This window comes from Cibotium barometz, chromosome 47 (assembly GCF_041138505.1).
Source record: "Cibotium barometz isolate CiBa-2024 chromosome 47, ASM4113850v1, whole genome shotgun sequence".
Taxonomy (NCBI): Eukaryota; Viridiplantae; Streptophyta; class Polypodiopsida; order Cyatheales; family Cibotiaceae; genus Cibotium; species Cibotium barometz.
In genome coordinates this window covers 8,747,827-8,819,915 of record NC_141092.1, presented here as the reverse complement: position 1 = coordinate 8,819,915, position 72,089 = coordinate 8,747,827, and the positions used below count along the sequence as shown (strand labels likewise).

General features: G+C 44.4%; 1 protein-coding gene across 2 annotated transcripts; it reads left to right on the top strand.

The window, feature by feature from the left end:
- Positions 1-11,971: 11,971 nt before the first annotated feature.
- Positions 11,972-71,851, top strand: LOC147611336 (alpha/beta-Hydrolases superfamily protein). 2 transcript variants are annotated; one of them, XM_086784397.1, is made up of 11 exons: positions 11,972-12,163; positions 30,900-31,075; positions 35,465-35,601; positions 35,713-35,886; positions 35,975-36,208; positions 39,017-39,117; positions 39,206-39,278; positions 39,415-39,483; positions 39,588-39,695; positions 39,804-39,929; positions 71,404-71,851. In XM_086784397.1, exons 1-11 carry the CDS (start codon positions 12,015-12,017, stop codon positions 71,596-71,598), a joined length of 1,542 nt encoding a protein of 513 aa, XP_086640523.1. In that variant the 5' UTR covers positions 11,972-12,014; the 3' UTR covers positions 71,599-71,851. The 2 variants fall into 2 exon arrangements, with proteins under 2 accessions (XP_086640523.1, XP_086640522.1); XM_086784396.1 differs by having other exon boundaries at positions 39,014-39,117.
- Positions 71,852-72,089: the final 238 nt, after the last annotated feature.

Genomic DNA, 72,089 nt, shown 5'->3' with positions numbered 1-72,089 from the left:
CAAATGCAAAAAGAAACTCAAGTATGCCAGAAAAGGACCGTTTTGAGTCTGTGAAATAACACCTTAAGGTACCATGCATGTTGAAACTCTTCTCAGGTTTGAAATTGTAGGCTTTATTAATCAGTAAATTCAAAAATATTCTAGTCTTCTTACTGGGGAGAAAGCGTTGTGGGTTGCACATGATAAGAAGGCGGCCAAGGAAAAAGTGAAATTAAAGAAAGCTCAAGCTCCTCAAGAAGATAAAGAAAGAAAAATATGAAACAAAAACAACAACGAGAAGCTATCCCGCCACTTTCAAAAGCTCTATAGGGTTAATACCCCACAATGCCGAACAAGTAACAAGGGCACTCCTACACAACAAACAGAAAGGATGGTTACATAAAACCTACAATTCATTCTGTAAAGTCAAGGTATGATAGGAAGCAGGAAGAGGGGATTTATGATAATATCATCACTCACTCCTACCAGCCTAAAATCCAAGAGGCTGAACTATTGCTTAATCTTTGCAAGAGGATGGCACTAGATTTAGACTATGAGTCTGCAGAGGAGAAGACTCCAACCAAGAAGAAGACCAATCTCACACCTCAAAAACCCATCAAATAGAGGATAACATACCTAGGAGATTATATTAACAAAATGCATGGAACAAAATGCATGGAAGAACAATACTCAATAAAGAAAAAGTGCAAAACAAGAAAGTCTACTTTTGATATCATTCATCACATTATATGCAAATGCTAAAGGACAAGGATGTCCAGGTATGTCGAGGCTATTGATTTCCATGTCAATACAAGCTATGCACATAATTGTTAGCAACATACCATTAAAGTACCAAAAGAGGTATGGTAACCCACCCCCAATGATAAGAAATTGCTAGTATTAGTCACAAAATAGCTAATGAAAAATGGTCTGCAGTTGCTAAAATGGGAGAAGCCCACATATTTCAGTAAAAAGGACATGGATTGCAAGGAGATTTACTAGCTCGAGAAATGTAACAATGACAGAGCACAATTTACCTTCATTAAAGATAAGAAGGTGCAGAAGGCATGAAAAGAAATTACAATGATAGGTAAAACCTACTGATATGTACAACCGTGTGGATTTGCACAAGTTATAAAGGCTACATAGGGCCGCAAAAGGATGATTGGGCACCAATGCTCCACGAGGACTTCAGTACTTATATGACAAAGCATGGATGTAAGGTCATAAACCCTTACTTGACGTGACTAAATTTCTTAGCCATGCTACATATATACCACTATTGTTTGAGCCACTTAGGCCCCTTTCCCCTCAATTCATAGACCATAAGCTGATACACCAAGCTATTGATACAATGGATGTGTTGAAGAAGATAAGTGTGGTTAAGAGACATGCACACTTGTAGTACAAACTCCAAGAGTAGCAAAGAAAGAAGAAAGGACAAGAGACAAACTCTAGAGAATAGATGAAGAGACAAAGTCCACAGAACAGATGAAGAGCATAGTGCAGGTCCCAACACCACCCACACATAGCATTAGTACAGGTGGCTACTACCACAAAAGCCCTCGTCTCTTGCTGCTACAAAAGAATAGGACACCATTCTAACGCCTCTTTTGTCTATAACATAATTGTAAGAATTTGAAACTCTTGATGTGGGCACCTACTCATACCACCAAGGATCACTAAATAAACCAAAGGCACAACAACATCTAAATAGCCAAAGAAGGAATGCTTCATATGCCCAATGGAGAAGGTGAGGAAAGAGATGTGTGTCGCAAGATATGCCTAGCCCTCACCAAAGGAGGGAAAGTGAGCTATTCAGCAAGCCTGGGGATACTGTTGTGGATTTGTTCTCTAGAACTGGGACACTTGGTCTAGCAGCAGCATATATGAATCACAATGTGATATTGTTAGAGAAGGATGAGCGCATTTACAAAAGTCCACTAGAACCCTACTCTGTTAAGGTCATAGGTATTTCCAAGCTTAAGTAAATTTATTTCCACTAATATGCATTGAAATATAATTTTCTCTAACTAACATATATATATCTTTTGTAGATTTAGAACAAAGCCAAACAACCTAGAATACCATTGATGCCTTCTTGTTTGGAACATCATTCCATGTTTCAATTCTTGTGTTTATTTAATTAGATTCAGAAGTTCCTCTTACACTCGGACATTATCTCAATTTCACTTTTGTAGACATTTGTCATGATTAATCTAGGTTTCTTGCCTTTGTTTATTATGACTAACAACCTCCTTTTACTATTAAGCGTCAAACATTATCTCAGTTTTGCTATTGTGGACATTTGCTATGATTTAACAGATTTATGATCTTAAGCATTTCTTATTTGTGAAGGTATTGTCAATATTATTACATTTTATAACTTCATTTAATTTTATGTTATGCCATACATTTTTCACATTGATGAGCAAAAAGTGGCACATGGTTTATGAATTAATTTGTTGAATTCACTATTAACTTTGGAATGTTACTTAATACTTCTATTGGCATTGTTTCTTCTAGGCACTTCATGAAAGAGTGTAATCAATCACAAAACTCAAATATACTCGCTTAATCATGTTCATAGACCCAAACCATTAAAAAAAGGAAATCTGCTCACTCAACTCTGGTCGCTTTTTGGCCATCCCCATGAATCAATGGCATGTATGGCTCGTTATCATACTTCTCTCTATTCTCTAAGCATTGCCTCTAGGATTGCATCCTCCTCTCTCGAGGTGATTTGGCAGGAGTGCATCTTTCTCTCTCGAGGTGATTTCAACTCTCTTGTGCTTTCAAGAGGTAGTTGCCTTTCTTTTTGGTGTAAACTGTTACATTGGTAAAGTGGTAGGCAAGTGTTGTCCTGCATGACTTTATTGAATTCATTCTATTTTTTTCTAGGGAACAACATTGCAAAATCTTTATAATGGGCTAAGTGGCCGTGCCATATCTCAAAACCATTGCTTACATTGGCATTGGAATATTCTAGGCATAGGCACTGTCTCACCATATATATTTATTGTAATGAAACGATATACTTGCAGAACTTCTAGCCTCTTTGGCAAACCACCTCTCAAAGAAGAGCCCTTTATTTTGACCAAATCTTCAGAAGGAACTCTGGTGATTCAATAAATCATCATTCAAAATCAAACTACATGACGAACATAAAGATAATGATAACTAAGTACATACATGTTGACACAAATTCAAAATTATACAAATTCTTGATAGAAACAAAGATAATTGAAACTAAATACATACATATCATAAATGAGTTCATACTCCACATCAAGTTCCTCTCCAAGGTTCAAGTCTTTAACTTGATCACTATGGATTGAGAATACATTTTTTGGTGAAGAAGAGCGTACAAATGCAAATAAGATAAGGCATGTCACCTATGTTACATATTTATTAAGATAATGAAAATAAAGTATTATATGAAATTAGCGTATATGTAGACTTCTATGCAGAAAGGTTACCTTTTTTGCCACAGTAGTCCCTTTTTTCTTCCCACCGATGGTGTACACTTCACAACCTGGCGATGCACAACTACAAAACCTTGAATTGAGGCACAATGCTCCACCTTTGTAGCCGCCTCCAATGTGTATAGGCATACAAAGAAGCCAGCATCAGAGAGACAAAAGTAGGCAAATTTAAAGGCCGAGGTATATAGCTTATCATCAACCCTATTCCAAGATGGAATCTTATTTATGGAAAAACCCTCTACAATAATGTCAGATGGGAAGTCACCAAATATTCGCTCAACACAATGATCCACCATCTTCCCTTTCACCTTGCCTTTAGTACAAATTATATTTAATGCTTCTATAATTCCACTCATGATGGTGAAGGGCTGTTTCCAATTATGAACATCCAAAGCAAGATCTACAATGCTTACATTAAAGGAAAATATAATTCCTGTCATAATTTTAAATGTTAGCATGGCTAGGTCAAGTAGGGATCTTCATTGTGATATGTATGGAGAGTTAACTCACCTTTTGGTTCCAAAATGTATGTTGGTGGATCTCCAACGTTCTCAGTTTCCTCTCCACCAATGCTACTACTCCCTGCTTGTGTTACTTGCCTCTTGCTTGCCTGCAAGGCCTGTTCTACAAGTTGTCTTCCTAGGTTCATAGGTGGCGTGAGTAATGTGGCTCTGCCGATGCAGTAGACTAGGCATGGGATGTAATGGGAGTATTCTAAACATACAACACACATGTAAAACACATGTTACATCATGTAATTATATTATAACACATGAAAGACAAAGATTCTTTCCTCATCTGTAATCTCAAGCTATGCTCATAGAATTAATACAGACTTATGTTGTTAATATAGATCCATCTCTTCATCTGGTGCTATATTTTTTTCCATGTCCAACCACAATGGACAATGATCTCTCTCAATACTAGAAATAGCGTGTGTATAGGTGTAACAAGAATAAGAAAAAGTTACAGTTGACTATGGTATTACAAGAACTCAAAGGATACACACTTACTCTTCCCAATTGCAAGTCTTTATACATATATGATCGTGTATCATTGCGAGCCCATATGGTTGCTAGCGGAGGTATGCTCTTAAGTGAACCCACACTCACAAGCTTAAGAAGCCACCTGATTATTACATAAGTTGATTTCAATAGGTGTCATTAATGATTAATTTAAGAGGTCAAGAACTATATAGGAAGTAGTTCACTTATAAATAACACGTTGTGTAGCCTTGCAAAGACTGGGGGCTGATGCTAGATATCATTGTTGAATCTAATTCTTCCTTGATGAGTCTTGAAAGCCTTTTTAAAGTACTTTCTTTGATTGGTAATGACATATACTTTGTGTACACATTGTCATTAGGAAACCTCACTCTATCTACATTACGTATGTCATGCAACAAAGATACCCCCAATTCGAAAATTTGAAGCCAATGAACAAACTTGTGCAACCAATCTTGTATCTTCCTCTTGTCATTAGGTAAGTACTCCAAGGTGCGTATAAGAGATTGGGAATTTTCTAAAATCCCCACAAGAAAGGATTTGTCTTCATCTTCAATGTAGGCATCATAGCAATTATGTTCAATTTCTCCTTTGTGGCAATGTGTTTGCTTGGCTCATACCAAGGCAAAGAAAGGACAGCATGCCACTAACACTCACCATTGCAAGGATCTATAAGCCTCGCATACTTCCATGCTTTTTCTCTATACAACACCTCCACCTCTCTTATGACCTTTTGTCTAGCCTCATCATCCATGCTCTTTGTCCTTTCATCTACTTTCTGTTCCATTTCATTCTTTGATAGAAAACATAATATAATAAAACAAGAACAATTAACGTAAGTTCACGTTTTCACCTTGCAAATGGAAGACATATATGTAATCTTACATTTTTAGAAATGCAAGTTACGAGTAGGAAATTACCTTGAAAACAAGTTGTGTGAGTATTTGAATTGGAATCTTGTACCAACCCTTTTTTTCCTCTTGCATCAACTATCTTTCTCAAATCTGCTTCAATCCATTTCTCATCTGCTTCATCAAATTCAGCAACAATAAGAGTAGTAAGGTCTGATTCCCCGAGTTTCCTAATTTGAAAAAGCTTATCTCCAATTGTATTGGGAACATTCCCAAACTCATTGATCCTACCACAAAAGACAACATTTCAATCAATGACCCAAAATGCACATTGGTCAATCAGATGAGAGAATAAATAAGTTCAATTGAGAGAGAGAAATTTCTTACTTGTTCAATTGGGTGAGAGAAAACTAGAGTTCCCCAACATCATTGTTCTCAAATGAAACAAAACCATAAACAGCATGGAAGTGAATCGACAAATCATTTTGGTATTCTACAGCATCAAGAACACAATTATAAATAAGTAAAAGACAAGATTTAACCATCGACATAAACAATTATAATATAATACTCACCTCTTTTGATGTAATACATGAATGCTTTGTGGAAATTGTTTCCATCAAGTACGTGGATCATTTTGCCCCTAAGGTATGGACCCCACTCTGCATTTGTGTTCAAAAGTTGCTCAAATCTATCATTTATAGTTTTCCATGCATCACTCCAAGACTCACTCCTCTCATCTGTTAGGGGTGTCTCCTCCCCCTCTAAATCAAGGATGGAAGCAATGAAGGACCCCTTACTTTCCAAGTAACCACCCATCTTCATAAAAGACATTGATAGACTTTTCTCTGTTGATGGAATTAATTTTATGAGGGATTTTTGGAGGTGGTATCATAAAATTCACCCTAATTCTCTCTAAGAAAGCTTGAGGTGTACTAGTTTTCAAGAGCTTACCAAATATCTCTATCTTCATCTTACCCACACTTTTTGGCACATTTGTCTCATGTGCACTTTCTTGTTGAGCACTTAATCCTTTAAAAGATTCCCCTCATTCCCTCTTCAACACCTTCTGCAGTCTCTTCTTCATCCCCTTCGTCATTACATTCTTCACTCCCTCCTTCATGAGCTTCATCATCCCCTTCAATATTAACTCCTTCCATCTCTCCTTCTCCATCCCCTTCCCCTTCTTTCTCTTCTTCCCTATCTCCTTCCCCTTCTTTCTTACCTATGTTCCCTTCCTAACCTTCTCTGTTACCTATGTTCCCTTCCTAACCTTCTCTGTTACCTCCTTCTGTCACTTCCCCTTCTTTAATTCCCCTTATTTAACAAGAGGCTTCTCTTCAATGTTGGTTTCTCCAAGTTTGAACAAACCCCGAGCAACAGTAGATGAACCTTTGCTTCACTCTAACGTACACAATATTTTTTCGCTTACGATTAGGCCTTGGACTTTAAACCTCTATGTTTTCATACGATCATTCAGGTTTAGAGTAACATGACCTTGTAAAATATCTACTACCCTTTGACAAGCTAGGTGAAGCCATTCTTTTAGTGACATGAGAAAAACATAAGCAGTGACATGTTTTAAAATTTATTGGAAATAGAAATTAAAATGATTTTTTTTTCTAAAATTTTCAAGATGGGGAAATCATTTCGTCTCACTAGGCGAGTGATAACAAATATCCATACACGTATCTCAAAATTGCACCCACACAACCTTGGTACTCATAATGTGATGTGCACCCACGACCTTAGTACTCATAATAAATACATATTTGTAATACCATGGATTCAAGAGAAGATGCTCAAAATGTATAAACAAAGACATGTAGAAAACGAGAAAAAATAACTCAATCATTGCTAATCAAACACTAGCTACCATGTAAGTCCCTCTCCCACTGTCTATGTGAAGCCCTTGTCTCCAGCTACCATCATGTAAGTTCCTCAGTAATATGTTTTTGAATTAATTCTTCCTCTATCCATGTGGTCTTTTTCTCTAATTGATTTCAAAAAACCTATGTGAATCGAACAATCTTTGTGTTTTTGAAGTCCTTGTGTTTGATTTAAATTTCATGTGATTAGGCCTCTAGTTTGATTGTGATTTAGCAGTGATCTATTAAAGGTGATCAATCTCTCTAGATTGAATCACATCAAAAAAGATGGGCTCATAAGCTCACAAAATATTTATAATGAAAAACAAGTCAGAGAGTAAGCAACTTTAAAAAGCCCCCTCAACTTCCATGGAGTGATCAAAAGCATCATAATTCCCATCCACTATGGATGGGATATTTTCTTGCATGCATCATGGTCTTGTGTTTGCAAACATGGAGTTTTATTTGTGTGTCAAGAATAGCACAATTGTTTGGTCACAATGCAAGCATGCAGATAGTATCATGGTTTTGCATAGAGCACCATGTGTACTTTGAGATGGAATGTGTACTTGGAGATGGAATGGAAGGATTCTCATGTTTTTGACAAAGGGGTTTAATCTTGTGCATACTCATTAAAGTAATCCTCAACTTGATTGCTACAACAACAACATCTTATCAATATAAATCATCATGGTCTTATAAGAAATTGTACTAAGGTTGGATATTACTGTGGTTGCATGTTACCCCCCAAACCATTTTCCTTCCTAAAACTCCAAGTTGTTCCACAAAATCTCTCCGTGAGAACCTCAGTTGTTCCATAGATGATATTCTTCAATAGCTTCAACTTCTGCAGTAACAGGGGTAGCTTCTACTGCTACTAGAAAATATACAATTGCAGTTCAAAGTTTGTCCTCCTTGGTCCCCTTGCCCTTGAGAACAGTCACAAGTGCATTTCAATCAACACTCCCTCGCCTAGTCATATCATCCTCTAGGTTATAGTATCCATCTAAATACCTTACATTCATTTCCCCTAAGAGAGAAATGGCAATGTTTGTGTGCTTGTCTAACATCTTTTTCCTCTCAGTCAACTCTGGTAGAGAGTTTACAACACTTCATGTCAACACCTATCATGCCTACCATTTATCCACAAGCTTAGTTCCATGGCTTATATAGCTATGGCGTTCAATCCTGTTGAGCGCGATTGAACACCATGGCCATTTAAGACATGAAACCAAGCTTGGACATTGGGTTTAGACATGATAGCCAGCATGAGGAGGAGCTTTATCTACCATATTGCGAGTCGACGAGCTTCATAGCTATGGACATGGTAGAGTCAAGGAGCTTTGTTTACCATGATGAAATTCATGGATCAAGCTCCCTAATGACAATCAACTATCTAATTAGATCCTAATCCTAATCTAATCCTACACTAATGATAACACTAACCTAAGGTGGATAAAAATGAACAATACTCATGGTGATGAGTGTGTGCTAATTAAGTTTAGACTCAAGTTCAGTTAGGTTACAAGATGGAAACTTGTACTCATAAAAAGACTTGAGATGTTGTGCTTATATTCCAATGCTTCAAATGTCCTCCTTTTATATGAGGAAAGTACAACAAAGCTATGATAGCTCATGTGGGATAACTTGGCTAGGTGATTTGGCACTCTAGCATCACTCATTTCAACATCCCCCATTGGGTACAATTTTTAGGCTTTCACTCTTTCTCTCTCTCCCCTTATGCTAGGCTACTTTGGCCTTTATGCTACTTTGGCAGAGGCTGATTACATCACACTTTTTGTAGAGACAAGAGGGGTGAAAAGTACAATGGTTCTTTCTCTAGAAGAGCACGTCTTCAGCTGGGATGGCTTTGGCCTTGATGTAGTTTGCCTGTTTCTTTTTTTTATAGCAATCTTCTTCTAGGTGACCAATTTTTCCACTATAGTCACAAACAAGCTTTGGTTTATCTTTATTGCGACATTCATTCTTGGTATGACCAAGTTTTCCACAGTGATAGCATCCTGGAAGTTGAAATGTTGATTGATTTGTCCTTTGAAATCTCCCACTCTTTGTATACAGTGCTTGCTCACTTGAATGTGATTTGAATGATTCTTTATCTTTGAATTTGGATTCTTGTTCAAGTAGAGATAATTCTACATCTTGAAGTTTAGTGTTGGGCACATTTTTAAGTGTAGCAACAATTGATTCATAAGGTTCTTTGTCAACACTTTTTAGCAATACAACAATAGATTCATCTTCCTCAACGATTTTCTTTAATGCACTAAGTTGTTGTTTGATACCTTTGAATTTACTGATGTGTTATGCCATGGTCTCCTTCTTGTCGAGCTTGTAAAACTGCATGGTCTCGGTCTCCTTCTTGTCGAGCTTGTAAGTTGTTGTTTGATACCTTTGAATTTACTGATGTGTTATGCCATGGTCTCGGTCTCCTTCTTGTCGAGCTTGTAAAACTGCATGAGAAGGTTGATCTTTGAGCTCTTTGAGTTGGTGCCGAAAATCTTGTTGAGTTCCTACCATGCCAACTTGGCATCCTTGATGCCAGCCAGCAATGTGACTAATCACATCATCACCAAGATTTTGAGCGATGAGGCCCAATGCTTTGTTGTTTTGAAGTGGCTCAACCTCCACTTCTTCATCCTCCAATAAGGTGCCCCAATAAGGTGCCAAAGCCCCTTATGCATAAGCAAGTACATGGTCTTGCTTGCTATGTGGAAAAACCATCACCATTAAATCTTGAGATGACTTCTACATGCTCGGGGGTCTTACCTTGAGCCTTGATTTTAGTGCTCAGGCAGTGTCTTACCCTTTGACAAGTGATTTACAAACTAGAGATAAGCCCAATGCGGCAAAAATTCACTTAAGTTTGAGCAATGCAAGTGGTTGAGATGAATTTTGATGCAACAAAAGTTTCCCACAATGGAATAGCACTCTAATTTTTCAATTTTGCCTTTGATTCAGCTCAATTTCTAGTAATACAACACTAATGATGGTAATTAGTGCTTAATCACAATGATTAGGAGCTCGATTTTTGGAGGCTTCAATTGAGCTTGTGGAAGCTACCATTGAAGGGGATTTTTAGCAAAGCTTATTTCCCTTGGCTAGGAGCAAAGACTTGACTAAGCAAATGAGCTCAAAAACCACAAAAAAACGGCGGATCTACGCTTCTTCTGATTGGTTTTTTGCTTGATTTGGCTTAACCCATGGTCGATTCGGGCCCAGATTTGGACTGTGGGTAGCTTAGGCTACGTATAATCTTTCCCTAAGAGTGTTTGACTCAATTTGGAGTAGGCGCAACGAATTCGTCAAAAGACCAGCCGACTGCAGCGCCTATTTCGAGCTGCGTAGTTCAAATGCGCCGAATTGTTCTGAGTTGTAGATGCACCTAGGGCTAGGTAACTTGTTCCTAAAATTTCAAGGGAAATGGTGGTTGGGTTGAGGAGAACAAGCTTTTGTAATTTTAGACCACAAGAAGGGAGAAGTGGATAAGATTGATATTAGTGGATAATTAGATGAGTAATAATGGAATTAAGCAAAAGAGAGATTAGAGGAGGCTAGAGCTAAGCTAAAGGGGAGCTTAAACCAAGCTCGGATACCATGATGAAATTCATGGATCAAGCTACTCCACTTCAAACTATGATATTTGGAAACCTTGTAATCTTTGAATTTCGGGATGAAAACTCCAGATTATATAAATTTTAGATTTTTGGATTTCAGAGAACTCTAGATTTCTCGGATATCGGACCTTCGGATTCGGAAGACTTTGTAGTAATTGTATTGTCTGAAACGTTAGATCAAAAGTGGTCCAAATCCATGTCAAAATTTGGATAAACGATAACCATCCAGACGCGCTATGCACTATGACGTGGTCCATTCTGATTTACTATTTTTAAAGGTGTAAATGTTGTATTGATTTTGTGTCTAAACTCACTATCAAACATGCCCCTGCATTCAAGTATCTTCAAGATTCTAGATCATCTTCTTCCACTCACGTGACTATGAAACCAACGCATGTTCACTGAAATGCAATACATAACCATAGACATCTATGGAGTTTTTCATGTATTCATAAAAAGAAAATGTGATATATGAAGGCATAACAAGATTGTTATTACAATATTGGTACACCATTGCAAGATTGCCTTGGAGCATTGTGGAAGTAGAATTCACAAAAAAGAGCATAAAAAGGTGGATCTATATTGATTCATGCGGGAGGGGGGCTTAATACAACATGAATGCATGTGTTTGAAAGGTGTTTGCATAGTTCACAAAGGGAGCTCCCATCATTTTACATGTTCTATTGCATTGGCAACTTATACAAAGATTGCTTATTGAATCACAACCACCATTGCTAGTAAGATCACCAACTTTAGTGGATGCAAATCAATCAAGATAGCAAGCTAGAAATTGCCTCACATGTGTTTTTGTCTAAGTGGGGAGCTATGCGGGTAGCTAAATCTAGTGAGCTGTAGGCTAGAACTAGCAAGACGACAACTATAGTGACTAGTTATTGCCAACTGATTAGTTATCAAAAATCAATGACTTGGTGTGACTTGTGGTTTGGTGGTTGATAAAACTGAGTAATGATTGGTGGTTGACAACCAAGTAGTGAGATTGGTGGTGAACATTGGAAGGGCTCTACTTTGTTGCATGTGTGCATGCATGTTCAACAGAAGGACTCACAAGCATGTAAAAGGATTTTGGCCAAGATAGGAGACGAGAGGAAGGCCACACCTAAATTGCGACCGAGGAAGGTGTGAAAGGGAAATTAATTATGGGCTTCAAAAAACAAGACATAAAGTCTAGCTGGGGATGGCGACTCTAAGCGCAGTGGTGGCACAGCAGCTGTGGTGCAGGGCCCTCAATTCACCATTTCTCCACGGTCGATTGCGTTTGCCCACCAGAAGCGCGGAGGCTTGCGTCTTGTACACGAAAATCGTCGCCTTTTCGAAGGAAGCCAGGTATGTGCAGCGATCCATCAGTATTCTGTATACATACAGTACTTCACGTAGAGAACTGTTGAAAAGATCCATTAGCATTTGGTTTACTCACTCGAAACACCTCTCCTTTTTGGTCTTCCACTGCAACCTCCTCATTATGTGCCGCAGATTCATCATTATGTTCATGCTCATTTGGTTCCTCAACAACGGGAGGAAGAACAGAGATGGCTTTGTCTGATTAGTACTTTTCATGTTTGTACTCATTCTTTATCTTTGTCAGCAAACACAAGTTTGCATCAACAAACATGAAACCATCAACTCGTTGAGTTCCAAGGCAATTGTTGTTCTTGTTATTTATATGGCTGAAAGTGCTTCACAAATTCTCTGAAGCAGAGGAAGCACACGTTTGCGTAAGATTGTGATGGCAACATATTGCAGCTCTGCTGCTCCCACCAAGTAACCACACCATCTTGACTTGTGCAAATACTTAGTATACAGAATTTCTGATTTATCATAGTGTATGCAAATGATAAATTTCAGATTTGAAGGTTTGCCTATCATATTGTGCATCCTTCATCCAAACATGCCCTCTGTGTTACGGTAACTTGCAAGTTGGTCCTTTACCCTATGCCATTCCTCTACAGACAGACCATCTTTTGAAGATTAGAGTTTCAAAACCATGCAAGTTGTCCAAGCTTCTCTTCAAGGCATGCCACCATTTGATTCATGGCTGATCTCATGCTAAAGAGATGATGAATAATGATAAGGCTATATGTAAAACGAGTCTCATTAAATTTAAGAGCTCTTTCTTTGCAAAGGTGTGGTATAATGCGTGTGATGAAGGTTACAATCTCTTTCTGTGTGTCAACAATGATTTTGACCCAATCCAACTTGCCTATTGTTTAGACAATGTGCCATGCAAGGACTTCAAGTGACGTGTGGGTATCTTTGTTTTAACAAGGCTTGTTGGTACTCTCCAAATCAAATACAAACTGCACCACATTCTCTATTTGATGTACTCTACATCCATGCTCAAATTTCACATATTACTGGGCTTGTTTTTGTCTCATTCTGTTTATGTGGACTTTTCATAGAGGGCCTTGCCTCCACATGTATCAAGAACATTCGCCAAGGAGTGCTACACACATCACTCCATCCATCTCCCATAAAATGTGCCATAATTATCTGAACTCTCTTTCACACGGGTACATTAGTAGTTTGATGGATGTGACTTCATCTTCTAGATAGGTAGATGGAGTATAGGAAGCCTTAAATGTTGCAATCTCAGCCACCATTTTCTTGAAGAATGGGCATGAAACAATATCCCACATGAATTATAAAAACTTGGCAACTGCAGCATCCACCAAGGCCTTACTATATGGGTGCCAAGAAGTATGTGTAAGAAAATACGACTTGTGCGTTCACGCACACACAACATGATCTTCCACAAGACAGATCTTAGATCACCAGAGATGGAGAACAATACTGGATTACTGCCACAAACTGATGGTGTTTGCCCACCTGTGAGCTCCGGCTCTAGGTGGACTCTGAGAGATGGAGGATGCCATGCACTAGCAAGGGCGCATGATGCAGTGAAGATAGATTTTAATTGATGATCTTAATGTGAGGGAGGAGACTGGTGTTCTGTCAGAACATGCAGCAGAGATGATGACAAAATCTGAGAACACGAGAGAAAGTGCACTGTAGAAAATAGACAGCAATGGAGAAGGAGAGAGAGAGGCGTGTAACTCTGCTCTATATACACAAGAAAATCCTGAAGTCAAGATACAATGGAATGGGGGCCATTTTATATGGCCCCAAATACCTAGTCGGCCAATGCTAAAGGCACCCGACTGCCGCACGACTGGTGTCATCCGGTCGGCCACCATCAGAGAGGTCCACGACCTGTGAAATCCAGTCAGACAGCTCCCAAAAATGAACACGTGCATACTGGTGCAGCCACCCAAACCATGGAAAAATAGGGAAAAATGGGAAAAAATGGGGAAAAAATATGGAGTGGGGAAAAAATGAGAAAACACCTAATATGGGCGGGCACACCCACAACAGAGGCCCTGGTGTATATGTATAGACAGGAGATGACTTCTAACACCCCCTCTGAGCTCCTGGCTGTGGAACCAACCCCAGGGAGCTGGAGTGCCGCCGGAGCATAGCCTGACGTAGAGACTTCGTGAAGAGGTCCACCGCAGTGTCCTCCGTTGAACAGAACTCTAGCAAGATGTCATCAGCAACAATCTTTTCACGAACAATACGCCTTTGGATGATCGTGGATTCCACCAGTGGAAACCCAATCCTGCCAAGTAACCTCTGTAACCTCACCACCTCGAAAGCAGCACCACAAGCAGCCCGGTACTCTGCCTCTGTTGACGACAAGGCAATAGATGGCTGCCTTTTACTGCTCCATAAAACTGCTCCTGAGCCAAGGGTAAAACTGTAACTTGAAGTAGATCTCCTCGTGTTTGGATCTCCTCCCCAATCTGAGTCACTCCACCCATGGAGTCTGACTCCATCCATCAATCCCCCTTCTATGTAAAAGAGTCCAAGATCCTTCGCATGCTGCAGAAACCACAAGATACGCAATCCTGCCTCCCAAAGAGTCCTCTGCAAACATGAGCTCAATAGCCTCATCAGGAAGCTCCTGTCCAATCTGGTAATCAACAACCAAATCAATGAACTATTCTGCTTCCGAGTCAGAGAGGCACCGTACTGCTCACAAGGATCAACAACTGATATGGTGGGATGCCAAGTCCTGTGAGCAACATCCACCTCCTTCTGTAAGTAATCAACTGCCACTTGCCTGGCTTTCCAAGAGGTCCCTGTGGAAAGAACTTCCTTATCTACAGGAGTTTCTTTGTCCCAAACGCTACGAGTAGGTTACTTGTAAAGTTTCCTCTGATTGACGAACACAAGAACTACCAACATTTGTACTGGAAAGTTCTTGCCAATTGTTGCCATCAAACTGGCAGGCTATCCACCAACTGGTCCACGAAAGCCTGCACCTGCAGCGTATCCACACTTAAGTGGCCACTAGACTACCACTCATCATAGAATTGAGGACCTGGGAGAGAGTGCTGAAAGCTTGTAAACTCCATTCTCCACTCCGCCTTCCCAAACTACCTGGCCTGTTGCCTTGTCCCGGAGAGCAATAAAATGCTCATCAAATTCCACCCGTACGCCAGTCTTGCAAACCTGATGCACTGACAACAGATGAAAACCAAGTGTGGGAATATACAACATTTGGAAGGAATGCTTCCCCCCTTTGCCATTGGGAACTATCTCCAACTTGCCCTCACTGTGAACTGGGATAGTGGATGTATCCCCAGTAATAATGTGACCAAAATACTTGCAGAGATCCTGTAAAGCCGAACGGGAAGGAGTCGTGTGCCTGGAAGCACCACTGTCTAGAATCCACTCCCGAGTATCTGTAGAGCGGAGAGTCCTCCAACCTCCTCCCTGCCCGAAGAAAATAAGACATCGGTGTCCATTACCTCCAAGTGCACAAAAGTTGGAGTCTTCACGGTTGCTGCTGAGGATTCTTCACCCTTCTTGGTGTTCCGCTTGGGACACTACCTCCAATAGTGGCCTTTCTCGCCACAATCATTACGGGTCCTCTCTGCCTTTAGTTTCTCACGGTCAGTGTCGGACTTCTTCTCAGAAGACTTCTCTGGTGAAGCCTTCCCTTTGTCCTTGTTACGGCCTTTCGATCGTTGGCCCGTTAAGGCCTCCGAACCTCCGCCCTGTGGAGGGTTCGTAAATCTTTCCTCTTGGTCCAAGACCATGGGCACAAGCTCCTCCCAAGTGACGGTGCTGGTAATCAAAGAAGAGTAGAATGCTGAGTATTGAGAGGGCAAATGTGACAGCAACGTTATGGCCATATCCTCTGATGATATCTCCTTCCCAGCTTGAAGAACTTCCTGCTGAAGAGCCTGCAGCTTGTTAATGTGCTCCCGCATCGTCAACGACTTTGCAGGATTCATAACCCATATTTGTACTTCCAAGGAAATCCTCTTCATGGGCGATACCCTGTTATAAAGAGAAGCCAAATGTTGCCATCATATACCTCTGGCCAGCGTCATATGCTTTACATTATTGATTACCTGCGGAGTGCAGTTGAGGAAGATGAATGAACGGACCCTGGCATTGACACGATCCCACAACTGTGCCTGAGCCTCACGGTCCTTTCAAATTGACGGTAACTCCCCTTTCTCTATCTCCGGCCGTGGAACCCCAACAACGATGAAATCAACAAGGTCGTATGACTCCAAAATAGATTCTATCATAACCTTCCATATGTCGTAGTTGGTCCCGTCTAACTGACGGTCTACTGGGAACGTGGGGAGAGTCGGGAACTTCACATGCTTCTCAGCCATCTCAAGTAAATCTGCCATTGCGGGGATGTAACTGAAAAGGGTGGGTGGGTGGGAAAAAAGAAGAACTTACACCTGCAATTGGCTGTCCAGCAAATCAGCCCGCCTTCCTCTTGCTTCTCCTCTTCCTGAACAGTCCAGAATAGTCCACCAATCAGCAACACAACAGTCCCCCTCTTGCACACACAATTCCCAAGATCTATCAAGAGCCTAGAGCTCTGATACCATGTCAGCGGAGATGATGACAAAATCTGAGAACACAAGAGCAAGTGCACTGCAGAAAATAGACAGCAATGGAGAAGGAGAGAGAGAGAGGCGTGTAACTCTGCTCTATATACACAAGAAAATCCTGAAGTCAAGATACAATGGAATGGGGGCCATGGGGCCATTTTATATGGCCCCAAATACCCAGTCGGCCAGTGCTAAAGGCAGCCGACTGCCTCACGACTGGTGTCATCCAGTCGGCCATCATCAGAGAGGTCCACGACCTGTGAAATCTAGTCGGACAGCTCCCAGAAATGAACACGTGCATATTGGTGCAGTCGGCCAGCTACTGGGTCATCCTGCCATCATAGGACACCCACCCAAACCATGGAAAAATAGGGAAAAATGGGAAAAAAAGTGGGGAAAAATGAGAAAACACCTAATACGGGCGGGCACACCCACAACAGAGGCCCTGGTGTATATGTATAGACAGGAGATGACTTCTAACATGTTCTCCTTTTACCCTTGAGTGGTCTATCAGCACACACTCTCATGCATCCTATTTGGCATGGTGCCAAATCTGTGTAAGCCATCTCCTAACCATCTAGCCTGATGAAAAATAGAGTGCTTGGAAAGACTTGGTGAAAATGCATGCTTAAGATTTCAGGAGACAACGCCATTATATATCGGAGAGGTATAGATTTAACACACAAGCGTAGGTGACTCATAGAGACAGAACCTATATGCAACAACATTTGCGTAGAGCAAGTTTAACATGGCTATTTGTGTCATGTGCATGACATGCTCATGTACCTTCTCAGGGCTAATCCAGAAGGGGCAGCCAGAAAAGGACAAGTAGAGCTAGGATTTTGGAGCACAAGGCCAGTGTGGACATGGAGCAAGGCTGAAGGGCATGAAGAGGAAGGCCTGTTGGCTGTACTAGAATTAAGCAAGAAGCTGTCGGCTGCGTACAGGAGTGGTCGACTGAATTGGAGAGCAAGGCGGCTGCAGGCGTTACAATTTATGGAAAAAAGTGCCCAGTCAGCTGGTCCGACAGCAGTCGGCCAGCTCATCTTTGGTTCAAGAAGCCTATATAAAGGCATGAGTGCTCATAGTTGTATTCATTCAACTCATTTAGGAGTTGGGTCCTTAGGGTCCAAGTAGGGACCAGATTTTGGTGATGTTCACCTTTTCCAAGAAGGCAGCCTAGGGCTGTGGACTGAGTGCCTTTTTGTACTATATTAATATACTGAATTTCCAGCATCTCTCTCTCTCTACTCTCTCTTCATATCTGCGTTTTGCATCAGCATGTTTCCAGGAGTGTTTAGGGCTGAAAGAAGACCCCTAGAGCTTCTGCGTGTTACAATTTGCTCATCATAGAAACACAAGTTCAATGCAGAAAATTGGAAGCTTACAAGAAAGCACAGAACCTTCACCAACAATAGATTTGAAACCAAAGATACGAGCTTACTGGAACTTTATTAGGCCTCCATCTGATATTGATCAACAATGCCATGTATAGAAGAACATGCCCAGCAGTAGACAGTTTGAATAGACACTTGCTACTCAACAAAGTTGTGTAGAACTACTCACTCTCTCACCGACCAACAAAGACAGTAATATTCTTTAAATACGAAAATAGCATGGACACAGGATCTTCTATGAAGAAACACATACGTTATTCTCATTAGCACAAAGATAAGATTTAAAAAATGTTAAGCCCTCTAAATAGAGATTTCTAACATAACCACCGAGCTGAACTTTTAGTTAGCAACATGCTAACTCTAGCATGTCAACTCTTACTCATGACTGCACGAGAATCAATTCTCACCAACTTTCACTAAGATTACTATAAGCTTTTAACCTTTTACTAAGGTTACAAAGACTCACATAAACAAGGCTTGATCACTCTACCTTTTAACACCCCCACTTGATCAAGCAACTACACTGACCAAGTGATTACAACTCATGAAGAACTCAAAACCAATGTTCAACTGTGGAAAAGTTGGTGGTCTCTCTCTTTGGACTCGTTGGCTTTGCTGAATCACTGACTTCCTTGTCTTTCTTCTTCTTCTAGCAATCCTTTATCATGTGTTCCTTCGTGGTGCAACACCACTAGTATCAACCACCATAGGCTTTTCTCCTAAAGCAGATTTCGCCACCACAGGAGCCTTTCTAGGTGCGAGTTGAGTCTCTTCCAACACAAGGGAGGATGCCACAGCATTTAGCGTTAAGTTGGGCTGGTTTGCAATCGAGGAAAAACACTGCTCATAGCTCTTTGCATGCTTGGCAAAAGCATGAAGTGGCATCTTCTTCATTGACCGTTACCCCTGCACCCATTAACGGATCCATCAATGACCACAACACATTGAGGTGCTTTGCAATGAGGACACCATATGCCATCTTTCAATGATAAATCCTCTTCCTTAAGAAGAAGAAGGCAACCACATTAATTTGCTTGAAGATAAGCTTGAGCCGCTCCCAAGCTACAGTGTGCCAAAACTCCTTGTTGGACTTGATATAAGAGCTTGACCACTCATGAGTGTGCTTGTATCAGTCTGCCCAGAACAAACCCCCCTTGCTCTAAGTAGGGATATGTAAAAAATATGGAGCCTTTTATAAAAACAAGGCTTATGAGAAAAACACGAGATTATTTATCAAATTTTGGGGTAGATTCTTAGCAGAGAACCCCTGACTCATACAAAGTAGAAAATTCAGAAAGCCCAATCATAATCTTCCTTTTCAAGAGAAAGATTAGTCATAATAGTGAGAGCTTCCTTCACTGTTGTGGATGTCTCTGGTATGTCTTCATCTTCATCTTTTTCTTCTCCTACCAGATTTACATGGTCCTCAGCTTGCTCCTTGGCCATCCGCTTGAAACACCCGTCTTCGGGATGTCCAAACGTTTTCCAGTAAGTGCACTTTTTGATCTTGCTTGGTTTGCCCTTGCCTTTCATCTTTGACATGACAAGCTCTGTGAGACGATGGTCCTAATCAATAAGGATGGCGATCATATCCTAGTATGACATCTCACGGGCCACCCTAAGTACAGCAAGGGTCTCTGCATACCTAGGAATATAGTGGATAGAAGTATGCTTTCATGTCGTCCCCCCTTGAGAGCAATGAGTTGTTGAAGAACTGAGCCTAGATTGCTCTCGTGTTCTTGCAAAATATGAGCTTCTTTCATTTTTCATATTTAAAAAATCTTTGGAATTATTGATCTTGTTTCCGAACAAATTCTAAAGTTCTTCCCATACCTCTTTGGCCAGTTTGTCTAGGTCAAGATGATGTATGAGGTTGTTAGCTAGTCCCAAGCCGATGTGTGCGAGTGCTTTGTCATTCTTGTCCTGCCAAGCTTGCGCTGCCGGGGATCCCTCTTCTCCTTTGGGCTCTTCTTCAATGCCCTTGAGCACATTCTAGACTCCATCTCGCATGATAAGAAGTCGGATTTTTGTTTGCCATGTAGGAGAATTTCTTAAAGGCAATAGCACTTCTGGTAAATCTATTTTGAAAATCTGATTTTGCAGAAGGCCCCAAATTCTATGGAGTGGAGGAGTTCTCGGGAGAGTTGTTATTGCAAGCACTGCAGGTGATGAGAAGCGTTGGAGGGGTCTGTGAAGCCAAGACTATTGATTCATTCTTAGACCCACCAATGTGTGTGAATTCAAACTTGAATCCCACTTAACTAAAGTCTCCTGCCACCACTTGACAATCCCGCGGTCCTCGGTTGGCAAAGGCATTGCACACCCATCAAGCTTGGGCCTACCGCTATCCTCCCTCAAGGGATCCTAGATAAAGCGCTCCTGTTTATCTTCTAGCCTTTCTGCTGCTGGTGGCGGGTAAAATCCTAGCCATCCTGGTGGCTTCATGTGCTCAAAGTCGTCATTGCCAACTGACTCCACGTTGTGATTGTTGGATGACTTCACGAAGTTACTGCCCAGTGACTCCATATATTTCTTGTGCACGCCAAATGGTGCATGCTAACTTGGAGAAAAGCAGCGACGAGAAGGTAATGGGTTATGGGCCGGAAAGAAGTGACAGGTTCGGAGAAAAGCTTTTAGGGTGGATGAGAGGGCTGAAGCGAAGTTTGCAGCTTTCAGAGATAAAGAGGTTGGAGATGGTGTACGTAGATCTTGCACAACCTGAATGTATGAGCCAATAAAAAGGGAGAAGTTGAATTTATGGGGGAATGAGTTAAAAAAAAAGCACACTTGCTTTAGTTTTGTGCTTTTTAAAAGCTAAAGCTTAAAAATAAGCCCCCTCTCGCTTTAGTGCAAAAAAAGCTCACTGCTTTTCTTTTACTCACGCTTTTTCCTATTTTAACATTCATGCCTCTTAGCTTTCCTTCTCCCACACGGTGTGAGGTTGTTGGGTGATGGCCTCTATAACACCACCAAATAGACACACAAGAAGAAAAGTAAAGGGATCAGAACTAGGGGACACCAAGAATCCAACTCCAAGGGCACTAATCAGCTCTGCTCCTATCCTCAACCCTCTAGGTGACACTTTCGGACACCTATACACTCTCCAATCTGACCCAGCTGACTCCTTTAGTTGTCCTCCCAAGTCAGCACTGACCTCCAAAAGCTTTGATCTTCCACCTATATAGCCCAACTAACCTCAACTGACAGTCTGCTGATTGAAATCCTCTCCAGCTGACACACAGCTAGTCTATTGTTGATTGTAACCTGAGTCGGATGCCTGTCGTTGATTCCAGTCATAAATATGACCGCTAGGCTCTCAAACTGTCCTCCAAGCTCGAAAAAAGATCCCCAATATCAGCACACTTCAATTCCTTGCTTCAGAGCTTCACCTGCCTTATCAGCTCTCCCCTGTTGACTTCCTGCTGACCTTTTGCTGACTTCCTGTCAATCTTTTGCTGACTCAATTGACTTCAATCCATCTCAATCTGATTCAGCTGATTCCTCTAAATACCCTCCCAAGTCAGACCAGACCTTCCACAACCTTGATCTTTTTACTTCTCACAACATTGAGCAGGTACAGGCGGCGCTGTGGGTGCTGTTGCAGGTACAGTGTACGGACAGCTGTACGGACAGAGCAGGTACTGGCGGCACTGGACAGAGCAGGTGCTGGCGGCGCTGGACAGAACTGGTACAGGCGGCGCTGACTGGCTGAGCAGGTATAGTCGGGTACAGAGACTGGTTGCAGGCAGCGCATGCAAGTACAGTGACACGTGGCCTGTATGGACTGGTACAATGCAGATTTTATGGTCTGTACAGTCAGGTACAGCACTGAAGTGGATGCAGAGAGGAAGGTACAGACAGGTACACTCACACATGTGAAGCAAAGTTGTTGAAACAAGTGTGCAAGTACAGACTGGTACAATCACTTTCTCCGGTGCAGATCCATGAGCTGATTTTGGTAAGCTCTGAATTTGTTCATCTATCTCTCTTTCCATTGGCTTATGTCTGTTGCAGATTTGAGCTATCTGGCCCCTTGTGAGAGGAGGGGTATGGCAGATTGAAAAGGGTGGAGACAGAGATTGAACAGTGAATGTATGTTGTGCTGAGTTGTTGAATCATGTGCATGAGATATGCCAGATGTATGCTCAAGGCTGTCCTGCTGAATAGTCTTGGCTGATCAGAGGGAAGCACAGAGTGTTGCTTTGAGACACAGATTTGTGTGTGTAAATCCTCTGTGCTAAGAGGTATTGTGGGCTGCCAGATTGGACATACAGGTGTATTCTCTTGGTTGGTTTTGGTGTACTCAGCCTTCGTATTTTTGAAATTGAATAAAGAAATACCGCAAGGGGCGCCAAGCTTTGGGGCCAACAGGTGTCGTTTTATTTTCAGATTTATCATTTTTGTTTTCATATCTGGACTACAAGTGGAAGGGTGATTGCTAGTCTACCGCACTTTGGTTTTTACCAGAGGCCAGTTCCAAGGTTCCGTCCCCGGGACCAATCATCAACTTTCTTAAGGGGGTGAGCTCATGGTTGCCTCAAGGAAAGTCATCGCTGAAAAATTCAGCAACATGTCTGATACAGAGGATGAGCACTTTTATCATGAAGAGGAAGAGCAAGAGACCTCTCCTGAGAGAAATGCATCTGAGGATATTTTTGCAGGAGAACAGGCTGCAGATGATGAGCATTATGAGGATGTAACACAGCTAGAAGATGTACTTGGTAAAGAGGATGATGATGCTCGGTTTAAAGATCGTCTGGCTAGTGTTATGGATGTATTTATGCAGCTCACACAAAGTGAGAAGTTTGCTGAATTTTTGAGATCCCGTACAGAGCCCGAAAAGAAGAAGAAGAAGGTGCGTTCTAAGAACCTTCCTCAAGGTCATAGTGGTGCCATCCCACAGGATCCATCTTTTGGCCAGTTTCCGAACATGCAGCATGCTTATGGTGCTAATTCTCAGAGTTCCTTCTTTGGACAGCCATCTATTCCTCAGCAGACTATGCATCCAGGTTATTTTGGTGGTGGCTCTGTGTTTCAGTCTATGACTGGGGGTTATCCTCAGGGAGGCATGGGTATGCCAGGGCCTTTTGGAGCAAATTTTCAGCCTGGTATGCAGGGGAATATGTATGGTGGTATGCAGTCCGGTATGCAAGGAAACATGTTTGGGAGCATGCAACCTGGAATGCAAGCAAATATGTATGGTGGCATGCAGCCAGGTATGCATAATGGTATGTTTGGAAACATGGCTGGAATGTATGGCATGCCAGGTGTGGGAATGGGTAATGTTGACCCTATGATGGGCATGAATGTTGGGGGCAGCAATCTTGCAAAGCCACTTCCATATGATAATCTAACGCCTATGGGTAAGGCGAAAGATTATAAGGAAGGGGGAGCTGCAGTGAAGTTTGATACATTCAGTGGAGCCAAAGATAAACTGAAAGCACTTACCTTTTTACAGCAGTTTGATGCTGCTTTTTCTGGTGGGAATTACACAGAGTCCTCTAAGGTGAGGAAAGCTGCCACTTTTCTCAAGGGCAATGCTTTGCAGTGGTGGTCTACTCTTCTTTTGCAGGGCATAGCACCCACTACTTGGGTACAATTTAAACAGGTTTTCTCTTCCGTATGGCTCACATCTACATTTGAGGTGGATGTTATGACTGCATGGCACAAGTTGGATGCTTCAAAGTGTGAGAATTTGGAAGACTATAACAAGAAGTTTTGGGAAGCTTTACTCCCAGTGACTTCTTACCGTGCAGTGCCTTTGTCTGAGCAGGTAGAGAAGTATTGTTGTGGGCTGCCCAAAGAGGTGCGAGATTATTGTATCAAGACTCGAGTAACGAACATGTCACAGATGATAGAAAATGCTATGACAGCTAATGCGTTACTCACTGGAGGATCATCTGGGTTTAAAGGAAGTAAGAACTCGAGCAAGAAAGCTGAAAAATTTGGGCATACTTCTCGTGATGCTAAAGGGTCTTTAGAGACGAGGTATAAGAAATTGCCAATGCCCAAGAGGACTTCCGAGGAAAGACAGGCTTTGAGAGATGCTTGGAAATGTTCTTACTGTACTGAAGAGGGACATATGTCATTTAATTATCCCAAGAGAAAGTCCCAAAAGGACTCTGACAATAAAGGAGAGCCCAAGTCAAAGAAACCAAAACCTTCTGCAGGGTTAGTTCTTGATCTTGTGGGGGAACAACCAGGTGGTGAAGAGACAGAGTTGTGCAGGGCATGGGGCAAAGTGGGAGATCAGAATGCCTTGATATTCTTTGACACAGGTGCTAGAGCCAACTTCATTTCACCAGATTTGGCTGGCCGATTGGGGATCCGTGCAGAGGAGATGGGGTCGTTATATGAGGCTAACATGGCTTGTCCAGGGTATGCAGAACCCGTTACTCCTATCATTGGGAAGCTCAGGCTTCATTTGCAGGGTTATGTGGACAGCGAAGAGTTTTTCATCATGCCTCTGGATGGTTGTGATGTTTTGTTGGGTATGCCATGGTGCCACAGAGTACATGCGGTGGTGGATACATACAATAGGAAAATCACTCTGAGTCATAGAGGGAAAGAACATGTATTGGATGTAAAACTCAAAGGGGAATCTGTTCCTATTGTATCTGCTTCGGCAATTTCATCAGTAATGAAAAAGCATCTTTCTGCGTACTTGATTTATGTAAAGGATGCCAAAGATGATGAGTCTAAGTCTAATTTGTCTATGTTAGATAAGGACAGGACTGATTTCTTATGTGGGTTCCAAGATTGTTTTTCCGAGTCATTGCCAGGAGAACTTCCTCCTGAGAGGCCAGAAGATCACGCCATTGATCTAATTCCTGGTAGTACTCCACCGAATAGACTGCCGTACCGTAGTGCTACTCCTAGACTTTGAGAAATCTTATGATAGGGTTGATTGGAGCTTTTTGGAGGGCACGATGAGTCGGATGGGGTTCCTTGTGGAGTGGTCGGTGGTGTTTCAAGACTTTACTCAGCCTCTCACAGTGAGGTTCTCATTCAACGAGTCCATGGCGACAGATTCCCCCTTTCTCGCTCGGTCCGACAGGGCTGTCCTCTGGCACCTTACCTTTTCGTATTCGTTGTCAAGGCCATGAGCCATTTTCTCTTAGCCTAGGAGACGGGGCTTCAAGGATTGCATCTCCCTCTGCGTACTCAAGAGGAGCTGCTGGACTCAAAGTTCGCAAATGACACAGCAGCTTACCTATCAAGAGATGTGGGGAATATCCAGAGATTCGTTGAGGCAATCGAGATCTTTTGTTGCGCATTAGGAGCGTGGATCAACTGGCACAAATCGTGTGGTTTTTGGGTGGGCTGTGCACCCGCCCCGACTTGGTGATTAGTTGAGGTTTTCCAATGGATCCCAAGGGGCACTCCAGTTCGCTATCTTGGATGTCAGGTAGGCATCGATATCTCTCCGGAGTTGCAGCTCACTCTTCTTTTGAGCATTCGGAAGAAGCTTTTGTAATGGAGTTCTGTGAGACTCTCCCTAGGTGGTAGAGTGGTGGTGGCGAACCAGGTCCTTCTTGCCACCATGTGGTACATTACTTCTTGTTGGGCCTTCTCCCGAGCATGTATTTGTTAGGTACAGAGGCTGATCCGGAACTTCTTACGGGCTGGCAGTGTGATGGTGGGAGGCTTGCAAGGGCCAAGATGGCATGGAGAGTGATCATTCAGCCACGACGTAAAGGGAGCCTAGGCATCATTGACCTTGCTATTCAGAGCCGTGTCCTGTTCGGCAAGCTGATTGTCAGAGGACTCCTTCCCGGTGGTGAGTCTTGGAAGGACTTCTCTTGGCCCGGATTTCAGCCCGCACCCCAAGTCTAGGGGGCCCTTGGCTACAGAGTACGAGATGGATCTTCATAGAGATGTGGGCTTGTGGATTTAGCCTAGCTTTTGAGGACAGATTTGCAACCAGTTTACTCTGACCTTGTGATCACCTCCGGCCGGCCCTTAGGCAGCTACCTTCGGTAGCCTCAGACAAGCGTCTTCGGCAACCATTGATCTGAACCCCTGGTCCGTTTACCCAGTGGCCATATGTTGGGGACCCGACCTCATGTATCATGGGGTGTGTTGAGCATAGGACTTGCCAGGTCCCTTGGAGATTCGCTTGCACACAGGTAGTTACCCCCGGAGGTTTAAAAGAGAGGCTTGCCAAGGATCCGGGATAGAGATAGGCTCAGCATCGTTATCGACTTTGCTATTCCTCAGGAGTGGCTAGCTCTTATCCTAGACCCGACCCCCCCAACTGTGGCTAGGCGTGTGTACCAGGCATGATATTATATTGGTAGTCCATGGAGCGGATGAGGGCTGTGATTTACTCACTTTTTCTATTGCTCCTTATGGCAGATCAAAAAGATCCGAGCTCCCCTTGGAGGATTTCAGTGGCTGCACCTTACAGAGGGTGAGGGTGATTGGATTTCAGGCACGTGAGTGGCACATAGACCCCCTGCCAGCCAAGGTGGCCGGGGAGAGATTCTTGCGGCTATGGATATGGGAGAGCCGACCTCTCACACGCCTCCCCGGGAGAGTGGACTTGGCGTGATCCTGCTGATTAGAGGAGACTTTGGATGCCTCTAATCAGTGGCTGCACCTTACAGAGGGTGAGGGTGATTGGATTTCAGGCACGTGAGTGGCACATAGACCCCCTGCCAGCCAAGGTGGCCAGGGAGAGATTCTTGCGGCTATGGATATGGGAGAGCCGACCTCTCACACGCCTCCAGTGGGACCTGGGAGAGTGGACTTGGCGTGATCCTGCTGATTAGAGGAGACTTTGGATGCCTCCTTTTTTGCATACACAGCGCGGCTAGGCTACAGGATTCAGATGCCAGAGATTGATGGCACCCTGGCAACAATAGTACATTGGCAGTCATAGGGCCTCTCCCAGCGTTTCCTCTCAGATTTTTGGAAGAGACTCTAGGATAGTTTTTGGCCTTGAAAGATCACCCTCTTTCTTTGGCCGATGGTGCATAGGAGCTTGGCAGTTGGCACGTGGTTGGCCATTAGAGGTTGACCAAAAGCTTGTCCGAGGTGCAACCACCCTCAGGAGTCTCAGCGACATTGTCTTTGGGATTGCCTGAAGGCTCAGCAGGTTTGACTGTGGATTCTCCGCATCTTCACGATGGACAGAGTCTCGATCTGGATCATTACATGGGGCATTGCCACAGAGGCTGAGGTTGTTAGGGCTTACGATGAGGATGGTGGGGGGCTAGCCCTTCAGGTCTCTCACCTTCGAATTTTGGCAGTACCAGTCACAGTTCCATCTACTGACCACTAGAGGCCGGGCTCATGCCAGAGATGGGAGATTTGCAGTAACATTGCAGCGTGGCACATATGGCGAGCTAGATGCAACAAAGCCATCGAGGGTACCCACTCCACCTGCAGAGTCCATCAGGAGCATTTGGCTTGACATCATCCATACCCTCCGTGGTCAGTGGGGGAAGTTGCAGGGTGGCTCTGACCACATGCGGAAGCGGCGGGAAGCTTTCTTGAGTCTTTGGCAGCTTGGTCCTTTTCTCACCAATAGAGGTGGTGACCCCACTTGGCATTACAGACCACTTGTGTGTGTACCAGGCATGATATTCTATTGGCAGTCCATGGAGCGGATGAGGGCTGTGATTTACTCACTTTTTCTATTGCTCCTTATGGCAGATCAAAAAGATCCGAGCTCCCCTTGGAGGATTTCAGTGGCTGCACCTTACAGAGGGTGAGGGTGATTGGATTTCAGGCACGTGAGTGGCACATAGACCCCCCGCCAGCCAAGGTGGCCAGGGAGAGATTCTTGCGGCTATGGATATGGGAGAGCCGACCTCTCACACGCCTCCAGTGGGACCCGGGAGAGTGGACTTGCCGTGATCCTGCTGATTAGAGGAGACTTTGGATGCCTCCTTTTTTGCATACACAGCGCGGCTAGGCCGCAGGATTCAGATGCCAGAGATTGATGGCACCCTGGCAACAATAGTACATTGGCTGTCACAGGGCCTCTCCCAGCGTTTCCTCTCAGATTTTTGGAAGAGACTCTAGGATAGTTTTTGGCCTTGAAAGATCACCCTCTTTCTTTGGCCGATGGTGCATAGGAGCTTAGCAGTTGGCACGTGGTTGGCCATTGGAGGTTGACCAAAAGCTTGTCCGAGGTGCAACCACCCTCAGGAGTCTCAGCGACATTGTCTTTGGGAATGCCTGAAGGCTCAGCAGGTTTGACTGTGGATTCTCCGCATCTTCACGATGGATAGAGTCTCGATCTGGATCATTACATGGGGCATTGCCACAGATGCTGAGGTTGTTAGGGCTTATGATGAGGATGGGGCTAGCCCTTCAGGTCTCTCACCTTCGAATTTTGGCAGTACCAGTCACAGTTCCATCTACTGACCACTGGAGACCGGGCTCATGCCAGAGATGGGAGATTTGCAGTAACATTGCAGCGTGAGATGCAACAAAGCCATCGAGGGTACCCACTCCACCTGTGGAGTCCATCAGGAGCATTTGGCTTGACATCATCCATACCCTCCGTGGTCAGTGGGGGAAGTTGCAGGGTGGCTCTGACCACATGCGGAAGCGGCGGGAAGCTTTCTTGAGTCTTTGGCGGCTTGGTCCTTTTCTCACCAATAGAGGTGGTGACCCCACTTGGCATTACAGACCACTTGTGTGTTCCCCCCCCTCCCCCCCGCGCGAGATAGCCTTCTCCCCATAGAGCGGCCAGTTAGAGGGGACGTGCATCTTTCTCCACTTTTTGACTATTAGATCCCCGCCCTGTACATGGAGGCGTGGTTGTATCTAGCTCTTCGTGGTTGTTTTTCATTAACTAATAGAAGGATCTTTTTTCCGGAAAAAAAAAGAGGTGTGTGAAGTACACGACTTAAATTGATGCGACACTTGCTTGATTATTTCAATGAAAGTATAAGTATCTTTTTAGGTTATAAAGGTTGCCTCCCGACATCACGCTCATGTCACTCACACACAAATATCTAGATATTATTCATAGTCACCAGAAATGTTTCGGGGTTTTTGGGGTTTCGGGGCAAAACGTTTCGGCCTTTGTCTAAGAAACGCGAAGGTTTCGGTTTTTTTCTATATAATTTTGCATTGCTAAAGTTCCAAACAATAGGAACTTTTAACATTTTGAGAAACAAATTTTTTTTTTTGAGAAACCAAAAAAATTAGGAGTTTTTGAAACGTTTCTTGCGTTTTGGGGTTTCTCACTCCAAAAACGCGTTTCCATGTGACTATGATATTATTTCATATCCCTCTAAGAGGTGGTTCACACATATTACCACATTTTTATCCAGGCTTAGAAGCCTTTCACACACATGAAGACCTTGATTCCCAACAATCCCGCCCTCAAGGGATTACCTCAAACTGTGTCAAGGAGAAATCTTAGACATATGGCCTAGTTTCTCATGCTAGTTATGGGATCCCAAGGGTAGAGTACACACAGGATCAGGTCACTCAAAAAACACAACCGAACAACACACAACTAATCACAACACAACAACACAAGACAGAACTTTGGACTCCAAAAGGCCCAATCATCATGGTAGTAATTTGCTTCCTCTGTGGAAAGCTCTTTCTCCTCAATGATGTTGGCATCTGCTTTTTTATGATAGTAATACTTTTCATTGTGGTTGTTTTTCCCACAATGCTTTCACGGCTTCTTTGAATTGCAGTCTTTTTTTGTTGATTGTTCCTACCACAAAGGGAACATTTCATGGCTTTGAAGTTCTTTGTGAAGAAGGAGCTTTGTTCCTACCACAAAGGGAACATTTCATGGCGTCAAAGTTCTTTGTGAAGAAGGAGCTGTCCCCTTCCATTGCCTTATTCTTGAACTTCTTCTCTTCATCTTTGAAGGAGTTGATGATTCCTTCCAGGGTGAGTTTTGGGAGTTTTTTGGTGATGAAGTTTCCCTAGGGATCCTCAGGCATTGACATTGACTTGATAAGAACAGCTGCGGCCAGGTCTTCATCCACCTTGGCATTAAGTGCAGCAAGCTGGTCCATCAAGGATTTCATCTTGTTCACATGAGCGTTGAAGTTCTCATGTGATTGCATCATTAGGCCATAGAACTCTATCTACAAAGAGACCTTAGAGTTCTTTCCCTGTGCTCCAAAGAGCTTATCTAGCATCTCATGGGCTTCTTTGGAAGTCAGGAGATCAGCAACATGGTGTATGAAGTTGTCGGACAGGCTATGAGGCCAAATGCTTTCTGATCCCGGAGCTTCCAAGCTCTCTAGGCTTCATCTTCTGCTTCAGGCATCTTATTCTCCCTCTCAATGAAAGGCTATAAACAATCTACATCAAGTTGTTTACCTCTCTCTCTCTCTCTCTCTCTCCTGCTCACAGCTGAGTTTACTGTGTGACTGTTCAATTTGGGTGGTCTAACAGAAGACTCCAAGCTACTATTCATTTCCAAGAAAGTGACCTAATAGCCTTGCTCAGACGTCTTTACTTGGAATCACAGGGACATGAATAAAATCCCTTTTAAAGTGGTTTTGTTCTATTTCATGTCATGTATTTCAGGAAACAGGTGGGTTGAGAGTAGACTGTCCAAAACCATTGTTGGGAACTTCTCATTACTAAGGAATTGGGCATTATGATTAGAAGTTCAATGGTTTAAGCAATGCTGTAGCCATTTGTTGGTTTGAAGTGGTTTGCTACTTCCTTTAATGGGTTTTCTTAAGAGAGGAACACCATAAGCTTTGCCATAATATTCTGTCTGATATGATTTGCTGACTGGTGCAGAGGAATAATGGTGGAAAAAAGTGCACAAAACGGTGGCAACTCTGATACTATGCGGGTTGGCTCGTGGTATGCAGTGCCAGATCTATGGTTACGTGATTACCACATTTCAGTGCCATTAGATTACACCTCAGTAGATTCAGCTCGTATCACTCTTTTTGTGAGGGAAGTTATTGCAAGTAAGTCAACTTTTGCCTGTTACTTCTTCTGCTTGATGGTGGTGAGAACAAAGTATTCCTGTGCTTTTTTTTTTCCCAATTTTGATAGTACGTTTACTTATGTTTATGCTGCGAGTGAGTGAAGGAATGAAGCACAGGGAAAGTGGAGCCTTTACATGTCTTAATCTAGCGTAGACCAAGGAACAGCAGAAGTTTTGATCAAGAGGACTTTAAGAAAGATACATATTCACAGGTTTCCTATGCGAAGTTTGAGAAAAGTGGTTCATTCAACTGTGTTATTTCTGGTTTATGGAGTGTCTATATGGATCAATTCGTGGTGAATAAAAGTGACATTCTCAAGGCAAGCAATTGACTGATGATGAAAAAGACAGCCTAAGTTACACTCAAGTGCTATGCAAAGTTTAACCTTAGAGAGAGACCCTTCTATTAGTTAAAAACAAACGTCCATCCATGGGGGACACAACCCTCTGTAGACGTAAAATGCTCAAAGAAAAGAAGGGGTTCACTCCGTGGCTGGCTGCTCTCAGAGGGAGATTACATCCTGGGGGGGGGGGGGGGGGGGGGGGGGTGGTTTGTTCGGGGCGGGGGTGTTTGGGGGGAAGCCTCCCATGCTGGTGAGGAAGGGGCCACTGCAATTATGCAGGAAGGCCGAGTCTCCTGCCAATCGATACCAATGTCCATGCAAGGTGTGGATATTGTCTGTCCAAATGCAGCCGATGGACTCTCCTGGAGGGGTGAGAGTACCCTCGATAGCCTTGCTACAGCATGCATGCCAAATGTGCCAGGCGGCGATACTGCTAATGATCTTTCACCTTTGGTCAGTGTGGGTGCTGGGGGTCGAAGGGGACACCGGGCCATTGATGCTATGATGGCAGTGATCCTAAAGTGTGTAAGCTGAAATGCACCATCGTTGTCATGGAGGAGGGCTAGTTCTGCCTCTGCGGCCCAGGCTATGGTCCACCAAGTAACTGCCCCGGCAGTCCCTAGATTTGCCGTGAAGAGCCAAAAGATCTGCCACCAAACCTGTTGTGCCTTTGCGAAATCCCAAAGGCAGTGGCGCGAAGACTCTTGGTGGAATCTGCACTTGGTGCAAGAGGCCGGACGTCCCCTGATGGCCAGCCAGGTGCTGACCCGTGAGGCTCATGTGAGCAACCTGCTAAACGAAGAGGGTGTCCTTCCTAGGTCGGAAGCTGTCCCACAGCCGCTTCCAGGAGTCGGAGAGGAAGCACTGGGAAGGGGTGGGGGATGCCATGAGAGCTCCAATGCCGTGCTGCGGTTGGGGTGCCCTCAATCCTAGCCATCTGGATCCACCTACCCAGCTCGAGTGAGTACTCGAAAAACGGAAAACCTAGGTGCTTGCTTGCAACTTTGACTGGAGAAGGGTTGGCCTGCCAGTTGTGGATGTGGTGGCCAATAACCTGAACCCTCCACTTTGGAGTGTTGCAATCCTCCTCTGAAAGGGGTCCCTGTACACCAGTAGCAACCGTGGCTGTGTAAGGTCCACATACCTGGAAACCCTAGGTTTGCATACATGGAAACCCTAATAGGGTTAGAAGTAACCTGCATCGAATCTGAATCGATGACCTTGATAGATTGTGGCTAGCGACTCCTGGCCATAATCTCCATTTCAGAGCCACCCTCAAGCCAAGGGTCGAATTGTTGTGAGTCAACCAGGCCTCGATAGAGCCAGTGTCCCACACGACGAACGCGCTTGCCCACTTGCAGTGGTTGGATTGTTGTGAGTCAACCAGGCCTCGATAGAGCTAGTGTCCCACACGACCAATGCGCTTGCCCACTTGCAGTCGTTGGATGCGAAAGAAGATGCTCTGCACAGACTCACAGACTAAACATGCACATGCCTCTTGTTGGTGCTTCTCTTGTGTGTGCATTGGTCAATTGTGGAGATTGATCCGCAATTTTCGTTGGTCGGGTTTGGATGGCACCATAGACACTCGTGCCAAGGTAGCTTGCCTCATAGTTATTCAGCCCAGACAAGAGGAGGGGCATAATATTATTGATCTGGATGTTCAGTGCAGGGCGTTGCTCTACAAACTTGTGGTCAGAGGTTTCCTACCAGGCAGCACTGAGCCTTGGAAGGATTTTCTTGTCTCAGACTTATGGATATACACCCCGTGTTGGGAGAGATTGGTTGCCTAGCACACGGTTTTTGTTCAGAGAGGCTGATATCAAGGTACCATCTTTCCCTCTTATTGTAGCCATTGTCAGAGCATGGAGAAGCATGAGACCATTTTTGCGACAAAGGCTTGCTAGGTCTTTGGGGGTGTGTTCTCATCACGGGAAAAAAATCCCTACCAGCACAGGGTAAAAAGTGCCCATGATCAGCTTTGTTTACACCTGAACTTCTTGGAGGCAGAAGGCTAACAAACCCCTCTTAAGTGAATGGCGTGAACAGATATAGGGTGTAGCAGGCTACCTTGGTAAAGGTAATAAGTTTAGAGCTTGTCGGAAAGCTTCAAACTTCTCCTTGGTAAGGATCTTGGTAAATCCATCTGCCATATTGGCCTGTGTCGGCACATAGGTCAAGGCTATCTCTCCAGCATGGAGCCATTCCCTGACATAGTGATAATGTACCTCAATGTACTTCGTCCTTGCATAGAATACTAGATTCCGTGCAACTGCTAATGCACTTTGACTGTCTGTGTAAAGGGTGGTAGCTGACTGCTGTTCGATACCAAGATTAGCCAAAAGATGTCGGAGCTAGACACTTTCCACAATAGTTGTGAATGCTGCCCTGTATTGAGCTTCACAGCTAGATGTGGCTAGTGTCGGTTGCTTTTTGTTGAGCCACGAGGTGCATGAGCTGCCAAAAAGGAAATAGTATCCATTGGTTGACACTCGTGTCGGAACATCCTGCCCAGTCATTGTCTGTGTAGGTAGACAGGCATAGAGAAGACTCACTGCTGTAAAACAATGCATAGTGCTGAGTGCCTTGAAGGTAGCAGAAGACACGCTTCACTGCTTGCCAATCGTGAGTGCCGAGACAATGCATAAACCTGCTCAATTGTCACACTGCATAATGAACATCTAGACATGTATCGTAGAGATGTATAAGGCATCCACAGCTTGCTGATAGGTGGCTACATCAAAAGGCTTAGAAGAATCCTCAATTGATAGTTGAAGATCGGGTTCCATAGGAGTAGAAACAGGTTTGCAATCTGTCATTTGAAATCATTCCAAAAGGCTGCTGAATGTATCTTTGTTGAGATAACATGATGCCCCCCTCAGTTGGAACAAATTGGATACCCAATAATAATGCAGAAGACTTATGTCGGAAATGTCAAATGTATTCTACAGGTCAGCAATGAAAGCTGCAATGTGCCCCGGTCCTAGCTTGGCATATGCTACATCCTCTTGGCCTGGATGTCAGCCCGTACTCTGAGCCTGGGGGCCCCTTGTTACATGCACCGAGGTTGATCGTGATAACACACAACGTGGCCTTATTTATACCTATATGTGGTGAGAACCTGTAGCATCAACTTTAGAGAGTAGGGAGAGAGAAGAGAACGTAGAATGTAGAATGTAGAAGACGACACAGTATTGGGTCCCAATACCCACTGAAGGCCCGCTCTGCAAGCAGGAGTATTTGCTTATATTATTCTTTGGAGAAATGCTGTACAATGCTGAGTAGAAATGATATGAATGCCCAACGCAAGGATGAGGAGGCCCAAACGTCGGCAGAGTATCCAGCTATCCCGAGGCTCTGCTGAAGACTCTCCTTGGCCACTGATACAAGTCCAGATGACTGAAGGACTGCACGTATGCTGGCTGAGATGTAGAGTAACTTCCTTGTTGCCTGGAGATGAGCAGGACTGCTGAGTGCTGATTTTCACTGCTGAATACCTGAATGGGTTTACGTGGGCCGAGGAGAGGCTTTTATACCTCATCAGGTCAGCAGTCGGCTGCCTCAAGAGGCTGTCGGCTGATGCAAATATGTCCCACAATTGAGAAAAGCCTAGTCGACTGCCGAAAACACCCTTACGACTGCTAACTGCCAGTCGGCCACCATTAAATGCTGGTCGGGTACTGCACATCCAGTCGGCTGACCCTTAGATGCTGGTTTTTTCTATTTAATAGACTTAAATGTGACATGCTTATATGACAAGTGTTGCTTCGAAACCTGTCCATTTATTCCAAGGAGACGAAACAAAACGAAACAGAGGCTTTCGAAATGACGAAACGACGAAACTTTTCTTGTGACTATGGTGATAGTATGGAAGTGGAGTAGCATTTGATAGGGGTGAACTCTTGTGGTCATTGAAGGGGACAATCGAGTTTTTGAATTAGGGTGGTACATGCATGCATCAATAGCTGGACACTTATGCAGAAGAGCATGACTTCTAACCTCTTTTTTTGTCAATGGAAGAAAAGCTGGAAAAAAGGAGCAGCGGATGCCTTGTCTACTGTTCTTGCAGGGAGGGCCAGGCTTTGAAAGCCCTCGTCCTTTAGAAGCCGGTGGGTGGCTGAAGAGAGCTTGCAAGGAATTTCGTGTCATTCTTCTAGACCAGGCATGGAAACTCCAGACAGTGTCTAGTTTTAATTTTAGAAGTGATTATGCATGCCTTAAAATATTTAAGTTCTCTCTGAATGTATGCTTATGAGAGGTTTTTGCATTGCAGCGTGGTACAGGTCTGTCAACTCCGTTAACTACCTCTTCTTTGAGTCAATTCACATCCGCCCAGCAACAGGCAGATTATCTGCAACACTTTCGAGCTGACAGTATTGTAAAGGATGCTGAGTATGTGAGAGCCTGTTTGGTTCCAGATAAAGAGCCCTGGACTGTCCTTGGACAGGTTTTTCTTTGCTTATTATCTTTTATAACTGTTTCTACTGATCTCAGCATTTAGATCGTCAATGCCAACACATCTTGTTTCCTTGCAGAGCTATGGTGGATTCTGTGCAGTCACATACCTCAGCTTTGCTTCAGCTGGGCTGAAACAGGTGCTGCTAACTGGTGGTCTTCCACCTGTGGGTCCAGGTTGCTCGGCAGAACTGGTTTATCACACATGCTTTAAACGAGTACTGCAACAGAACAAGAAGTTCTATAGTCGCTTTCCAGAGACTGTGAAAACAGTCCAAGAAATTGTTCTCCATCTTCACGACTCTGAAGGAGGGGTCTCTCTTTTCTCTCTCCTTTGAAGCTTTTAGTTTTGTTTTTTTAATTCAAAATTTCCCCTCTTCAAACTTTCGTGTGCGCACTTGCTTATCTCCTATGTTTTGCTTGGGAAAGTAAGCATTTGCATCCTTTTTTTTTCTTCTGATTTTCAATAAATATCATAAAGAAATTTATCATAATGGCCTGTTACCTTTATTTAAGCTCAATAGCTGATGTTTGAATCCTGGCTATCTTTTGGGACTTATACTTAGTGATGTTGCACTTAATGGGCTCTTTGGAGTAGAGTGTCAGGAAGTGACATCCCTAGCTCTATTTTAGACAGTCTATCTAGTTCTCATGTTAAGATCATCCATATGGCCTTCTTGTTGTAGATGCTAGCAGAGATTGTGAAAGAGGGTTGTCTCAAAAGGTTTCAAAAGGCGACTTGACATAATGAAAAATTTTAATAATGCAGGGAAATATCGCAAAGAAACGGATCATGAGAGTGTAGTGATGCCTAAGTGTACCCATGGGAAACATTTTTATGTCCGGAAATTGATATGACTAGAGGCTGTTCTATTCATTCTGCAACATTTTCTCTTACCCAAAACCTTACAAAGACTGGCGATTATTTCTGTTCTATCATTAGCTCTCCCTTTAGCGACATAGCCAACACGATGTGTTCATATACTACAGTTGGTTTTTCCTTCACAAGAATTTGTATCTGAACCAAATACCCTTAAGTGTGAAACATCTCACTTACGCTCTCGAAAAGCTTCTCAGGAGGCATATGTCAGATTGCTTCCACTGAGAGCCTTTTCATTGAGATGTGTATATTACTTGATTGTTTTGACATCCTGTGCGCAACAACTATTGCTCAAGTCTGTTGCCTTCAACATGCGTGTCCACGCTAGATTCTTGACTTCCTTGATTTCCTATCAGTTGAAATGAAAGCGTCCACTTAAGACAGGACTAGAACCCTCAGAGGAGGTACCATATACAAAAATCTCAAAAGAGGAGAGACGAATTTGGAGGGGGGTTTCCGGGGGGAAGTCACAATGGGGGCCTGTAATGCCATTCAACACTGGAGTGCCCTCAAGAAAGGAAGGGAATCAGGCTCCAATCACGAAAGAAGGCAGCCCTGTGCTGCTACTTGCTCTCTGAATCCAGGTGTCCACAAAAGGTGTGGATAAGGTCTGTCCAAATTGAGCGGATGGCCTTCACACCCCCACTTTCTTGGATCTTGTTCAGCTGACCCAGGGGGTGGTTCTCCCAAAGCCACAAATGCCAAGGGAGGCCATTTGCAACTTTGAGAGGGGAGGGGTCAATGTGCTCGATGTGCCATTTGTGATTATGGAAGCCTACTATTTGCACCTGCTGTTTTGAAGCCAGATAGTCCTCAGAGGGTGCTCCTGTAAACTTGAGCCGGCCCTGGCTGCCTACCACAAATGCTAGAGAGCGGTGGATCGTCAACAGGATGTCAAGTCGGGAGAAATTACCAACCCTTTTTTTTTGGGGGGGGGGGTGTTGTTGGCTAGAGGTTTGCGCCGTTCGCAAGGAATGACCTAATTGATGTCAAGCCAAAGGTGTTTGCTTTTCTTGAGATCTGCGAGTTTCTCTGTTTGCACAGGGGTGCTGATCTTTGAAGCAGATCCAAGCCAATAGCTGCAGTCGGCCCAATTATCGCCCCCCCCAAGCAATATGAGAATGGGTGCCCAGGAGCTGGCCCACTGGCCAGAGGGGAGGCGGATAAGCATGTTTCACACCAAGGGCTGATGGAGCCGCACATCATTGCTGGAGGGAGGAGATTAGAAGAGGGTTGGTTGAAGGGTATCCTAGGCTTGGAAGAAGCTGGCCACAAATTTGTCCTAGAATTAGGTGCCAAACTTGTGGATTGGGGCCTCTGAGAAGATCCATTGGTTAAGTTGAAGGGTATCCTAGGCTTGGAAAAGGCTGACCACAAATTTGTCCTAGGAGGAGGTACCAAACTTGTGGATTGGGGCCTCTGAGAAGATCCATTGGTGGGTAAGGGCTGCCACGAGGAGTACAGGCTGAAATGCACAGTGGTCATAAAAGACAGACAACTTGAATGGCTGACAAGTTAAATGGTTCTCATTGCTGCCTATGTAAGCTGTGAGATTACAGTCACAAAGTGATCATAAAAGACAGACAACTCGAACCAATCTCTGGAAACAAGTTAACTGGTTATCTCATGGCTGCACTAAAATGTAAGCTCTTCTTGAGCAGATTAGCCCCCTCTGTATACATTGTGGTTAAGATCATTCTACTCAGTTTGTGTACAGCTTCCTTTGTAGTCAATTATATTTTCTACGCACTGCACAAGTTGAGAGCCGGCTTTCACTTGCAGTGTCCTTTCATTAACGCTCTCTTTGCTGATTAGATCCACAAAACTTTGTCAGTGTGTGTATACAGCTTGTCAATTCTTCCTCCTCAATGAGTGTTGAAGTCTTGGTTCAAACTTGATGCTCAAGAATTGATGTTTTGGAAACAAAATAGCTTATCATTCATGCTTCATTTTTGGAATAAAAGTTTCTTGGCCTGCAGTCTTATGTGCTAAAAGAGTTTTAGCTGGCTAACACACGTCATTTGATGTTTGATGATTTTTTTATAGATATGTTGAATAGTGCAAAAATTTAAGATGGTGCATGATTTCATTACAAGGATGTGGCGAAACCACACCATTTTTAAAACGTGTTCAGATGTGATCAGAGCTGTCTGCTGGGCTTTACGAGCTTGAATTTTTTCAAATTACAGGCTACTCAAAAAACATTTTTTCAACTCAAGTTTTTATTGGGGGTCTCTAGCAGGTAGACCTACCATCTGGTGGCAAATTAAGCCCACGTGGTCTACAACTCTTAGGGTTATCTGGATTGGGATCAAGTGGAGGCTTTGAACGCCTACATTACTTGTAAGACTTATGCCTTGTAACATTTTGTAGTTAATTCTTCTTTTTAAAAAAAGTTGACGTGTGGAGTGTTATGCATTGTGGTTGCCAGGTTGGAGAGGGCGTGGGACCCTGTGTTAGTGCATGGATGTCAGAAGAAACTTAGTAATGCTTTTCTCCGAATGGTAGTCTAGTCTTTGTATTTCAACTTTTTTCTTCCACATTCTTTTTTTATCAAAATAATCTATTACCAGTACACCTTCATGCTTCAGATGCTATTAATGACATACTTTGATTTAATGTGATTTTTTCATCGGGCAGTTTGAGAATTGGCTTCCTTTTGATACAAATCCCTTGTATGCTTTGATGCACGAGTCGATATATTGCCAGGCATGTGCTTTTGGACTTGGGCTTTTGCACTTCTACAAGAGGTTTATGTGTAACACAAGGTTAGACTAAGGGCTTAGTGGGAAGGATTTTCTCTGTTGGTTCAGGGTGCGGCATCAAATTGGGCAGCTCATAGGGTACGAGATGAGTTTGGAGATCAGTTTGATGCAGTGAAGGCCGCAAAAGGTGGACAACCTGTTCTGTTTACAGGAGAGGTGATTGATTCTTATATGGCAGTGTTCAAATAACAACAGCAAATAGATCATGCAGTACCACCATCTTAAGCCGGTAATTTTTTGGTGTTGACCGTTTGTGTTGAGCAGATGGTTTTTCCATGGATGTTTGATGAGTTTGCAGCTTTGGGTCCATTAAAGGAGGTGGCCAATATCTTGGCGGCCAAAGAAGATTGGCCTCCTCTGTATGATAAAGTAGCTCTACAATCAAACCAAGTAAGCTTGTTCCCTTTTTTAAAATCTTCTTTCGGCATGTTGAATAAGGTCACCTGGCAAGGTTTCTTCTCTTTCCCCTTGTTAGGCAGCTCCTCTGTCCAAAAGAAACACAGCTTGCTTCTAAATCTTAGGGCAGATGTGCACGTCATGTCAAGGTTTCAGCAATCAGGGGGCCCAAGTTTTTAACAAGATGTTGCAGGCATCAACATGTAAGAGCTTCATGTCAAGTGAATCATCCTTCAGAGATGGTAGATATTTTGAACCTTCAACAGCCCATGCCATGATGCCAGATGGGAATCTTTCAGAATCATTGTCATTGAGGAGTAGCATGTCAAGTTGATTTTAAATCCTCAAGCCCAATGCCATGTTGCTGAACGGGGAATTTGGAGTCACTATGAGATAGATTGGGTTGTATGGTTATTTCTTCACCCTTACGTATCTGGGAAGATGTAGCAGGGCTGGTTGCCCGGTACACTATGCGGTGGCTCTCCTCTGGACAGTATGTCCGGAGCCATCCTCTATGCTCACAGCAGCGCAACACACGAGACCCTACGTAGCAAACACAACACAAAGAGACCAGACGAGCCTGCGGAAGGAACAGAACGCTTGCACTAATCGGAGAACACTTGATACAGGTCCCCCATTGTGCTGTGCACACTCAGCAGTGGTCACAACGAAGAGGACGACACAACTCAAAGACTGGTGACAAACACAGAGGTACAAGTGGTATCAGGGAAGAGCATAAGGATGTCCTCAAGGTGAGAGGATGATGCCCAGTATAAGGATGTCTTCTAAGGTGGGATGAGGGCCATATATGCCTGAGGTCGAGACGGTGGCATCTCCTATCCTTAGTGGATGCCTTGGGTGGCAGTGTAGCCTATGGTGGAATCTCCTATCTCTGGAGATGCGGTGGAGTGTCAGTCGGTGCCGTTGGAGCCTTCAATGCACCTCCTTGTGTGGTGGTGCGTCTCCACTTGATGATCCATGCTTGGCGCCTCCGTTGACTCACCAGTCACGCTTTGCAGTGGACAGTCCTCATCGGTGGACAGTTCAGGTTGCATCTTGGTGGACAGTCCAGGTGTGTGGGCACCCTTGGTGGCTACAGGTCGCCCACCACGAGAGTGCTCACCATCCTCGGTGAGGAAGATAGAAGTATGTTGCTTGGAGAAGTACCCTTGGGGAGTTTTTTTTTCATCATCAACCACCAAGACATGAGAAGGTGGGTTCAGGCTTGCATCACCACAGACCAAACCGTCCCCCCTATTGGACCAAGGGCAGGTTTAACCCTCTGCCCCCTTGGCTCCTAAACTTCTCAATACACAAATGTTTAACTCTAGCATTATGCCCAGCCATACAATCGACAAAACCATATACACATGATTGATAAAGTTACATGTCTGCATGAAAATGCACCCAAGATGCGACTTAAAGCACCATACTTATGTCTGTGCCGATGATGTTACCTTCCAACCATGTGAATAACCACGTACTAGTGGGACTATTGGCCCTTGAAATGATTCAGTAAGAGGCCATTGGACTAGAAGCTCAAAGACCCGTCATCAACCCAGGTCCCTGTACCAGAGATTCCAAAAGTGGCACTAACGCTCTGGCTGAGTGGTGGTCTTTTCCAATCCCTGGAATTAAGAACTTGCACTGGGTGGGATCCTTGTCTGTTAACGTGCACCCAAGTCGGCCCTTGAAGGAGCTACCTACCCTGTGAACAGAACGTTGTCCCAACAGGTCCTCGCTTGTGCTCAGAGGGGACTCAACTGACAATGACGGATTTGGGAGTAGGTGGGGCTGACAGAAGGCAAGGGTGTGCATTGCATTGCGCAGGGTGGTAGGGGGGGTGATAGGGTGGTGGATAAGTGCAAGTGGCGATAGGTGAGAGGGGTGGACGATATCTGCAGAGCAGGTGGGCCCATACGTAGGTGGCGGAGGTAGATGATGAGCAAAATGAGAGCCCGATCGGTGGGGTAGCAAGTTGGTGTGAAAATGGCGGTCCTCACAGCAGCCGATCTGTTTGCCACATCAGCAGGCGGCCGAGCCAGATGAACAGGTCACAATGGGCGCCAGGCAACCGATGTGAAAATCCGGTGAGTGGAAACAGGCAGCCGGAATGCCTAACAACAGCCCCTGCACGGCCAGTTTGGTGTGAATGGCAAGGACACGGCGAGCTGGCCAGGAGTGCACGGTGTGAAGCAGTGGTGTTGCAACCCGAGCACGAAGATGAGCAATAGGTTGCGGATGACAGGGCGATGAGAGAGAGTGGGGAGAGGTGTTGAAAGAGAAGGAAAAAGGGGGCAATGAGGCAAAGGGGGGAAAGAAGGCAATGAGAAAAAAAAAGGAAAAGGGGGGCTGGTGGGGAGTCGACGAGGTAAGGGTCGAAGAGTGGGGAACGGTTAATTGACGAGAGGGGGGAACAGGTAGGCGACGGGGCGGCTGGTAGTTAACGAGGGAGGGGATGGTTAGTCAAAGAGGAGGGGGAGGTGGGTAGTCGACGAAGGGGGAGAATCCGGATGGTGAGAGGAGACAAAGAGGGTGGGCACTGGGAAGCCGGTGGATGGCGGACAGCCGAAAGGAAGGGGAGTTGGTGGACAGCCAAGCAAGGCGGATGGTCGAGGAGAGATACAGATGGTAGACAGCTGATGAGAAGGGTGGCGGGCAGCCGATGGGGAATATGAGGTGGCGGGCAACCACCGATGGAGATGTGGGGGGAACAATCGATGAGAGAGAAAGATGATGGGACAGCGGCGGACAATTGATCAGGGTGGGCAGGTCAGTTTGGGAAGTGGCAAGAGGGCATCCGTGAGGGTGGTGTGGTTGGAAAGGATGGCGGCCAAGCGATCAAGTCTAAGGAGTGGCACAAGGATGTCCGTGAGGGTGGTGTGGTTGGAAAGGATGGCCGCCAAGCGAACAAGTCGAAGGAGTGGCACAAGGACGTCCGTGAGGGTGTGGTTAGAGAGGATGGCCCCCGAGAGAAGAGGATGGCCGCCAAGGGTGGACGGTAAAAAGGATGTCCGTGAGGATGGCCGCCAAGAAGGTAAGGCGAGAATTATAAGAGCACGTCGTCTCTAGAGAGGATGGTGAGCAGGACATCCGCCAAGAGGCGATGATGAAAAGGACATCCGCCAATAGGGGATGATGAAAAGGACGTCCGCCGAGAGGTGGCTGGTGAAAAGGACGTCCTCTAGAGGGGTTTGAGGTGGGAAGGAGGAGCAGCCAAGTTAGAGGATGTCCGCCAAGGATTGAAAAGGACGTCCACAGAGACCCAGAGGAAGGTGAAAAGGACGTCCTCCAGAGTGAAAGTTAGAGGATGTTATGGAATGAAACAAGGAAGAAACGGAAGGTGGTACAAGGGGAGGAAGCAGTAGAACATGGGTGGAACATGGTGTAATAATGGATGGTGCCATAGGGTGGAAGCGGACAGCCCAGCGGACCTCCCAAAATTGAAGAGGCGTGTCCCAGAGGGGGTGAAAGGAGCAGCTGATGGCACAAAAGAAGGGTTAGTGGATGGGCGGACCAGTAGGAAAGGAGGGTTGGGACGAACCAAGGGGTGTAGTGGATGAACGAGGCGTTTTCTTTACCTTTTTTTTTTCATTTCTCTTTCTTTTTTTTTTTTTGGAGGGAAACTTGCTTGCCAAGGTGGGTGGGGCTTGTGTGGGGTTTTTGTGGGAGTTGATCTTGTGGTGGCTGGTTCCAAACACATTGGCATGCCCAACTCACACAGCTGATGATCAGGTGTTGAATTGTGGCTTGGAGTGAAAGGAAAGACTCCCACATGGTGGGGTGATAGGAGTTGTCTGCTTGGGGTGGCCTTGTGGGACTAGAATGGGACGAGGGTCATAGGCATGGCCATTAGAGATAGGAGGTGGCACTGGCCTACCAAAGTGGCCAATGGTGCTAGAGGTTGTAGGATGGTTGGGAAGATAGCCAGGAGATGGGTAAGTGTGAGTAGCAAGGATCAAGGGCGTTCGTGATGGCGTGTGCAGAAGGGGAAGGAGATTCATGGGTGGCCCTTGTGGGGTGGGTAGAGGAGGTAAGGTTGAGGATGATCGAGAGGAAATAAGGTGACCATGGAATAGATGGTGCAGAGTAGAAGGGTAACTAGGCTTGCTTAGCTATGAAGTAGATTGTACAAGGGAAGGGTGCCAGTAGGAATGTTGATGTTGGTGAGGAAGTGAGGGTGGTGGAACCATCGACAGTTGGGAGTTGGGCACAGATGTGGAGGCCAGAGGAAATTTCTTCCTCATGCAATGATTCTTGGCTCGATTGGAGATGGGTCCTTTCACGTTCGGGACATGGGTGGGCTCTTTTGCATAGTCACATGGGACGCGAAATGGGGACGGGGAACGGGGACGGAAAATATTGAGAATGGCCATTCCTTGTGACTATAGAGTGACATTGGACGGGAAGATGCTGCCATCCCCAACATTTCCGAGTCTAAAAATGCCCATTCCCTGTGACTATGCTCGTTTGGCCCGCCTTCTTGGGGCTCTCTGTATTGACTTCCACCATGTAGGATGTGAGGCTTTCTGCTGCCTAGAGCCAGTCAAGGAATTCCGACTCATCACCATGGGGAACAAGGCCTTCTTCTGTCGGCCAAGAAGTGGTTGTGGGAGAGTTGGAAGAAGAAACAGGAGCTACTGTGGCACCACGGATTCCTTGATCTAGACCTTCCTCCAGTTTGAGTTCCTGTGGGCCATGCTCTTGAGGAATCCACAATCGGTCAGAATCCACAATCGGTCAGAATCACAATCGTGTAGGACACCGATACTCCTTAGCCATGGACGACCAATGAGTAAAGAGTAGGCCCCTCTAACTTTAGGAAGCCGGATCATCACAAAGTCGAGTAAGAATGGAATCCCTTGGATGACTACAGTGACTTCTTCCACTAGGCCGATAGGGGTCACCTCCCGTTGATTGGCCATCCGAACACAGAAGTTGGCTGGCCGTGTCACCTTGAGGCCTATTGCATGGAGTGTGAATTCCGGCATGAGGTTCACCCCAGAGCCACCGTCAACAATTGCCCTAGAAAGTGGGGTACCATGAATCTCCATAGAGAGGCGGGGCTCCGGTAGTTTGTAAGAGAGGGATTGGCACGGCTGATACTCATGCCTCCTGCAACACTGGAGGGAAGGGGAAACCCACCATACTGCCCACCACTAGAATTGGTGGACGTACCATTGAGTTGCTCCAACAGTGTACTGAGACATTGTTGGATTTTTGGGCTAATCCGGAGTAGGTCAAAGAGATTCACTGACATGGTATTTCCCTTGAGTAAATCCTCCACAGAGAAGGTTGTGAGCTTTGGTTTGGGATGTGGAAGGAAAGGGGTAGGTGGGTTATCTGACACAGAAGGTTGGTTGTGGAGGTCCTTGAAGGCCTGCAAGAAGGACTGATCTATGACTGTGCAGGGTACGGGTAGAGCTTTATCATCTGGCTCAACTTCTTGTTGCTCTTGAGGCATGGCCTTCCTTTGTGATCTGGTGACCACTGTGGTGGATGGTGGATCCTCATGGGTAGGTGTTGGGGTTGTGACTGACACCCCAAGAGTGGGAGAAAAAGGTTGGCAAGTGGACAGAAGATGTCCTATGGAAGAAGGATGTCCTTGAGATGGAGGATGTCCTACAGAGACTAAGTGGGTGGTGTGGGTAGGAAATGTGAAGTTGGAGGATGTGGATGGCCTTTACTTGGGGTAGTCCGGGTATAATGATCTTTGGATTCTTGACAGTTTCAGTAGGGCGGAGCACCTTCAGGAAGAGGAGAGTGGCTCTAGTAGTGATCGTATTCCCCACATCTATAGCAAAGAACGGGACGATTGCGAGGGTTACCAAATTTCACCGTCTGTAGATAGCCACCCGTAGGCGCTTATTTATCCACCGTAGGCAATGCCGCCGAGGGAGCACCAAGGGGAGTTTTGAACCCGTGACCTCTTGGTCCTAGGCAAACAACTTCACCACTTGAGCTATCACCTCATTGGCATCTTAGTAAACTGTTTGCCAACCTCGTCGAGACGTTTGCATCCCAACTTACCAGCCAACCCTTTCCAACGCCGTTGACAACAACCTTGGAAAGCGTTGGTTGGCAAGTTGAGAATGGCCACATTGTCTAGAATGGGACATCGTATTAAGCTTCGTCTTAGGATTATGTCCTACCTAGATGTCAATGAAGAGATCATGAGTGCCACCATTAAGAGAAACCATGCCATTGCCCCGTGGTGCACTTGTAACATGTAGCGGAAGTATTCGTAATTGAGGATCCTGTCACACAAATGCTCACACCGTCTTCTATATCTTGAGTTTCGTGAGTTTAGCAATGCACTTTATGACTTCAAACTTTAAGAGACTTCAAACTTTAAGAGATTTGAGAGAGAGAAACTGTACACCGTATGGGGTCCCGAATTATCCACTGAAGGGTCCCCTATCCTGTTACCGGAATAGTATTTGCTTTATTACTTTGAAGAGACTGACTGTGGACTGATGATAAGCCAAACGCAAGATCTTTGAGGACCAAGAGTTAGGCTGAACTGTACATGGCTGTAGAAGCACCAATGATGACCAATCTCGAGCCTATGCACTCTTCCCAATGGATGTAGGAAGACTGCAAATCTGAGGCTGAGAGAAGGGGCTGATTGGGACTGTTCTAGGCTATGTATGAATGCTGAGTTTTACCTTCACCAAGTGGCTGTAGCAAAACGATGCAGATAAGGATGCTGAAAACTGTATGTATGCTGAAAACGGAAGGTGATTTGTGGGCTGAATGCTGTAGATGCTGCGTTTTGCTGAATGAAGGCTGAATGCTCAAGCGTTGATGCTCCTATATGCTGATGGATGATATGCTGAATTCTCCAATCGCTTATGCTCCTTGGGCTGAAGGCTCCAAGCGTTGAGGTCTTCTTGGTTGAATATGATATGAATGAATGAATGAATGATATGCTCAACTATTTATATGGACCCTAGATGCTGGTCGGTTGGTTGAAGGGCTGGCCGACTGCATCTTGTCCTGGATAAATAATGTAAAAATGCCAATTAAATGCTATAAATTATGGGAAAAATACTGAGTAATATTCTGATGCTTCTGCAATGGTCTAGATGGCCTACATGCATATGGGATGAATGCTATGCATAAATGCACACATGTCCTCATGCAAACTCTAAGGCTTCTATTGACTCTACATGCATGAATGCATCTCTTCAAGTGGGTTAAGGGACTTGGACTGACTGATTGACTGTCTAAGGCTGAGGAATGACCTACGTAGCTCGTGCCTGACTTATCCTGGACTGAGGATTACAATGGGGTCACGACGTATGACAAATATCATCCTAAAGGGTGCGAATATTGTACAATGTTGCAGTGATGATGGTGAGCCATCTTGTCACCATGCACTACAGTGCAGAGTGCATGTGACAGCACCTTTGACCAACTAATCCTTTTCCCCCCCCCCTAGAAAAGATCCTTCCATTAGTTGCCAAAAATGCAGCTGAATCGGCTAAGGCCAGTCTCAAGCATGGGAGACAAAAAGAGGGGTTCTTCCTTGCTGGCTGGCCGCTCTCGGAGGAAGGAAGGTTATCGCATACAATGAGGGGGAGCGAGGAACAACCAAACTTGTGGACTGTAATGGAAAGTAACCTCAGTCTTTGGTGAAGGCAACAGAGGTGTTAGGGTTAGGGTTTAGAGAAGCTTCAAACAGGCGTGGAAGCCAACAGAGAGAGAGAACACGACTTCAGTATTGTGCTTGATAGAAAAGTGAAGTACAATAGCCACATAATAGTGACCTAAAGAGATGTGTTCACATGTCCGGCCATAAAATGTGCCGGGTGGACCAAAACACCTATAAACTGCATATAAGTGAAACTGAGCTAAACTGGGGAAAAAAACCTCCACTAACTGAAGTAAAAAGTGCCCCAGTAATCTACTGATGATCACTAGCACTCCTCTGGGTGCATACACAGCATAAAACCCAACAAACCGCCCTGGAGTGATATGTGATCACTGTACATCATCCACCAAAAGGAAACAAATTCAAAGCACTGCGGAATGCTTCAAATTTCGGACGTGGTAATGCCTTGGTGAAGATGTCTGCCACATTCTGATCTGTAGGACAGTAGATCAGACTGATATCTCCTGCCTGGAGTCTCTCCCGAACAAAATGATAGTGAATCTCAATGTGTTTCGTGCAAGCATGAAACACAGGATTCCTGGCCACAGCAATGGCACTCTGACTATCAGTATAGATAGGTGTAGGCTCCTCCACTGAAATATCCATATCAGTCATGAGACGCGCAGCCAAACACACTCAACAGTAGTAGTGTAGGCTGCTCTGTACTCTGCCTCACAAGACGAAGTGGCCACTGTGGTCTGTTTCTTGCTTAGCCAAGAAATGCATGAAGAGCCAAGAAAGAAACAATTTCCACTAGTGGAATGTCTGGTATCAAAATCACCAGCCCAATCTGAATCACTGTAAGCGTATAACTGCATGTCACCCCCCTCAGGATAAAGCAATCCAAGAGACAAGGTACCCTGCAAATAACGGAATACACGCTTCACAGCTTGCCAATGTGACAACCGCGGGCTGTGCATGAATCTGCTCAACTGAGAGACTGCGTACTGAATATCTGGCCTTGTATTACACAAGTAAATGAGGTACCCAACAGCCTGAGCATATGTAGTGGCATCAAAGGAAATACTGTCATCTTGTAGTGACAGTTTCATCCCAGGCTCCATAGGAGTACTAATAGGTTTGCAATCCTGAAATTTAAACTTCTCCAGAAGTTTAGCAACATACCGTGATTGCAACAACCCAATGCCTCTGTTATCCGGCACAAACTGTATGCCCAAATAGTAATGTACAAGCCCCAAATCAGACATGTCAAATGTCTGTTGCAGTATCTCCTTAAAAGCTGCAATTTTGTCATCATTTGATCCCATGAGCAAGAGATCATCCACATAAAGACTGATGACCAGCAGATCTGTCTCTTCTTTCTTTACATACAGAGTGGCTTCTGATGGACTGTTCACAAATCCCTGAGTGAGTAGGAAAGCATCTATTTTTGCATACCAAGCTCGTGGAGCTTGTTTCAAACCATACAAGGCCTTTTTCAGCCTGCAGACTTTCCCCTCATGACCATGTTCTGCAAATCCCATGGGCTGAAATACATAAACTTCCTCCTCGAGGTCCCCATGTAGGAATGCAGTCTTTATGTCCAACTGGTGAACAACCCAACCACGATGTGCAGCCAATGCAATGACACACCTAAGTGTCGACATACGGGATGTAGGAGCAAATGTCTCCTCATAATCAATGCCCTTCTTCTGTGCATAGCCCTTTGCAACTAGACGGGCTTTGTACCTGTCAATGGATCCATCTGCATGTCTTTTCAACTTATAGACCCATTTAGTACCAATTGCTTTCTTGCCTTTGGGCAGATCAACCAAATCCCATGTTTGATTCCTTTTAATAGAATCAAGCTCATCCTGCATGGCTTTGTTCCAATGCACATTATCTCGTGCATCCACAAATGAATCAGGCTCATCATCATCCTGTAAACTGGCTGCCATAACCAGATTCAAATCCATGATGTGTGCATGCTCATTGGTCCTTGTCTCCCTACGAGTACGACCAGCAAGAGGACCCTCTAAATGGCTGTCCTGTAATGTCCTCAAATACCATCTAGGTATATGTCTGACCTGTGGTGCCTGCTGCCCCATATTTGGTTCAGCTTCTGGCTCATTTTGCTGCTGAATTTCTGCACCACCTACATCATTTGTTGGCTGTCCTGTACCCTCATTAGTTGGATCACCAACTGTGGAATGAAATTCCATAGGTAGTAGACCTTCAAACACATCATTTTCAGCCTGATTTGCCTCATAACCAGCCATGGATATTTCTGATTTTTCATCAAAAATCACATCCCGACTAGTGAATATCTTCCTGGATAGTGGGTCATATAACCTGTAGCCCTTGCTCTCACGGCTATACCCAACAAAAATGCATTTTGTGGCTTTATCATCCAGCTTCCTCCTCAACTCTTTGGGTATGTGTGCATATGCAAGACACCCAAAGATACGAAAATGCGATAGAGAAGGCTTGCGGCCATGCCAAGCCTCAAAAGGAGTAATAGAAACCAATGCCTTTGTGGGACATCGATTCAAAATATGACAAGCACACATGACAGCTTCCACCCAAAAGATATGTGGTAGCCTTTTTGCCTTTAGCATACATCTGGCCATCTCCATGAGTGACCGATTCTTCCTTTCTGCAACCCCATTCTGCTGTGGAGTGTAAGGAGTAGTATACTGATGTTTTATACCTCTACTCCCAAGAAAGGAATTCAGCATATGTGACATATATTCCCCCCCTCGGTCAGAACGGAGAGTCTTGACCTTGCATCCTGACTCTGTCTCAGTAAGTGCTACAAAGGCCAAAAAATGCATCATATACCTGTGATTTCTGTGTCAAAGGATAGACCCAACATATACGAGAGAAGTCATCAATAAATGTTGCAAAATAGAAGCAACCACCTAATGACTTCGTCTGCATGGGACCACAAAGATCACTGTGTATAAGCTGCAACTTTGCAGTTGCTCTTAGAGCCTGATCACGTGGGAAGGAAAACCTATGCATTTTTCCCAAAATGCATCCTTCACATATGTGATCTGGAGGCTTCTCCATGAGAGGTAGATCTGTAAACATGTTATGTCGCTGCATAAGCATAAGACTACCAAAATTTACATGCCCCATGCGAGCATGCCATAACTCCGCATCAACCATAGCTGGAGTAAGAGTGAATGCATTATAAGCAGACTGATCCACTGGCTGAAATGCATCCAACTGATAAAGTCCATGACATAATGTACCAGTAAGCATCAAGGTCAAGGCATTAGCTTTGTCTCTGACCATGCATTTATCATCATCAAAGTGAACTTGCATACCACAATGTGCTAAAGAAGAAATGGACAACAAATTCTTCTTTATCCCTGGTACATATAAGGCATCTGTAAGGCGGAGAATGGAGCCATCAATGGCTGTAAGCTGAATCTCCCCAATGCCACGAACTGGATATGAAGCATTGTTGGCACACTGAACAGTTTTGCCAATAGGGGCAGGGCCAACATGACTAAACAAATCCCTGCGAGATGTGATATGCTTTGAGGCACCACTATCAAAATACCAAGTACATGCATGCTCTGTCATACTGAGTGCCTGTGAAGACCAAGAGGCATCATAGCTGCATGTATAAAAACAGTAATCCCTGTCCTCTACAAAAGAAGCAGTCTTTGGAGGAGCTTTAGAAGCATCATTAACAGACATCCCAGCTTCCTTTGCCTTCTCTTTGGCAATCCTCTTCCTACATTCAGTGATGTAGTGACCTGGCTTCTTACAGTAATGACATTTGCCCTTCTTCTTGGGCTGTCCATCACCTTTCTTGGTATCCTGTGAAGAACCACCATCACCTGAATTTTGATTTGAACTCTTTGGCTGAGTTTTTCCTTTCCCCTTTTGACCTGTAGTAAATGCTTGTTCAGCATTTGTGTTCATATTCATATTCTTCCTCATTTGCTCCTTTTGTAGTAAGAGAGCAACAAGTTCCTGATACTTGAGGGGTTCAACAGCATTCCTCATGCTGAGGTTCAAAGAGGTATGAAAAGCCAAGTAAGATCTTGGCAAAGAGTGCAAGATGGTGGACACAAGCTGTGTCTCAGGAATAACCTCATCCACATTGATGAGTTGCTCTCTCAAATCCTGCAGCTTGTTTAAGTGGCTAGACATATCATCTCCTTCATTCATTTTCTGATTTTCCAGCTCTCTTTTCAAAAATGAGATCCTAGCCTCATTACGAGCAGCATACATCTGCTCCAAAGTCACCCATGCATTCTGTGAAGAGCCAGCTGAACGAATATGAGGTATAATGGACCTCTGTACTGACAATGCAATGAGTGACAAAGCTTGTGCATCCCAGACATCCCAGCTTCCTTTGCCTTCTCTTTGGCAATCCTCTTCCTACATTCAGTGATGTAGTGACCTGGCTTCTTACAGTAATGACATTTGCCCTTCTTCTTGGGCTGTCCATCACCTTTCTCGGTATCCTGTGAAGAACCACCATCACTTGAATTTTGATTTGAACTCTTTGGCTGAGTTTTTCCTTTCCCCTTTTGACCTGTAGTAAATGCTTGTTCAGCATTTGTGTTCATATTCATATTCTTCCTCATTTGCTCCTCTTGTAGTAAGAGAGCAACAAGTTCCTGATACTTGAGGGGTTCAACAGCATTCCTCATGCTGAGGTTCAAAGAGGTATGAAAAGCCAAGTAAGATCTTGGCAAAGAGTGCAAGATGGTGGACACAAGCTGTGTCTCAGGAATAATCTCATCCACATTGATGAGTTGCTCTCTCAAATCCTGCAGCTTGTTTAAGTGGCTAGACATATCATCTCCTTCATTCATTTTCTGATTTTCCAGCTCTCTTTTCAAAAATGAGATCCTAGCCTCATTACGAGCAGCATACATCTGCTCCAAAGTCACCCATGCATTCTGTGAAGAGCCAGCTGAACGAATATGAGGTATAATGGACCTCTGTACTGACAATGCAATGAGTGACAAAGCTTGTGCATCCCTGGCATCCCATGTCTTTTGAGCATTTGTTCTTTGAACAGGCAATGGCTGTCCTGGAGCCTGTACCTGTTGTCCTCGTCCACGAGCACCCCCTTGGGGAGGAGTCTCTGGAGCCAATGGACCTGGACGTGGTTCATCACCACTAACAAAATCCCAAAGACCTTTTGCCACAAGCACATTTTTCAGCATAAAACTCCACAAGGAGTAGTTCGTGCCATCCAATTTGTCTTCCTTAGACAAATACGTGAATACATCACTTTGCTGTTGATTTGCCATTATGCCTACGCACAATGTTGTACCTGTTTATCAAAAAACCCAATAGCAAAAACCCTGAAAACAACTGTACTCCACTGAATACAGTTCACCCAAATATGCCTGCACTCTCAATCCTCTGAATGTGCAGCTCAATGCACCAATGACTGAGCAGAGCAGCAAATGGCGTACACAATGCCAAAATGCCCCAAAAATGCCCAAATGTGCTGCACGCAAAACTGTGCAAAAAAACCTGTAGACTTCTTTGCTAGAAAGTCTGCGTGTTGTGCCTGTATATTTTCACAGAGAAAATAATATTGCCCAAAAACTGAATTTTTAATGCTTACCACAGATTGTCTAAGTAGGTTGTGGTACTTTTGCAGGTGCAGTCCCTGTGCAGGTCAGTCGACTTGTACTACACAGTACTGATGGCGACTGTAGGCAGATTCTGTGCTGGTACTGTGCAGGTACTGTGGTCGGCTCTGACAGGTACGGAAGCTGCACAGTGTTGAGCAAGGCGACTAGGTACTGTAAACAGGCTGACAGGTACAGTACGGTGCTGCAGCGTTGAGGCGACCAGGTACTGTATACGGGCTGCAGCAGTCGACTGAGTACAGTCGACAGCAACCAGCGTTGACAAGAGCAAGACGTCCAGCGTTGAGGCGACCAGGTACAGATGCTGACAGCTGCGAACAGTTACGGCAGCTGCTGCAGGCGAACAAGTGCAGTTGGCAGCTGTACGATTTGCAGGTGGCGCACAGGTGTACGGGCAGCAACAATAATAACCTGGCAGTGTACGGGCAGAGCAAGGCAAGCCTTCAAAGCTCTGATACCAATTGAAGGCAACAGAGGTGTTAGGGTTAGGGTTTAGAGAAGCTTCAAACAGGCGTGGAAGCCAACAGAGAGAGAGAGAACACGACTTCAGTATTATGCTTGATAGAAAAGTGAAGTACAATAGCCACATAATAGTGACCTAAAGAGATGTGTTCACATGTCCGGCCATAAAATGTGCCGGGTGGACCAAAACACCTATAAACTGCATATAAGTGAAACTGAGCTAAACTGGGGGAAAAAACCTCCACTAACTGAAGTAAAAAGTGCCCCAGTAATCTACTGATGATCACTAGCACTCCTCTGGGTGCATACACAGCATAAAACCCAACATTTGGGAGAGGAGAGTGGAGTACAGATTCCATGTCCGCACGTCTTTCTAGATTCAAGCCGGTGACATAGGCACGAGGGATTTCTTCAAGACAACAGGGCCTCACCACGGGAGGGATGGCATCCGGAGGCTTAGAGGAGCAGACAGCACCGTTGTTGCCAACCTGCCCCAAGTTTGAGCCATAGCCACTGGTTTCTTCAGTTCCCTCCTCACTGCAGAGCCTCACTACAGGATGCGAGAGAGAGGATCTAGTAGCATACTCATGAGGTGGTCCCTCCGGCTCTCTGGAGTTTTCTAGCGACACCCTTCTCTACTGAGGAGATTGCAGAGGCTCTGCAGGCACTCCCTAGGGGCATGTGCCCAGGTGTGAGGATGGGATTCGGGTTCCCCTATTTCTTCGTCACCCGAGCTCATGGAGGGCACTGGCGAATCTACAACACGTCGCCTCCCTCGGGGACCAAGTGAATAAATCCCTCCACCAGTCTCGCTGTCATAGATCGGTGGAGATCTATCACCCTCTTGGGGACAGCCTACAAAATCCTAGGCAAAACCATCAGCCGTCGATTACAGCTCTACCTCCCTGATCTGTCCCATGGAATTGAGACAGGTTTCATCCAAGATAGGAGCATCTTGGATAACGTCTTCACCTTCTGGGAGGTGACCGCCTCGGCCTGTCTGTGTCGGCAAGAATTAATGGTTCTCCTTCTGGATTTCGAGAAAGCCTATGATAGGGTGGATCGGGGATTTCTCGAGGGGGCTGTGTGTAGGATGGGTTTCCCCATCACCTGGGTCTGAGGTGTCTCTGTCTGCTACCGAGCCTCTCACAGTCAAGTCCTTATCCAGGGTGCTTGGCATGACAAGTTTCCACTTTCTCGTTCAGTTCACCAGGGATGTCCCCTTGTTCCCTTCCTCTTCCTCTTTGTGGCGAAGACGATGAGCAGCTTTTTAGCTTCCTAGGAGACTGGACTACAGGGCCTCAGGCTTCCTATCAGATCTTAGGAGCAGCTCCTCAATGCAAAGTTCATAGATGACACAGCAGCCTACCTCTCCGAAGATGTAGAGAATCTCTAGAGGTTTGTGGATACAGTTGAGATCTTTTGTCGAGCCTCGGGCATACAAATTGTGTGGATTTTGGGTTAGCTCATCCCCTACCCTAGCTTGGCAACCAGTTAGAGTCGTCGTGGATTCCGAGAGGTATCCCAGTTCACTATCTTGGTTGCCAGAACCTTATGGCCTTGTAGATTTTTATAGTGAGCCACCTCAGCCAACTCTTTGAGCCCTTCTGCGTAGCACTTTGTGCAGTGCTTGGATTGACATCATCTTGGAGCCACTTGCCCCCTTCTTTTGAGCATTTGAAAGAGGCTTCTCTACTCGAGCACGACCACGCTTTCACTGGCTGGTCGAGTAGTGTGGCCAACTAGGTCCTTCTCGCCACCATGTGGTACATCATCTCCTGCTGGGCCTTCTCCAGGGCGTGCATTGTCCAGATACAACGGTTGATCCACAACTTTCTTTGGGAGGCAGTGATGGTAGGCTGGCGTGGAGAGTTGTCATTCAGCCTTGCCATAGAGGCAGCTTGGGCATTATTGATCCTTCTATGTAGGGCAGAGAACTTCTGGGAAAGTTGATCATTAGAGGACGACTCCTAGGTGGTGATCCTTGAAAGGACTTTCCCATGATGGCCCGCATCTCTGCCCACACTCCAGTTTTTGGTTCTTGGCGGTCCCTAGTCCCCAAGCCTGGATGCATCTTCATTGAGATGAGGACCCGCGGCCATAGTCCAGCCTTGGAGGACTGATTCGCGGCCAGCTCTCCCAAGCCTGGAACCACATTCGTTTTGCTCTTCACCAGTCTTCCCCCGTCCTAGAGGAGGAGAGTTTTCCACAGTTGCTGGTTTGGAACCCCTTGATTATGCTTCCTAATGGCCACATGCTTGGCTCCTGTCCTTACATCTCGCGGTGCACATCGAGCGAGGGACTGGCCTGGTCCCTTGGAGAGAGTCTCAAATTTAGGTCGCACCTGTCCAGCACCCACCTCCCCCTTGTGTGGGTAGGGGTTTTTACCAGACATAATATCCCAATGATAGTCCATGGTGTAGATGGAGGCACCTTCATGACTTTCTCTATAGGGCCGCAGGGCAGATTGAGCTGTCCCACCCCCCCTTCCCCAAGGACCTCAACAACTTCACTTTACAAAGGGTGAGAGTGATAGGGTTTCATGTGTCATGACTACAGATGGCACGTTGACCCACCTCTGGCCAAAGTGGCCAGAGAGAGATCTTGGAGATTATGGTTATGGGACGTCTAACCCTCCCTTTGATGTGGCATGACGGCATTGTATTGGGATCCATTTTCATTTTCCTATTTTGTTGTTATCAAAACGTTTTGGGGTTTCCGTTTTCACTTCGCCGTGATACATTTGATAACTATGGACCAAACCTCACTTTGAATATATAGTTGAAGTGACCCTGTTTGGCGCATTCAAGGACAGCGTGCTCCTCTCTGTATCTCTTGCATTACATATTTTGCATACCCCTAGCTCTTCATGCTCTCGCATTGACACTCTCATCTTGCCTATGGACACATGGAATGCATGTATATTGTCATGTGGATAGACCCATAATGTGATTAATGTGAGAAAGTGGTCTTGTTGCAAGCTCATTTTGGAAGGGAGTCTGTGGATGTGTCCATTGTTGTGTGTGTTGACACGTCTTGTGTACGTGTCAAAAGATAAGGCTACTCTAAAGCCTACAAAAAGCATTGTACTTGGTGAACTTTGAACACATCTAATCAATCTGTCATTGAGTCATGCATATACTCTCTCTCTATCAAAAAGCATTGTACTTGGTGAACTTTGAACACATCTAATCAATCTATCATTGAGTCGTGCATATATTCTCTCTTTGATGAGTACTCCGCAGCGGGAGGTTGCTCTAGGCTCTACCACTCACGAGTAGAAGCGAGCGATCTTCTGATGTCTCACATGGAAGAAGAAGCGAGCCTATCTAGCCAATCTCGAGCAGGAGTTGTACGAGTTATTTTTGGGACGGGGCTTCAAGGAGGCATGGAGGATCTTCCAGGATCATCGCCTACCGACCCCGATCAGCTCACCCAACATATGGTATACCTACGCCACCTCTCTTTACCACATCCCCAGACAACCACCCCTCCCTCACCCACCCGAGCCTCGTCTTGCCCATTCCTCCTTCCACTTGAGCATAGTGAGAGATGCTATTGACAGGATACAGAATGGGAGAGCATAGCATGTGTTGGCTCCACTTTTGATTCATATGTTTAATAGGGCCTTATGTGAAGGTTTCCCCGCCAGTTGGTCTTCTAATATCATTGTGCCTATTTTGAAGGTAGGTGACCCTATGGACCCCAGTAACTACAGGACTATTCTGATTGGTCACACGTTGGTGGCCAAGATTTATGGATCAATCTCATAAGCTTAGCAGATGGGCCAAGGAGCAGAGACTCGGAGCATCAGGGCAGGGAGGTTTCCGGAAGGGACACTCCACACTGGATCACATCTCCACGCTATAGGGGATCGTTGAGGAGGGGAGAGCTCACGGGCGTCGGATATACAGTTGCTTTGTGGATTTCTGCAAGGCTTTTGACACCGTCCCACGGGCCAGATTGATGAGGAGACTTTAGGATATGGGAGTACTAGCAGATATGCTTCGGGGGATCCTCACACTTTACGAGTCTATCACTAGCCGAGTACGGGTCCCACGGGTTGACTCAGAGGTCATACACAGCACACTGAAGGTGAAACAAGGCTACCTTGTCTCTCCTACTCTGTTTGGGGCCCGGGCTATACATTGATGAGATATCTGACTACATAGACAGACAGGGAGGACTAGGAACACAATTGGTAGGAGTCTTGATACCTATCCTATTGTATGCAGATGAGGTTGTCCTTATCTCTGACTCACCAGAGGGGCTACAGAGGCATTTGGATGCATTAGGGCCTTTTGTAAGGACCGGGACCTCACGTGAACCTTGGCAAGACAAAGGTTATCTTTCTTTTATTTTTAGTACCCATAATGATGTATTCCATGGACATGATGTAATCTTCTGGTCTCATAGGTCATTTTGGCCTTTTGTAGATATAACTTTTGTTCTTTCTCTCTTTCATGTTCCACGTTCTTGGTATTCCATGATGAGATTTCCATGGACAGTTTTGTATCACCCCAGCGAGATAGCTTTGTTTTGTTTCTATTTTATTTGTCGTTCCATGGTGAGATATGCCATGGACATTATTGTATCATTTTGGTCTCATAGGCCCATTTGATCTCTACTAGATGCTTAATACATCTCTCTCTCTCTCTCTCTCTCTCTTTGTGTGCACATGCACAACATTGATATCTTCTATTCCCTATAGCTCTTGCTTCTGTGCTAACCCTAATACCATTATCTATTTCTTACGAATATATATCTGCTAAATGTTCTCTCTTATGAGTCTATTTAGTTCCTACCTCGGTAGTGCCTAGTGCTGACTCAGAGTAATTACTATTGAAAAGGTGGTACACATAATTATTAAAATTATAAGAAAATCTAATGGATATATGCGCGTGTGCATACACTTAAAAAAAAAAGAAGTGAAACCACTGATTTTAATTAATAAGAACTTAATGTAGAACCGCTACCACCAAGAGTGGATGGAAGCTAGAAACAGTGGGAAAACACTTCTAAGATATGCAGAGAAATGTCTCTTATATGATAGGCATCATATAGAGAGGTATGCAAAGAACGACTGAAAAATGCATACGTATCTAAGGGGACATGCAAGAAGGTTTGATGATTTCTATCATGCTAGATAGTCCAGAAGGCAGTAAATCTGACCCAAGCAAATCGATTATGATGATACCTTTGCTCCCACTTCTCATATGACCACCATTAGCTGTATTATTGCCCTAGTAACACATCATGGAACCACAACATATGCGTCCAGCGATGAGGGGAACTTCCCAAAGAGCCAAAATTGCTTCAAGAAACATTTTGATGGGAAACGAATCTGCAGGTGTGCCGACAATGCTGCAATGAACTACCTGGTAATCGAACACTGCCATAATAGGTGTGAAATGGTCTCATTGCAGCAGGAGCAGCGCGCACAATGCGACGATGCAATACGTCGTTTTGCCAATGTCATCCCCACCTTGAGCAGACTTCTCCACATGAAAACTTTTTACTTCAAAGGAAGACCATTCTTCCATATACAACGTAGGCACCAAGTCCACCATCTGAGAGGTTTATCAAGTCTCGAAAGCTGATTGGCATGTTGCTTTATCCACGGTGGGGGAATCAATATTCTATAGGCCTTTGTTGCTGTTATTTCCTTCATAGGAATGGCAGTGTAACCGCCGATTTAGTTTCCAATCACCCAAACCATTCTGCATCTCTAGCATGGGGACATGCAAGAAGGGTTGAAGCAACTCTCGCAGTCCATGCTAAATTGGCCGGGAGTGCATACCCAAACCATAGTGCCTATTGGCCAATGGAAAAGACATAAAAGAACCATCAGGTTGTATAAATCCTGCACATGTTTGACTCCTTTACAGGCAAGAAAGCATGCCTTTTTGGGTTCAGCCACTGCAAGGGGCGTTTGAAACATAGGATTCCAATGCACACTTGCCAACGCCATTCTGTTGCCCACCTGAGGTCTCCCCAACCAACACATATATTACAGGATCTCTTGCCAGTCTTTGATCAGACAGTTGGAAAAAGGGCTGCCAAGAATTGTACCTTTGAAACAGCCCGTGATAAAGTCCCATAGAGTGGTCTCCCAATTGCCAAATGCATCAGTCTGAACCTTGGTGCACATTTCGGCCAACATTTTCGTCCATGGTTGCATTTGGGCAGCAAAAGTAGGGAGCGTGGTAGCTTTCCTCGCAATTAGGTGATAATGTTCAGGATGTTGAGTCCTCCATGCATTTTACGAGAGCATACTAGCTCAAATTTCAGAAGGTGGAGTGCTTTTTTATCAGTGTGGGTTTTCCATAGACATTCTATAGCTTGTGACATTAAAGCATCCAAATCCTTTTTGTTCCATGCTAGAAGTGGTCAGTAAAACTGTATGTACGCCATAATGATCGATTGAACAATTCTCAGGCGGACATGCAAAGGCCATGTTGAGAGCTTCCAATAATCTAGCTTCTGTTGTATGCGATGCATCACCCATCGGGTTTTTGAGCGAAACAGACCAGCCTATGGGATAGCCCAAGTGTCGTATGATTTGTCATGGTGGCACAATATTCCTTGGCCACAAAATGTCATATCAATCCTTATCATTCAAAGGCAAGAGCTTTGACTTGTGAAAATTAATTTGTAGCCCAGCAGCTTATCCATACAAATCCTAAGCATCCATAATGGATCACAGGTCCAACTCAGTATTTCGGGGAAAGAAAAAAGAGTCATCCTCATACGCTTGAGCGACAAAATGCTTTCCATCTGGTAGCTGCAGCCCATGCAAACGTCCCACAGCAGTGAGTTTATCCGTATACAATAGCAATGGATGTGTGGCAATGGCATAAAGCAATGCACTCAGGGGGCAACCTTGCTCCACTGATCTTCCAAGTATCCAAGAGTGAGAGAGATCACCACCAAGAATTCATCTAGCAGTGCTATCCTTATGCAACCAATATACAACATTACTCATCTTAGGACCGAACCCCATTTTTCTCATTATTTGAGCAATGTATTCCCAATGCACCATATCAAAAGCCTTGGCAATATCTACCTGCATGATTAGCACATCCTGTTTGGTATACTTGGCATATTCAATTCCAATGTGGGCATTTGCAATATTATCATTAATCTGCCTATGCGGTACAAAACCATACTGAGCCGGATGGAGACCCACATAAAGGACACCTTTCAACCAATTGACCAGCATTTTAGTTATGAGCTTATATATAACATGCATCAATGTTATCGGATGCCAATCAGTAAGAGACTCACACAGTTGCTTTTTCGGGGCCAACTTAACCAAGCCTTCCTTCCACGAGGACGGGAGTAGCTGAATCTCCCAACAGTGATTAACCACATGAAGGAACTGTGAGTCCATCCCATCCTGGGGATTTTCATGTGCGAAGAGATTTTAATGCATCATCAAGTTCCCCCTGCAAGAAAGGCATGTCCATGCTGAGAGCATCTTCAGGCAACACTATATTAGTCACTTCATCCAACAACACATTTCTGGCTGCAACCTCACGTTGAGAAGGTGATAGTAGCCCTTATCCTCAAAGGATTTTTGACGCGCATGGATTCGCCATTTTTGTAGTTTTCTCTGGTCATTTCGAGTGATGCAATTCTAGGCTGCCAAAAGATCAAGCATCTTAGATTCTTGCAGTGGTCTTCGCTGACATAATTGCGAGTACTCCTGAATTTTTTCTTTTGCATTTGCTACATGTTGTCTTTGCTTACCTAGATAGTGACGGCCATACCAAACAATAACCTGCGACATTCGCATTACAAAAGAATGCCATGCAACATCCATATCTTCACATGCTTGAGGGAGCAAAGGGCGGATTGAATGCTTTACCATGTCAGCAAGCTATTGGTGCCAGGTAGCTTTTGTTAACAATAAGAAGTTTTTGCATAGGCAGTCTACATGCATACGTACTCATACCAAAATAGAGTCCCAACCAAAGGGTTGCATGATCCAAAAGGGTCATCAAGTGGTCCACCCACATGTCACATGTGAAGTTATCATGCATGTCAATATTTAGCAGGTACCACCGGTCTCATCTCCCCCAATAATGAGAATGCGCATTATGATGGAAAGTATAGCCTTTGTCATGAGGTTTGGACAATATCCATATATCAGAAGCATTGATGCAAGATAGCATATCAGGCTTCAGCCCATGAGCTGCGTTCCATATTCAGCTTGCCCGATCTATGCGTCGTGTTATCATCATGATTTGGAGCATTGTTAAAATCTCCACAAAGGAAAGCAGTGCGTAGCCATGGATAAGTTGCAATCTCTGACCACAATTGTGCTCTGTGAGCTGAATTCTGAGGTTCATAGACCGATGCAAATTCATATGTTTCCCCATGCAAGAGACATTGAACCACCATCCATCTTTCACCAGAATGTGTGAAAGCAAGACATGGATTCAGTTCATGTTTGACACCACACACACACACACACACACACACACACACATATAAATGTGTGTATCTGTGTGTGTGTGTGTGTGTGTGTACACACACACACACACACACATATATATATGTGTGTATATGTGTACTGTCACGTGCACTCTGCACTGGGGTACACATTAACACACCGGCATGATCATCAGTGCAACATTTGTACAGAAGTAGCACCTTTGTTAGGAATATTTGTCGTACGCCGTGACCCATTGTGAGCCCTTAGTCTAGGGACAGTCAAGCACGAGCTACGTAGGTCAGTCTCTGAGCCTTAGAGGTCAGTCAAGTGTCGGTCCTCTTAACCCACTTGGAGAATTCATCATACAGGAGCATGTAGGTGTCTGCCATAGCCTTAGTTGCATGAGTAGGTATTGTTAGATCATTTCACATAGAAGGGGCCAGCCCCGAGGCAGCCCCAACATGGGCTAGCCTTGCAAGTGGTAGCAAACCCCCAGCCATACAAGAAGACCAGTTGGCAGCCTTGCAAGTGGTAGCAAACCCCCAGCCATACAAGAAGACCAGTCGGCAGCCATTTGGTGGGCTTGGCAACAGTCGGCCAGCAGCCAACCAGCCCTACTGCCCGACCAGCAGCCGACAGGACTTCACAAGCAGCCGACTAGGCATTATGCCAGTCATGGGCAATTTCAGCAGACCGACTTGCATTTAATGTAGTCGTGGGAGATATTCTGCAGGCCGACAGCTCTCTAAGAGGCAGCTGACTGCAGCCAGGAGGCAATATAAAATCATGTGCCTTAGTCCCAATTCAGATATTCAGGTATTCAGCATTAAGTGCAAAAGCAGGTCAGCATCCAGTTGACTCCAGGCAAAAAGGGAGCTCCTCTTCACATTGAGCCAGCATATGTGCATTCCTACAGCTATTTGGACTTGCATCAGTGGCCAGAAGAGTCTTCAGCAGAGCCTTGGATTAGGTGGATACTCAGCCAACGTACGGTCTTCAAATACTCTTGCTTGCGGCCGCAAGGTGGGGGGGGGTAGGTATTTGGGACCCAATACTGTGTCGTCTTCTACATTCTCATTCTCTTCTCTCTCTATTCTCTAAATTGGATGCTAAAGATTCTCACCACATAAAGGTATAAAGAAGGCCCTGTTGTGCATTATCACGGTCAAGCTTAGTTCATGTAACACACACTTTTTTTTTTTTTGGTAATATCCAGTGCAGTATATTTATATTTACAAGATGGGAAGTCTCCGAAGCGGAGAGTATCCCAAATGTCAGAAACATAAAAAGAAAAGCTCTAAACAAGAAGCATCCATATCACCCTCATGGCAGGCATCATATAAGGATTGCCGCAATGAGGCTCTGAAGGATTCATATGACTGGTGATTCTGCCGACCCAAGTATGCCAAATTATGCTCACTCCAAATTGTCCAAAGAGCCCAATATCTCACCCAAGAGAGAAATAGTGAGTGTTGGGACAAGGACCGCATATATCTGCCAAAAAGCCAGAAATGTTTCCCAAATATGTGACTAGGGAAACGGAGCCGAAGAAAATCTGAAATTCTCCTGAGGACGATCCTAGAACAAGGGCAGTGCCAAAGCAGATGAAGAACAGTCTCTGAGGGAGCCTGACATCTTAGACATGTGGAAGGTGCAATGTGACGTTTAGCAAGTATGACCCCCACTGACAATGTGCCTGTCAAACATCTCCAAAGAAAAAGTCTTTGTTTCAATGGCATTTTACACTTACACAACATCCGGAGATTCTTCCGCCACCATGAGAGGGGCTTCCTTATATGCCACAGAGAATTAGCATGTTGATGAATCCATGGGGCAGGCTGAAGAAGCCTGTAGGCTTTGATGGAGGTTAAGGCAGGAAGGGGAATAGGATGAATGCATGTAGTAGATGGTTGCAATTGCCAATCCATAAGCCTGTCTGTGTTAGCCACGGGTGGAATAGGTAAAAAGGGATGCAATAAATCAGCAATTTTCTTCCATATCAACCTATGATGCATTCCCAATGCATAGGTAGCAGTGGCCCGGGGAAAGGATAAGACATATCCCCGATCATCTACCACATCATGTATGTACCTAATTCCCAATTTCATAAGATTGTATGCCCGAACAGGTTCCTGTAAAGCAAGTGGAGTGTCAAAGATGGCACTCCAATGAATACTTTCTTTCCTCATCGAGTTTGTTTCCAAGCAATTATCAGGAGCCCATTTGACCTTAGAGAGAACTTGTTTCCAATCAAGTATGAGGGTAGTAGAGAAAGGACAACCAGGTATCCTCCCTACAAATCTCCCAATCACAACCTCCCAATGATCCGTAATCCAATGACCATAAGCACAAGTCCTCATGTTGACTCACATGGATGCTAACATACAAGTCCATGGCTGCTGTTGACGGAAGAAAGTATGCAACATTGTAGCCTTCCTTGCAAGTACATGATATTTTATATTGAGGACATTAAGTCCACCATGCATCCTTGGGGAGCACACCATTTCCATCTTCATCAGTCTCAATGCTTTTACAACAGTTTTTGTCTTCCATAATATCTCCATAGCTTGAGACATAAAAGCTGAAATATCCCTGGAGGACCAATGCAGCAAGGGCAAATAGAACTGGACATAGGACATCACAATGGATTGTACTATTCTGAGCCTGACATGAAGAGGCCAAGTAGAAATCTTCCAGTATTCCAGTTTATGTTGAAGTCTCTGGAAAATCCATTTTAACTGTTGCTTTCTGGTGATATGCCATCCTATGGGATATCCCAAATGCCTCACAATATCTCTGGAATGCACCACCTGACCCGGCCAAAGAATAGAATGCCAGTCACATTGTTTCAGGGGGAGTAATTTAGATTTTTCAAAATTGACATGCAATCCCGCTGCTAACCCATATAAAGAAAGAGTGGCCATAAGCATGCGAAGTTCCCGAGGAGAATTCTGTGGCATGAAGAAGGAATCATCAGCATATGCTTGTGCCAAAAAAGATATAGCCCCTGGGATTTTGAGACCAGTCATCTGTCTTGTGCTTGTAAGATGATCAAGATACATCAAAAGAGGATGGGTCGCAATGGCATAGAAGAGGGCACTGAGAGGGCAGCCCTGTCTAACTGATCGACCCAATATCCATGACCGAGACAGATGGCGCCCAAGAATGCATTGAGCAGTAGAGCCAGAATAAAGCCAATAAACAGCATTTGCCATCTTGGGACCAAAGCCCAACTTTGTCATGATCTGAGAGATGAAATCCCATTGAACATTGTCAAATGCCTTAGCAATATCCACCTGCAATATAAGCACATCTTGATGCGAATACTTAGCATATTCAATTGCAGTCAAGGCATTGGATATATTGTCATGGATTTGTCTTCGCGGCACAAAACCATACTGATGAGGATGAAGTCCTGCATGCAGTATCCTATGAAGCCTATGTACAATCATTTTGGCAATAAGTTTGTAAAGTACAGGCATCAAAGTAATAGGCCTCCAATCTGATATATGATCACACAGATGTTTTTTGGGGACAAGCTTGACTATACCATGTTTCCAAGAGTGCGGCAACTGATTTTCTTGCCTCATGTAACACACACACACACACACACACTTTTTTTTTTTTGTAAAACCAGTTGAAATTGCATTATATCATAAGTGTACAAAAGGGTTTGACATCAGGAGGATGTCTAAACCCTAGAACTTAAAAACAGCAGTAAAAAGGTTCTATGCAAGATCAGGGCAGTGCTTAAGAAAAGAGCCTATGCCCTATCCATCAGAAACAGTAAAAGAGAAGCTGAACACAAGAAACATCCAAATCTCCCTCATGCACGGCATCATATAAGGACTGCCGCAACGAGGCTGGGAAGAACTCATAAGGGTGCTGAAGGGGTGAATTCAGATATGTATGATTTCGCTGTAGCCAGAGGGTCCATAAGGCCCAGTATCTGATCCAATGGAAGAAAAGAGAATACTGTGACAAAGAAGCTGATAAGGTGCCAAACATCCAGAAAAACTTGTAGAACCTGTGTGCAGGAAATTTGAGAGATAAAAAATAGGAGATCTTGTCTAGAAGGTTTCTGGAATATGAACAAGACCACAATAAATGCGGAGCACTCTCAGTAGTATGATGACATCTTGGACAAATAGGAGAGTCAATCCTTCTTTGAGCCAATTTCACTCCCACTGGAAAAATACCGACAATGCATCTCCAGAGAAAGAGTCTCTGTTTCAATGGCATTTTCAACTTCCATATCAATGTTAGTTTTGCTTTCCACCAAGCTAAAGACTTATCCAGATGCCAAAGAGAATTAGCATGCTGAGCAATCCATGGAGGAGGTAATATCAATCGATAAGCATGTATAGAAGTCAATAGATGCAAAGATTGAGAGGATAATCTTGAACTTGAAGACTGAAGATGCCAATCTTGAAGCCTGTCTCTTACATCCAATGTTGGAATCGGAATGAAAGGGTGTAAGAGATCTGCAATACTTTCCGTATAGATCTATGATGCATCCCAAGATTGTATTGTTGGCATGCTGCCGAAAAAGAAAGAATTTGCCCTGTAGTATCCACTACGTCGTCAATGAACCGGATGCCCAATTTCATAAGATTGTAAGCTCTGATTGGTTGTTGTAAAGCAAGGGGAGAGTAAAAAACAGCACTCCAATGTATGCTTTCCATTCGAAGCGAGGAAGCTATAGAAGCAGGATGGGGAGACCATTTGATGCGAGAGAGCACTTTCTTCCAATCCTGAATCAAGGAAGTAGAAAATGGACAACCAGGGATTTTACCTTGAAATTTGCCAAGCACTACTTCCGATGGATCAACCAACCAACGACCATAAGCATTTGTGCGCATCCGACCACACAGAATTGCCAACATGATAGACCAAGGCTGTTCTTGTTGAAAAAAGGTTTTGAGCATAGTGATCTTTCTTGCCAGCACATGAAATTTGATGTTTATAATATTCAAACCACCATGCATTTTTGGCGAGCAAAGCAGGTCCATTTTGAGCAACCTTAAAGCTTTTTTATGAAGCTTAGTTTTCCAAAAAATCTCCATGGCTTGAGACATAAAAGAAGAAAGATCTCGAGATGACCAATGTAAGAGAGGAAGGTAGAATTGGACATAAGCCAGAACAATGGACTGAACAATTCGAAGCCGTACATGTAATGGCCAAGTGGAGATCTTCCAATATTCTAATTTGTCCTTAATTTTGTTTAGCACCCAAGATATTTGTTGCTTATTTCTGATTTTCCAGCCAATGGGATAGCCCAAGTGTCTTACTATGCTTTCCGGATAAATAATCTGGCCGGGCCACAGGATAGCATGCCAGTCACAATGCTTGAGAGGTAAGAGTTTTGATTTCTGAAAATTAATTTTTAAACCAGCTGCCAACCCAAAATCTAAAAGAGTATCCATCAATAGACGAAGCTCCAAAGGACTGTTCTTTGGCATGAAGAATGAATCATCTGCATAAGCCTGTGCAATGAAAGGCCGTGAACCAGAAATCTGAAGCCCCTCTAACTGTCTAGTATCAACCAGATGATCCATGTAAAGAAGCAAAGGATGCGAAGCAATAGCATAGAACAGAGCACTGAGAGGGCATCCCTGTCGAACTGATCGTTCTAGAGTCCAAGACTCGGACAAATGTTTCCCTATAAAGCATTGAGCAGTGGAATCTGAGTAAAGCCAATATATGACATTAACTAGCTTTGGCCCAAAACCAAGTTTAGACATGATTTGAGAAACATAATCCCACTGCACCGTATCAAATGCCTTTGCCACATTCACCTGCATGACCAAGACATCTTGAGCAGAGTATTTTGCATATTCCATTGCAATGAGAGTATTGGAGATATTATCATGTATATGCCTTCTTGGAACAAAACCATATGCCTGGGATGAAGTCCATCATGAAGGATATCCTTTATCCGGTGTACCAACATTTTAGCAATAAGTTTATATATAACAGGCATCAAAGTGATAGGCCTCCAGTCATCCATTGTCTCACACAGGGGTTTTTTGGGAAGAAGCTTAACCAGACCATGCTTCCAAGCTGAAGGAAGATGTTGATGCTGCCAGGCTACATTAACGAGCTTCAAGATTGGACCCTTCAATTCAGCCCAGAAGGCTACAAAAAATTCAACCGTCAAACCATCCCAACCTGGGGATTTATGTTTACCCAAATGCTTGAGGGCTTCATCCAATTCTGTATCCGAAAAGGACATTTCCAGCATTGAAGCTTTTTGCACAGAAACAATAGGAGAAACAAGCTCAATAAATCTGCTCCGAGCCAATGCAGCCTGAGATGTAGAAGAAGATGGTAGAGAAAAAAGAAGCCGAAAATGATCCAGACATTGTTTTTCTAGCTGAGATAAAGTCTGGGTCCAAAGACCATCCGATTTCCTGACTCTCATGATAGATTGACTTTGTCTGTACGTGTGTAAGTTTCGAAAGAAAGATTTCGAGGAGCAGCCCTTATCTAGCATAGGTTTAACTCTAGCCCTTGTCTGCCATTTGGAAAGCTTGCGTTTATCATTAGCATCAATTATGGAAGAAGCACAAGACAATGAATTCTGTTCAGAAGCAGAAAGAGACCTTTGATGGCTAATCTGTACCAAGGACTGCTTGTATGATTTTGCCCACTGGATATGCTGTCTGGTTTCTGCCATGTACCATCTTCCATATTCCTTAATGACATTTTGAATACGATGTACAAAAGAGTTCCAAGCAAAATCCAGATCCTCCTGAGCATGAGATAACAATGGCTTACAAGCCAATCTGATCATTTGCTGGAATTTTTCATGAGAAAGATATAATTGATTAACCTGCAAATGTCTGACTAAAGAGAGCTGAATGTCATCCAGAGGCATACCAAAAGAAAGGTTGAGCCAAAGTGGAGCATGATCAGATAGTTGTTGAGAATAATCAGTCCACATTTGACATGTATAATCATCATATTGCTGAGCATGAATAAGATACCATCTATCAAGCCTGGCCCAATATTCTGTAAAAGCATTATGATGATATGTGAATCCCAAAACCGAAGGGTGAGTTGCTGTCCATAAATTTGCAGTATGAAGAGAAGAAGTCATATGTTCCCATCGCTGGATTTCAGAGGGAATCATATGGGATTTATGTGTGGTATTGTCCTTCCAGTGAGGGGAATTATTAAAATCACCACAAAGTAGAGCATTTGAAGACCAAGGATATTGATTAATGGAGTCCCACATTTGAGCTCTGGAAGCTGAAATTTGAGAGGCATACAAGGAGCCTATTTCAAAAATCTCTCCATTGATCATGCATTGGATAATCATCCATCGGCCACAAGGATCATTATATGCTACACAGGGCTGCAGATCATGCCTGGCTAAAGTGCACAGCCCAGAGAATTGTCCAGATCTTGCATAAAATATATCATAGCCTGAAAAGAACCCATGCTGGCCAGCAAAAGAATGCTGATTATGCTCTTGCAGACACACAACATCAGGATGAGTATTGTTTATATAATGCCATAGGAGCCTCCATTTATGCTGATTGCAGAGGCCCTGTATATTATAAGAAAAACATTTAAGAGAAGTACGCACGAAAATATGTACAAGAGATGAACAGTCTGAAAGAGAAAGGGAGGCATCAAGCCTCTGCCATTGCCACAGGGTCTTGCTGACCCTCAAAATCCAATTCCTTGACTAAATCATCTTCTTCACAAAGTGGAATACTCTTCTTAACTGCATTGACCCATGCCTTTGAGATGGGGCTGTCCGAAGAGGTAGAAGGTTGACCAGGAGATGGAGCAGAAGCATCCCAATTGCGAGATTGGAGAGGTCTTTGTTTGAGAGGCACCGTCTTCTTTGCATTCTGCCAACCCTCGTGAGAAGATGAATTATTTTCCACTAGCTTGCTTTTTCCTTTATCCTTGTTTTGGGCTAAATTGGCTTGGTTCCCTGTAGGAACTGAAGGCTTTGCTCCTTTAGCTTCAGTCTTTTCGACATAAGTCTTTTGACCTCCTTTATTAGATGGCGGAGGAATGGCAGCTGGAGGAGGCGGATGAAGGATTGAGGGACACTCAGAAGCTAGATGCCCGAACTTGTGACAAGAGAAACAAGCTCCAGCAAAAATGCCCCATTTCAAAGTGAAATATTTCTTTCCCAAATTAACACCCTCAATCTCAACTGCAATAGAAGAGGGGGTTGGTCTATCAGTATCCCATAAGATGCAAAAACGATTTTTGTTACCTGTGGGACGAGGGGGACAGATCACTTGTCCCAATGTCATCGCTAAGCCTGGAAGCTCTGTTCTCATGTAATCTGGGAAATCAACGACTTCAACCCATACAGGGCAGTGATGTTTGATGAGATTCTGATAATCCTTATTAGGAGACCAGGGCATGATGTGCACCATTTGACGACCAAAAAATAAAGGGGACATTTCCAGCATCTTTTGTTTTGTCAATGCATCCAAGAGATGAACTTCATAAAATCCTCTGGAGGCAAAATAGACTCCTTCTACATAGCATCCACCTAGGAGAGAATTCACCCATTGTCCCACGTCATTAGCCGAGGGTATTTTACCTGGAAAAAAGATGATGACTGCAGTTTGAGAGAGCTTCTTCAGAGGATGCACAAGAGAAGGCAACTTCATCTTGTAGGTGAGTTCCGGAGCAGGTAGTATCCATTCTCTTCTACTTTGTTGAAAATCCTCATTCAACATATCAAAAACATAGGAAGCATCTTCAGATGAAGGAGCTGTGGGGGGCAGAGTTTCCCTTAATTGTCTTTTAGGTTCAGGAGAAAGAGCTCTCTTGATATAAAACTTGCTTGTTTCTGCCATCGAGACTATTCGATTCAGCAGAGGGCACAGATCAGAAAAAGGGGACAGCTCTATGGAAAACTATCTTACACAGAAGGGAAAAAACAGTGACCTGTTGGAGGTGCGCACACACACACACACACAGACACGCACACACACAGACAGTCCTATACACGTACGCAGGTCGCAGAAGACAGGAAGAAGAGCAGATTGATGATGATAAGACAGCGCAACTGGGAACAAGAGAAGGGAGCGAAGAGAGCTGCAGGGCCAAAACAGACCAGGAAGGAGCCCGACACAGTCCAGAAAGAGGCGCCTCACCACACGTACTCACCCAGAGCAGGCGAGCAGATAGTCTAGAGAGCAGGCGAGCAGATCGAGGGAGCAGGCGAGCAGGTCTCCACCGCCGTCCTCACACATGCACCACACACACACACACACACACACACATACATATGTATGTATGTATGTCTGGGTGATACACAAAAAATATGAAGGCTTATCTTTTTATTTTCAGGTTCCAGTTGCTGCAGCAGCTTACTATGAAGATATGTATGTAAACTTCATCTTGTCAGAAGAAACAGCCAATGAGATTGCTGGAGCTAGATTGTGGGTGACAAATGAATACATGCATTCTGGACTTCGTGATGATGGTGCACGAGTATTGGATTACTTGTTTGACATGCTCAGAGGCAAAAAACTTCTGCAGTGATTTTAGAAAAAATAAATGATGTTAATGCCAAAGGAACGATAATGTTCTTTTATCTTTATGTTCAGCGAGTCGCCTTTCAGTGTATTTCTTGGGCTGTATGAAAACTGTATGAAAAACAATGTAAAGGTCAATTTTTGCTTGCTTTGCAGCATTTTAGAACACCTCATTCCAAGATGCTATAAAGAGCTGGTAAATCAGCTTGTAACTTTAATTATCAATGCATACTTGGCCGCTGTGCATGCGATTATTTATCAGACAAATGTAGACTGCCAGAATGTAAGTCAAAGGCAATTACCTGGCATAACATTACGACGACAGCTACTATATGTCCCAGCTGAATATAGCAAGATGGGACATATAGTAGTTACATGTTTGATGCACTAGCATTTATTCAAAGCATTATGAATGGCTGGAGAGATGGAAGCACCTGTACCTCGCAAAAGAAGAATCAATCAGAGTTTGCGAACCCGCATTACGGGATTCGGAAGTTT

What these genes read in the sequence shown, in the direction of transcription:
- LOC147611336 (XM_086784396.1), top strand. Translation starts at nt 12,015, where the DNA reads ATGGCGACTCTAAGCGCAGTGGTGGCACAGCAGCTGTGGTGCAGGGCC. An exon ending in GTAATGCTTTTCTCCGAATG is followed by an intron (nt 39,279 to 39,414) that starts GTAGTCTAGTCT and finishes TTCATCGGGCAG; the next exon opens with TTTGAGAATTGGCTTCCTTT. An exon ending in ACGAGTCGATATATTGCCAG is followed by an intron (nt 39,484 to 39,587) that starts GCATGTGCTTTT and finishes CTGTTGGTTCAG; the next exon opens with GGTGCGGCATCAAATTGGGC.